This window comes from Balaenoptera physalus (assembly GCF_965194825.1).
Source record: "Balaenoptera physalus genome assembly, chromosome: 5".
NCBI classification, from domain to species: Eukaryota; Metazoa; Chordata; class Mammalia; order Artiodactyla; family Balaenopteridae; genus Balaenoptera; species Balaenoptera physalus.
Genome location: NC_138884.1, coordinates 111,249,655 through 111,321,743, shown reverse-complemented (window position 1 = coordinate 111,321,743; position 72,089 = coordinate 111,249,655). Strand labels below are relative to the sequence as shown.

Sequence of the window (72,089 nt, the reverse complement as noted above, 5' to 3'; positions counted from 1 at the left end):
ACAGGCAGTGATAAGGTCCTTAGGCAGGAATATATTTGTGAATTATGGGAACAGCAATAAGTCCAGTAATCATAATAGGCTGAGTGGGGTATGTGGTGTGAAATGAAGGAGATACTGGCAGGGTCCTAACCCTATAGGACCTTGTGTATATTAACAGATCTTAAATTTTGTTTATAGTGTGATTGAGTGTTGTTTATTTGAGCTTTGAATAAGGGAGTGACATGATCTAATTCATGTATTAAAATGAAAATACAGAGTATAGTTGATTTACAATGTTGTGTTAGTTTCAGATGTACACAAAGTGATTCAGATATATGTTCTTTTTCAGATTCTTTTCCATTATAGGTTATTACAAGATATTGAATATAGTTCCCTGTGTGATTCAGTAGGTGGTCATTGTTAATCTTTTTTATATATAGTAGTGTATATCTGCTAATCTCAGACTCCTAATTTATCCTCCCTGACCCTTTCCCCTTTGGTAACCATAAGTTTGCTTTCTATGTCTGTGGGTCTGTTTCTGTTTTGTAAATAAGTTCATTTGTATCATATTTTTAGATTCCACATATAAGTGATATCATATGATAATTTGTCTTTCTCTGTCTGGCTTACTTCACTTAGTATGATAACGTCTAGGTCCATCCATTTTGCTTCAAATGGCATTATTTCATTCTTTTTTATGGCCGAGTAATATTCCATTGTGTATACGTGCCACACCTTGTTTGACCATTCATCTGTTGATGGACATTTAATTTCTTTTACACAACATTGTAAATCACCATGCTTTAATTTTAAAAAGTAAAAAATAAATAAAAATAATAAGAAAAAGAAAATATAAAGAGGAGGGGAGCAAGAATGGAGGACATTGCAGTGTCCAATGAGAGCTTTAGCTGATGGGGTAGTGGTGGAGTTGTTGAGAAGTGGTCAAGTTCACAATGTAGGTTGGAAGTAACTGGAGAGACTTGCTAATTGATTGAAAATGGGAGTTAAGAAAAGGTAATCAAGGTTTTTGACCTGATCAATGAGTTCTTAGGTAGGTAGTTGGTTATACCAGTCTGGAATTTGGGGAGCAGTCAAGACTGAAGATATAAATATGGGAGTTATGGGCACGTATATGGTATTTAAAATTATGGGACTGCTTACTTAGGAAGAGTGTGTGGTTAAACAAGGGCCAAGGGGCAAGGGCTGAGATCAGAAAACATCAGTATTTACAGGTGGTGGAGGAGGAGCAGACAGCAAAGGAGTCTGAAGAGAACAGACTGCTTTCTCAGAAGATAGGACAAAATTAAGACTGTGGTTTCCCAAGCGCCAAGTAAGAATGTGTTTCAAGAAAGATGAGTGGTCAACCGTGTCCTGAGATTCTAAGATGAGGATTGAATTTGAATGAACCAATGGCTCTGCTAGCTTGGGGGTTGCTGGTCCCTCTGAAAACTACAGTATCATTGTAGTGGTGGGAACAAAATCCTCACTGAAGTGGATTCAAAACAGAGTAGAAGGTGAGGAAGAGGTAAAAGTGAGGCTAGACACGTAATTCCAAGGCTCAGGTCATTAGATCCATCTTCAGCTCTACTGAAATCAACAAAAATGATGATCAGGAGGAATGATGGAGAGAAAGATAGTGACCAAGTCTCAAATTCTTTAATGAGTGAAGAAAAATGACAGGATTGTTGTTGATAATTTTCACAAAGAGAGGTAGGGGTGATGTAATCTGATGACATGTATTTTAGTGGAACTCTGATGGATTTTTGACAGGGAAGAGGAATGGTATCTCAAAGCAGCATGAAAAGCAAAGATAATATCTCCTCTACATTTGTGTCCTGCAGTACATGGGCTGTGGGAGGAAAAAAAAAAAAGCTATTACTTTTGTGAGCTTCAAGGGAAGCTCAGGACAATGGGCAAAAGAGCCTGTGAATCAGGGGCAGCCAGGGAGGGCTTCACGGAGGAGGTGATACTTGAAGTGACCATTGAAGGGTGAATAGGTGCTTGTCAGGCAGGTGACAGGGGAAGGACACATCATGCAAAGAAAAGTATATGAATAACCTCAAGCCTGAGAGACAGCAGACAGTGTTTCAGACCATCAGCAGTTGAATCTGTGTAAAGAATTAACTAAGACCAAAACATAAATAAGGAATGGAATAGAGGATATACAGCCACTCAAGTAGACAAGATGCCTTTAAACACACTTTGAGGAATATTAAACCTATAAAGTATTAGTTTTGTATGACTCATACCTATAAATACTAGATAATAAATAAATGTTTTTTAATAATTTAAGTCAGAGGATAAATGCAGGTAATATCAATCAAGCACATACTATATGCTAGGCCCTGGATTACATGCACACACCGATATATTTGCTTCTAACACCAAGCCCAGGGTAGGCGGTGCAGCATTCTGACTTTACAGGTGTAGAAACAGACACAGAGACAGCACTTGTTTTGCTCAAAGTTATGCAAGTAGTAAATTGTGGACCTGGGATTTAAACTCAGTAATTCCAACTCTAGAGCTGGGTTTTAACTACATTACTGCCTGAATGGATCAACAGTAGATCGATTATAAAACCAAACTGGAAGGGGAGAGATCTAGGTTCTAGTTTTATGTCTTTTACTCATGAGCATGTGGATAACACTTGCCCTCTCAAGAATTCAGTAAATGAAAGCATCTGCACTAGACTAGCATTTCCAGCACTTGTTCTGTGGAACAGGAATACTAGATCCTTGAGATGCTGCCAGGTCTTCATAGAAAACTATTCCAAAGTTAACTAGGTTAGAGACAGAGTATTCTCTGTCCCATTATTAGATATTCACAGTGTGCCTTAGGGTGCTAAAGGCTCTGACAAGTTCTGCTGCAAAGATGCCAGTTTAATATTAATCCAGTGCTAGCCAAACATATGTGGCTTGGTCACTTACTATTAGGAGAATCAATTGCCAAATCAACAGACACAAGCTAACGATCTATACTGTGATCAGTATGAAGCACTTGTAGGAGTGAAGCAAGATAAGAAATAAAAAAAGAAATGCTAACAGTGGCCCTTGAACCCAAAGGGGAGAGATAGTAACAATTGCTTAGAAGTTGCTATTAGGTATCAGACACCTTAAAAATGTAGCCTTACTTCATCCACATGTTAAATCAGTTGATGAGTGTTCTTATCCTCATTTAGAAACAGGTTCAGAGAGGTCATAGGGCATATCTGAAGTCATCTATCTCCCAAAGTGGTAGGGAGGGCACTGTGACCTAAGACTATTGGCTTCAAAGCCTATACTTGGGCCACTATATCATGGTGTCTCTCCACAAGTGGTCATGAGAACAATATTCATAATCACAGTAATATCTCACCTTTATGTAAAGGAGGGATTGGCAATCTTTTTCTACAAAGGGCCAGATGGAAAATATTTTAGACACCACGTCTCTGTTACAGCTACTTAATTCTGCCCTGGTGGTACTAAAGCAACCATAGGTAAAATGTAAATGAATGGGTTTGGCTGTGTTCCAATACCTTTTCTTTATGAAAACAGGTGGCTGCTCAGATTTGCCCTGTGGGTTGTAGTTTGTTGACCTGTGATATAATGTTGTGGTTTTTAATGCTCTCAGGCCATTAGGTTATGTAAGCTTCCCAGCTTCTGTGTAAAGAAGGCATTGTTATTCCATTTTACAGATCAAGTAACCAAGGGAACACAAACATATATCCAGGCCACAGCACCTCAGTATGATAAATGGAATTTTTAATTGGTAAATGAGAACAAGGAAAGTCACTCAAGGTTAGGGCACAAGAGTGATGTACAATTCATAAGTACTGTATTCCTTGGAATTTTCTTGGCCATACGGTGTTAGTAATGTGATTGCACAAATGATATATGTTGAAGCTATCAACATATCATTAGAGGAGGATTAAATACCTCCATGGGTATTTTATTTGTAAAACATACTTTCTAAATATCCCCAGGTCTTCTTTTTTATTCAAAAGTAACTTTGAGATACTTTGAGTATCTTGAGTATCACTTGAGTAATACTTTGAGAAATAATTAAATCTCTATCAGTCAAATGACTTTTTTGTAGCATAGGTATTTTGCATGGATTTTCAGACCACAATCTTTGTATTTTTAAATATGTTGCACCCAAATAATCAAACAATAGAAGACATTAATACGGTAATTCTTCACTTGAAAAAACCTTATGTGTCTTCTAGCTGCCAGTATCTTGAGGTTAGTTGAGAGGACAAGAGGTTAATAAAAGCATTTTTATTCATGGGAGAATATTCCAGTCTCTCACCCCAAGAATATATTACTTTGATGTGCACATTTCACATATACGGTAACATTTCCTCTAGGGTGTAAGTTTATGAGTGCGGGAGATGGGAAGATCTGTGTCAGAGTGAGCAGTGTGGCATTACGACAGTAGGTTAAGGACACACAAGAGCCTGATATTGATGGAGAAGACTGAAAATAAAAAGTCGAAGCACCAGAGATATGAACCAAAAATCCTAGCAATACAGAGCCGTTCAGGGCAAATACAAACTATCTATTTAGGTCTCAATAGGCCTATTTAGGTCTTTAGACCTATTTAGGTAGGTCTGAAGAGACCTACTCTTTTTAACATTCATAACCACTGCTTTCCTCCAAGATTTATATTATGCTTAATTTATGCTGTTTAAGAAGTGATCAATAAAGTTAGAAAGAATTCCATTGAGTAAGTTTGTTATTATCAATGCCCATGATGAAAATAAACTTACTCAGACACGTATGTTGATGAGTTCCTCATGGAAGGTATTCTTGGAGTTTCAACTAAAGCTCTAGAGTCTATACCTGCACTGTCCTAAGACGGTAGCCGCTAACCACAGTGGCTACTGAGCACTTGACATGTAGCTAGTTCAGACTGAGATGTGCTGTATGCAAAACCATTGGATTTTGAAAATGGTACCAATATAAAATATTTTATTTATAACTTTAAATTGATTATACATTGAAATGGTGATATTTTGAGTCTATTAGATTTTTTAAATTCACCTGGTTCTTTTCATGTGTCTACTAGTTAAATTTAAAACCACATGTGTGGTTTGCATTATATTTCTATTGGATGGTGCTGGTCTAGAACAATTGCTGCTTTAAGGGACTTACAGTCTTGCTGGGGTAAGGATATTTATTTATTTTTTAATATTTATTAATTTATTAATTTATTAGGATTTATTTTTATTTATATGTTTATTTATTTATTTAAGCTGTGCCAGGTCTTAGTTGTGGCTTGTGGGATCTTCGTTGTGGCATGCGGGATCTTTTAGTTGTGGCATGCAGACCCTTAGCTGTGGCATGCAAGCAGAATCTAGTTTCCAGACCAGGGACTGAACACGGGCCCCCTGCATTGGGAGCATGGAGTCTTACCCACTGGACCACCAGGGAAGTTCCTAATTAATTTTTATTGAGTATAGTTGCTTTACCATGTTGTGTTAGTAGTTTCTACTGTACAGCAAAGTGAATCAGCTATACGTATACATATATGCCTTCTTTTTTGGATTTCCTTCCCATTTAGGTCACCACAGAGCACTGAGTAGAGTTCCCTGTGCTATACAGTAGGTTCTCATTAGTTATCTATTTTATACATAATAGTATATATATGTCTATCCCAATTTCCCAATTCATCCCACTCTCCCCTCCCCCCCTTGGTATCCCTACGTTTGTTCTCTACATCTGTGTTTCTATTTCTGCTTTACAAATAAGTTCATCTGTATCATTTTTCTAGATTCCATGGATAAGCGATATTATATGTTTGTTTTTCTCTTTCTGACTTACTTCACTCTGTATGACAGTCTCTAGGTCTATTCACGTCTCTGCAAATGGCACAATTTCATTCCTTTTTATGGCTGAGTAATATTCCATTGTATACATGTACCACATCTGCTTTATCCATTCCTCTGTTGATGGACATTTAGGTTGCTTTCATGTCCTGGCTATTGTAATTAGTGCTGCAATGAACATTGCGGTGCATGTATCTTTTTGAATTATGGTTTTCTCCAGGTGTATGCCCTGGAGTGGGATTACTGGGCCATATGGTAGCTCTATTTTTAATTTTATAAGGAACCTCCATACTGTTTTCCATAGTGGCTGTATCAGTTTACATTCCCACCAAGAGTGTAAGAGGGTTCCTTTTTCTCCACACCCTCTCCAGCATTTATTGTTTGTAGATTGCAGCAAGATCTTTTTTGACCCTAGAGTAATGAAAATAAAAACAAAAATAAACAAATGGGACATAATTAAACTTAAAAGCTTTTGCACAGCAAAGGAAATCATAAACAAGATGAAAAGACAGCCCTCAGAATGGGAGAAAATATTTGCAAAAGAAGCAACTGATAAGGGATTAATCTCCAAAATATACAAACAACTCATGCAGCTCAATATAAAAAAAAATCAAACAACCCAATCAAAAAAAGGGGAGAAGATTTAAATAGACATTTCTCCAAAGAAGACATACAGATGGCCAACAAACACATGAAAAGATGCTCAACATCACTAATTATTAGAGAAATGCAAATCAAAACTACAGTGAGGTATAACCTCACACTGGTCAGAATGGCCATCATTAAAAAATATACAAAGGATATTTAATATATGAAAAAGTAAGTGAGTAAGGCCATGCATCGTCATACACTAAGCTACCTGTAGCTTGGTATATTTTATTTTATATTTTTAGATAGGACAATGACTTTTTTGTTTTTAACTAAAAAGATGTCTTCAACCTGATGAAGGTCAGAACAACAGAGCACTAGAAAATGTATTTTTTGTTTTGTTTTGGTTTTGGTTTGGTTTTTGATCAAAGCTTTTAAATTTCCTCTTCCTTTCCTAGCAAAAAGCCAATATGTTTTGCCTTTCTTTCCAATATACTCTTAGGATAATAATAAAAACAATTGTAATGATATCAAATATTTTTTAAATGCCTACTAACTACTTACCACTGGAAAAGGCACTTGACATTCAATTTCTTATTATAAATGAAATTATAAATGAAAATTGAGTAAACTCCTCTTCTAGAAGTCATAACTCCTTGAGACTTGGACAATGTTTAATGACTTAGAACGTCTTTCAAATAATTATGATGCTTAGTTAATATTTGTTTGATGGGTAGATGAAAGAATATTGCATATAAACAGTGCTTGTTAAAACTGGGCTTGGGTACAATGGAATTAGTGGGTGGTGGTTACTCAGAAACCTGCCTGGGAAATGCAGGTGGTGGTTACTCAGAAACCTGCCTGGGAAATGCAGGTTCAAGGGCAAAGCATACCACATCTTCCCAGAAAGCATAAATTTTACTTAATGGTGGGTAATTTAAACCCCATTTTTATATCAAGGTAAAAATGGAAGTATTGTAGGGGAGACTGTTAAAATCTCATGAATTTTTAAGACAGAACAAATAAGGGACTTCAAAGGAATGCCATCCTCGTTGCAGGCTTTTCAAGGCTAAATTCTCAAGCCTCTGACACCTTCATTTCTCACCCACCAGCTGGTTCCTATCTATGCTTCAGTGGAAAAGTGTGCCCAGAACTGCTCTAAGGGAGACACCATCATCCTTATTAACATAGAACCCGCTGGTGGCAGGCATCGTATGGGGGTCCTGGGTTCTTGCCATGCTACCCCACACTCCAAGGGGCTTATCAAACATCAGTGACCAGTCAACAAGGACTGACTGTATTGCACAGGGAACGCTTCTCAGTATTCTGTAATAACTTATATGGGAAAAGAATCTGAAAAATAATGGATATATGTATATGTATAACTGAATCATTTTGCTATACACCTGAAACTAACACAACATTGTAAATCAACTATACTCCAATATAAAATGAAAAATTAAATTAAAAAAAAACCAGCAGTGACCAAAAGCCTCTTCCTTGGGGATGTGGTGGATAGAGTGTTGATTTCTACTTTTCTGCTGCGAAGACACTAACACAATCACCATGATGCCACGATGTAAAACCCTGAATCTCCAGGCATGACAATTTAATTCTCAATATTCTCACATTCTCCATGCCATCTCCTTTGGCACCACCAAGCTGCCCATACGGAGGTAATCTCCTTTTAGTTCAAGTGTCATCTTGTGTTTGTGTCTTACATAAAAAAACCTAGACTCAGCTGGTTGGTTCAGCAAGAGGAAGATACACATTAATTTCCTTCACATAGTGGTAGCCATGGGGAACTTCAGCTCAAATAGCATGCCTTGCTACTTTTCCTTCCTTCATTCCTTCGTCTCCATGGGAGGAGGGGCTGCCTCTCTGACGGGTGAGTTTGGTAGAAGGAGCTGAGCATCCTTGCCCAACACACTCTCCACATGCATTCTGGTTTGCTCCCTGTCATGCCCTATGAGTGAGGCCTGGATTGGCCCATCTGTGCTGGTGGCTGTGTGTGTCTATCTAATTCAGGGAGAAGCATTAGCAAGCTCACCTGGCTGCAGGTGAGTCTATGTCCTCCAACCCTGGCTTAAGAAGCTGTGAAGCAGAAATTAGCACAACACTGTAAATCAACTATACTTCAGTTAAAAAGTATACTATATATATATTAATTTTATTTTAAAAAGCAATAAATCTGATTATTTGGACCTTCATCTGTCTGATTCTTGTATCTTTCTTCACTTGTTTCCAAATTCAGGAGGGAGAGAGGGGTTGTTATTGGTGGGCTTCTAAGTCTCTAGTGGACCTTGATTATGGCATCAGAGAGCATCAAAGAGGAGTGAACAAAGTATCATTAAATCAGAAAATTGAGTTTATAACAAACACCTACTTTGCTTCTGATTGGGGTCTTAGGCTACTGTCTTGCTGGCCTCTTTTGTGGCAGGGATGTCCTTAAGACTGCCAGCTGGAACACACTTAATATTCCATGGGGTCCCCAACTCTAGGTCAGACCTAATAGAGACTGGTCTTCAAGAGCCAATCTTCTGTCTTGGACTTGTCTTTGCCCATAGGATTCACACCAGGGATGAACACCCCTCCTGGAGAAATCATATCCATGTGGCAGGAGGGGGTGAGAGAAACCTGTAAAGTGATTGCTGCAAGATGGTGGGAGCTTGGACCAAGGCGGAGATAGACAGGGACAGAGATAAGTGATATAAGGGTCTTTTTACCTCTTAAAAAATTACCTTGAAACTAACTTGGAATCTTGCTATTGCGCTCATCTTTCTTCTCTTCCCACCAAAACAAATCACCACATAGACAGAGAAGGGTGTAAAGTAAAACTTTTTGAAGTTAGTGGCAGGAGGAGAAGGGAGCAAAGACCAGGGACATGCATTTAAAATGGAGTGGCTTGAAGAGAGCCCCTTTATCTACTTATTGTAAATCTTAAAAGCCATAAACATTAGTTTTATAATCTTACAGATTTCAAAAGCCTCAAAGGCTGGAAAAAAAATGTTAAGGATTCTTTGGATGGAGAAGTAAGTGCCCACGTGAACAGGAACACAGACCCACTGGCTAGCAGCTACCATCTGATAACAGGTGAGGACCACTTTATAACATGTGAATGCAGCATTCCGAAGGTTACTAGAGACCATCAGCATTGGCTCAGTCATTGTGTAGCAGCCTCACCTGGGGTCTCCCCAAGAGGATGGTTGGGACCAATGTAGGAATTACATCTCCTGGTTCCAAACCAAGACCCCTTTGACTTTCCATCTCTGCTGACAATACTTATAAAAGGAAATACTGTAAAATGTAGAGATCATACTTTGCATTAAGTAATATTAAAATTTCTACTGAGTTTCCATATTTTTAACATAATGCTGAAATTCCTTATGCAATTATTGATGACTATATCTTTGTATGGTTTAACATTTAGCTAAAAGATTTAATCTAAGTATAAATGCAGAAAAAGTTCAGCAAATGAGTGTGGGAAATATAAATAAATCTTCACTTGAAAATAATCAAAGTAGAAAAGATCAATCTCTTTATTGGTACAGTTTGTTCATTTACCAGAAATCTTTTATAAAGTGCAATCATAATTTTTATTTGGGTATAAATGATGATAGAAACCACCATTGCCCTTAAAGCTAAGGATTCAGATTGAAGATCTGAAATGCACAGTGCTCCAAATTGTGACATTAAACCAACTGAAGAACATGTGTCTTGAGCTTTCTGCAAAAATCCCCTCCATGACCCCATTCTCTTCTTATCTATCATTCCACTTTTTCCATTTTTCCTCCTTTTTAAAATTTTCATGCAGTAAAATGGACTTATTTTGGTGTACACTTCCCTGGATTTTAACACATATATAGATTGTTTTAATCACCAGAAAATCAGAATTCAAAACAGTCCTATCACCTGGAAAACTCCTTTGTTACACTTTTATAGTCACACTGTCACCTGTCTCTAATATGCAGCAACCACTGATCTGTACTTTTCTCTTATTATCTAGATTTTAAAATAATACAAATTGTGTCTAAAAAGTAAGTTAACAAAATTCTGGAAAGAAAGGGTATAAGCTGGAAACTTACATCAACAAGATTTTAAAAGAATTGGGTTAATTTTGCAAATCTTCTACCAACTTTTCTCAACTGGACATTCACTTTCCCAATTTCTCCCAAGGATACTCCTAGTACCATTCTCGGTGTGCTGGAGAGAGGTTCGTTCACTACACATGATGGATGACTTAGAGTGTCAGGGCCTGTTTCTTTTGCAGAACCAATTGTAAAAACCTGCCAGATTCATTACTAAATAGTTAGGAACTTATCCTAAAATAATTACTATGCAGGCCTAATACGCAGGCAAAGATCTACATACAAGGAGATTCATGAAAAAAATTAAAAAGTGGAAGGAACCCACGTGTCCAACAAAAGGGCATGCAGTTAATAAAATATGATACTTATAGATGATAAAATACTTTGCAGCTATTAAAATAAAGTCTTTAAATATTACACGAGCTAACACGTGCTCATTATATACTGTGAAGTGAAGGACACATGTAATTTAATGGAGTAAAAGCAGAGGCATTATTTGTGCGTGTGAAATGTATGGTTAGTGATGATCTTTTCAGAGAGGACTTATGAATGAGTATTATTTTGTTCTTCATATCTTTTTTTTGTTTTCAAATGTTATACAATGAACCATTGTTCTCTTTATTATCAGATGTAAATTAATAACTAATATTCTGTCATTAGCACTTACCATGGGTGTGAGATTGTCTTTTAAATGTATCAACTTGTCTAACCATCAGCCGCCACTTATTCAGTTGAATGCTAATCTAGATGTTGCTGTGAATGTATTTTGTAGACGTGATTGAAGTACATAATCAGTTGACTTTAAATAAGAGAGATTTCCCCTAAGTAATCTGGATGGGTCTCACTAAATCAGTTGATAGGTCTTAATAGCAGGGCTGAGGCTTCCCTGAAGAAGAAATTCTACTTGTAGGGTGTCTTCAGCTCCTGCCTGAGAGTTCCAGCCTGCCTGGTCACCTGTCCTACAGATTTTTAACTTGCTTAGCCAGACCTCACACTCCCATAAGCCAATTCCTTGCCATAAGTCATCTCCTAGTATATATTTCTCCTATTGCTTCTGATTGTTTGGTTGAACTCTGACTGATATAATGGGCTAGGGAGTGTGCAAAGAATTGAATATGCAGTCACTCAGGTGTTACACACCATTATTCTCTGTGGTGTTTGGAGTTCCCCTAGAAGCTGACCCTGAGAAGACAAGCAGTTTATTTAAAAGGTGATCCCAGGAAATACAAGTAGGGGAGAGAGGGAGTAAGACAAGGAAAGGAAGGCAGTAAATAAATGGTATTCTTTCAAGCAAGTTAATCCTGTGGGCAGCTAGAGAATGCAGTTTGCGAATTCTGGAATGCAGGGTACATCGATACAGAGTTATCTCAACCAAAGGGTGAGAATGAATGATGGTTACCCACCAAATCTCCAGTCGTTGTTGGGTAAGGAGGCTCCTGGGGGCATTCACTCTGCTGCACTCAGGGCTTGCTCTGCCCCTGAGCTCACGAGCTGCTAGCTCAGAAAAAAGATCCAGAAGGCAGTTGCAATGATGGTCTCTATAGGTCTTCTTTAAAGGCAAAGTCTGGACAGAAGTGTTGGGGGGAGAATTGATGGCATTGTTACATTTTCTAAATTTTTACAGGAGAGGAAACTGAGACTGGGCAGTTAACTAATCTGCATAAGGTAAAAGAACTAGTGAGACTCAACATAGATCTGTCTTCAAAACCCTCTTAAATGTTTAGAACATATAACTAATAATAAGAAAAGAAGTCAGTGCCAACAGTAACATCCATGCCCACAGAGAGTTAGATTGGCCATTAAGGCTCCTTTTGCTGATGGGTCGCACTGATTTTTAGGAGTGCAGGAAATGTCTGTTTCCCCCTTCAAATTAACTACGTTTCGTATATTTTTGAGCCTCCAGTTTTTCTCTTCCCTCTTGTTACACACCCCAGGGCGTGCCTTGAGCATCTTAGCAGAGGTGGGAGAACTCTGCAGTTGGAAGCGTGGGTGTCTGGGAGATGGTTTCCAGTGAGGACCTGAAAAGATGATTGCACATATTTTGTTTCTCCCTCTGTTTTCACTTATCAAGAAGTTTATTTTGCCAAGAAGTTTATTTTGCCAAGAAGCTTATTTTCTGTAAGAGTGAGCTCATCTGCATCATTCTGATAATGTCTGAGCAAATCCTTCATCACTTCCTGAGACATTTGCAGCAGCTTTCTGAGTAATGTGCAAGGTACTATATGGAAGGAAAGTGTTGAAGAGAAAGGAAATGACATTTATGAAAGACTTACTGTGTGCTGTACAATGGATAATTCACCTTAAGTGTTTAGTCTTATTTAGTAAGTTGAATTGTTTATAGGTAGGGAACTGGAGATCAAGAAGCCTGGGTATCCTCATTAAGGCCCACAGATAACAAGTGGCTGAACTGAGATTCAGACACATGACATTCATCTTCACTGCAAATGTTCTTTCTGTCAAACCACACATAGTGCCTGACCCAAAGGATTTTGATGACAGATGACAAACAAAGTTATACAAGATGTACAAAACAATGGTGAAGATGCCAGAAGGGTGAACTGGGTCTTTACTAAAGGAATGATTCAAGCAAGATGTGTCATGAGTTTTCTATTAAGAAATCTCATAATTCAAAAAGACACATGCACCCCAGTGCTCATTGCAGCACTATTTACAATAACCAGGACATGGAAGCAACCTAAATGTCCATCAACAGATGAATGGATAAAGAAGATGTGGCACATATATACAATGGAATACTACTCAGCCATAAAAAGGAATGAAATTGAGTCATTTGTAGAGATGTGGTTGGACATAGAGACTGTCATACAGAATGAAGTAAGTCAGAAAGAGAAAAACAAATATCACATATTAACGCATATATGTGGAATCTTAAAAAAAAAAAACAGTATAGGTGATCTTATTTGCAAAGCAGAAATGGAGACACAGATGTAGAGAACAAACGTATGGATACCAAGGGGGAAGTGAGTGGGATGAATTGGGACATGGGGATTGACATATATACACTACTGATACTATGTAAAAAATAGATAACTAATGAGAACCTACTGTATAGCTCAGGAAACTCAACTCAGTGCTCTGCGGTGACCTAAATGGGAAGGAAATCCAAAAAAGAGGGGATATGTGTATATGTATAGCTGATTTACTTTGCTGTACAGTAGAAACTAACACAACATTGTAAAGCAACTCTACTCCAATAAAAATTAAAAAAAAAAAAGAAATCTCAGAAAGATCTCAGTAGGGAAAGTGGAACTTAATCGTGAAGGCAAAGATAAGTGAGCAAGACGCATTCAGGTCAAGAATGGGTGTGCAGCTGAGCCATGGTGGGTGTTTTTGTTGGTTCCAGATGTTGAGTGTGTGCAGAGCCTTCTTGGCTTGTAGAGGTGTAATCTCAGATCACATGGTGCTTCTTCTGTGAAACCTTCCCTGATCTCCTGACAGAGTTAGTCTTGTTTTATCTGTGTTCCCAGAACCTTCTCTTCTAACTTGCAGCACCATAGTTTAGAGTGAGGGCTTTGAAACTGAGACAAATTGCCTGGATTAAAATCCTAGCTGTGACTTTGGGTGATTTATTTAACAAATCCATGCTCCATTATTCTCATATAAAAAGTGGATAATAATGGTACTTGCTTCATAGGGATGATATAAAGTTAGTTTATCTATCTATCTATCTATCTATCTATCTATCTATCTATCTATCTATCTATACGTAACCGAGCAGGATCCCATGGGGCCTTTCTGGGACAGGCCTTCCCCCATATCCTCTGCTGTAGCTCCTCTCTGAAGTACCTAGATAACAGTATCGGATGCACATTTCCTGAGTGGTTTTATAGCTGTGAACCGCCCCCTCCCCACCCCCCAAAAAATGGAAGATGTTAACCACTTGATGACCATGAGCACATAGCCCCAGTCCTCTTGGAGCCTAAGGACTGATAATGTTACCCCTGTGACACCATCCTGTTATCTAACCATCAGCCAATCAGAGAATTGTGCACGAGCTGGTCACATACGCTGCGACCCTCCTCCCTCACCTGGCTTTTAAAAATGCTTTGCCAAAACCCTTCGGGGAGCTTGGGTCTTTTTAGGGTATAAGCCACCCGTCTCCTTGCACGGCCCTGAAATAAACCTTTCTCTGCTCCAAACTCGGACATTTTGGTGTGTTTGGCCTCACTGTGCATTGGGTGCACAAACTTGCGCTAACATATGTGTATATATATATATACACACACACATATTATATGTATATAACTTAGACTCAAGCTTGGCATGATCTTCTAGACCTGTTGTTCCCCAGTGAACAGAGATGCTGTTAAAGTAAAAATCCTGCCACAGCCTCCTCCCTACTCCTTCAACAAAGAATCATTTGGTCCAAATGGTACTGATGTTGAGTTTGAGAGATACTGTCCTAGACTGTGGACTTTGTGTAAACCGAGAGTATGCTGACTGAATAGACTTCTCTGCATTCATAATACTTCTTAGTATGACTTCAGTGATGTTTATTAAATAAATTTTTAGGAACTTAGCTATCAGTTGTCAGAGTGGCTGATTAAAGCAACAAGCCACAGTGGAAGTAACAATCAAGCTTTTAATTACTGGCTGCAATGACAGCAAGCATCCAAATCAGAGTAGATGTTGACTCCCCCTATTCTCTTTCCGCCCCCCCTACAACAGCACACCAGTACAGGTCAGGCGAATCAGCATAGATGGGGGGTGTCTCACTGCAGAGGAAGCCCCAAACAAAAGGCTCCTACAGCTTATGGACCAGGGGGTCAGAGGGAGGTAAAAAGGGGAGGGCTAAGAGTGGAAAAGCACTGAGTACTGAGGCAGAGTGGGGAAAAGTGTCTTCAAGCTTCCCCCCTCATTCTCCCTGAAGGAGGCCTTGACAGAAGTGCTTGAAAGGAAACTTGGCTTAAGGCTTCAGCTAAAGAGACCTATGAATGAAGGCACCTGGGCTAGGAATGCGAATATGCAAAAAGCATGACTGGCCAGAGGGACTTGAATCTTTGGCTGCAATTTTCACCTGGCACTGGTTGTGCCCCACGTCTGGCGTGGGGAGGGCAGCTTGGCCTGCCAGGTAAAGCCTTTATAATTGCATTAATTTCTTACAATTGTAGTGCCTTAATTTTTTTTCCAGCTTTATTGAGGTATAATTGAGAAATAAAAGTTGAATATATTTAAGATGTACAATGTGATGTTTTGCTATACATATATATTGTGAAATGATACCACAATCAAGCTAATTAATCCCTCATAGAGTTTTTTTTTGGGGTGAGATCAATTAAAATTTACTTTCTTGGCAAATTTCAAGTATATAATACAGCATTATTAGCTATAATCAGTCTACTGTGTATTAGATCTCCAAACCTTTTCATCCTGAATATCTGAAACTTTGGACCCTTTGACTAACATTTCTTCTTGTAACCACCATTCTACTCTCTGCTTCTATGAGTTCAACATTTTTAGATTCCACATGTAAGTGAGATTGTGCAGTATTTATTTTTTGGTGTATGACTTATTTCACTTAGCGTAATATCCTCCAGGTTCATCCACGTTGTTGAAAATGACAGGGTTTCCTCCCAGCTAGCTCAGTCCATAGGGTCCTTAAAATCACAAGTTCTTACCTGGGAGCTGGACTCCTCATGAACGAATTAATTAATGAGTAGAATTAGATATCTTAAAGGAGAATAAATCTAACCAACGTATATATGAAGAGGTATATACTTCCATTTAGCCATTGCAAATGGTAATAACCAGTGTTTGTGGATTTGTTAGTTATTTGGATAATAGGAAGATAAAGCAATCACCATACATTTCTATCATTACTATAAATTTTTCAACCAAACACATTTTACGTTTTTACCTGACCTAAGGTAGCATGGGAGGCCATTTGAGATTGACTCTAGCAAATGGACCACACATGCCCACTTTTAGGGGGTAGCATTTAATTGTTTAAAACTAAACTCAAGACCAATGGCAATGCTGTATTAATGTGAAAACACTAAAATGTAAAAAAAATTTGAAAACTGTAACTTAAACATCCTTTCATGAGAGACAGTCTAGAGTAGTGTTTAAGAGCGAGGCTCTAGAGCTAGGCTGGCTGGGTGTGACTCTGATAATGCTGGCTCTGACATCCATAGGCTGTGTGACTTTGGGAAAATTACTTGGCTTCTCTGTGTCTAATTTTTCTCGCCTATGAAATGGGGATAATAATAATGATGTTGATGACAATAATAACAATGTGGCTGTTTTTGAGGATTCAATGTGTTAATTTCTGTAGAGTCCTTAGGAGAAAAACTCGCATAGAGTAAGCCCTATATAAATGTTTCCTGTTTCAAGATTGCTGTGGTGTCAAGGAAGACTTCTGGCCGGAAGTCACTATCAGGCTGAGACCTGTAGGTAATGAAGTTAGCCCAGTAAAGCAGATTGTGATGGACAGGCCAGGTAGAGAGAGTGCTTAGAGCTTGAGGTGAAAAAATACAATCCACAGGTTGATTGTAGATTTCAAGGATACTGTGATGGGAGGAGCCTGAGAAGAAAGGGGGGGATGAATCTTGTATGTCAGAGGAGGGTTTAGAATTTTACCCTAAATTAGCAGATCGTTACTGAAGGAGACTGAGAAGGTCATAATTTTCCTGACTGTTTCTCACCTGCTCCTGATGCCCCAGGCTCCACCACCACAGTCATGCACTGGCGATTGACATGAGCTCTGGTTTCTCTGATATCATTTGCAGTTTCTCTCCTCTAATAAGACTCAAATTTGCGCCACTGGTTACTTCTGCCCCTAGCTACTAAAATGTGGCTTTTTCTGTGCTGTTTTTAGGCTGCCTCCCTGGCAATGGAACATGCAGCCTTGGGGCAGGGGGAAATTAAGGCTTTCAGAGTTTCTCTGCACTAAAAAATATATAGTACTTCTTATATGCAATTCAAAATAAAATTTTATTATTTTGAATTTCTGAAATAAAAATTACTCTTAAAATAAGTGTCCTAGGTGCACGATTCTAGAGAAATTTATTTAGTTATACTTATGTATTTGTTTGTTTACTTTTATTGATATAATTGACATAATACTGTAGGCATTATATTTATATATCAATTGATATATATTTATGTATTATTTGATATAGTATATATATTAATTTGATATATAATATATATATATCAATTTGACATATATTAATATATGTATATTAATAGAATTACCACCATGGTGTCAGCTAACACCTCTATCAAGTCACATTATTATCATTTCTTTTCTGTGGTCAGATCAATTAAGGTCTATTCTCTTAGATACTCTGAAGTTTATAATACAGTATCATTAACTGTAATCGCTATGCTGTAATTATATAGTTAGATCTTCAGACCTTATTCATCTTCTAGGTTGCAAATCTGTAACCTTTAAGGACATCTTCCCCACTTCCCCACCCCCCAGCCCCTGGTGACTACCATCTATGTATTATCTGCTTCTATGAATTGGGCTTTTTTAGATTGTACGTGTAAGTGATACCTTGCAGTATTTGTCTTTCTCTGACTTATGTCACTTAGCATAATGCCCCAAGGCCAATCAAGGAAGAAAAAAACACAAACAAATGGAAAGATATCCAGTGTTCATGAATCTAGAAAAGTTTATTGACCTTGAATTCCTCTCTCTTCTCTTATGCCTGCTTTGCTTGTGCCTTAACCATGTGTTTTAATTGATAGAAATGTCCGGCCAGACTTTAAGGCTTTTTTAATTACTTCAAAAGGTAATTGGACACTCCAGGCTCCAAGAAAGTAGCCTGTGGGTTGTACCTTGCAGAATCAGTGGAAGAGCAGTAGCAGAGAGAAGTAAGACTAGGTAATATGATAAAGAATATCAGCCAGTGTTTCCACGTCCACATACCTGGCAACATCCGCTTCCAGATATCCTGACTTCCTGGGTATTACCATCGATGTTATCAATGGCCGGTCCTCCCACATGTGTCCGATGTCCCATCACCAAGTCAAGAGCATTGCTTCAGCCAGTCTCCCTTCTCCCTGCGGCATACTTAAATGGTCTCTCTATCCGCATCATTCCCATCAGCACAGAAACCTTCTGCTGTGTATCTTGTCTTAAAAACAAAGCAAAAACCAAACCCAAACAAAACATTCTCTTGACCATATTCTCTCTAATAGATACCAGACCTTTTCCCTTTGAAGTAAAATTACTTGAAAAAATTGTTTTTACTTCCTGTGTCTGATTCCTCACCTCTTTCTCTCGTTTGCAGCCTTTGCCTCATCTCTCCATCCTCCTGATGTGCTCAGTGCTAAAACTGACTCAGTTGTTGACTAAAAAAAAATGCACGACCTAAAAGTTGGGAGTTATGTTTTATTTGGCGAACAAAACTGAGGACTTAAGCCCAGGACACAGCATCTCAGATAGCTCTGAGAGACTGCTCTGAAGAGGCAAGGGGGGACCCAGGATATACAGGGGTTTTCGCAACAAAGACCAGGTATCGGAACATCACAATATTGCTGTACATTAAAGAAAACCAGACATCTCAGGTTAAGGAATTTAGTGTTTTTCTATGTATGAGAAGATGCAAGAGTCTGGGCTCACTGAAATCATTCCTTTGCTCTGCATCTCAGCTCTCTGGGGCCAGTATCCTTGCCTTCTCATCCTGAGTCTTCTCAGGGTGCACTTTTGGGGGTGGGTGGCTGCAGGCGCTGACTGCTAGATGAGGGTATCCTGCCTCCATCCTGAGTTCCCTCGGGGCTCACCATTAGGAAGCTGTAATGGGATGATTTGATGGCTGCAGCATCCTTTGTTTACTGATATGGCAGGCAACATTTTTCTTTCACGCAGTGATCAGTTCTCAGTACACCTCTATTTGACCTCTCAGCACCATTTGATATAGTCAATCTCTCTCTCTTCCGTGAAAACCTTGCCTCACATGGTCTCCTACAGCTCTTTCCTGGTTTGACTTCTGTCTCCAGTGTGCTCTCTTCCCCACCCTCGTGACTCTGCTCAGGGCTCCAGTCTTAACTTGGTTCTTCTCTTCCACACTTACTCCCTTGTTGCTCTCATCCAGTCTGATGGCTTTTAAATGTCACCTGGATACTTACGGTGATGAATGATTTAAGCCCAGCCTCAGTTCTAGACTTGCACATCCAACTGTCTGCCTGAAATTTCTGCTTGGATGTCTAATTGTCAATACATATTTATCATTGCCACACCTGACCCCTGATCTCTTCTCTATGACTTACAGCTTCCCTATCTCAGTTGATGGCAATTCTACCCTTCTGGTGCTCAGGCCAGTTTTCCTGGAATTGTTTAGATTCTTTCTCTCATATCCCACATTGAAACCATTAGGGAATCCTTTTGATTCTGCCTTCAAAATATACATCTAGAATCTGGTTCTCCCCTCCTCTCCTGCTCCACCCATTTTGAACCACAATGTCCTATTGCCAGAAATACTACAATCACCTCCTAACTGGTCTCCCTGCCTTCATTAATTTCATTTCATTCATTTCATTTCATAGCCTGTCCCCCTACAGGTTATTCTCAACACTTCACTGCCAGAAGGATGCTATTAAAGATGCCATCACCCACAGTTGAAAACCCTGCAGTGGCTCCTCATCTTACACAGAGTAAAAGCCAAAGCCTTTACAATGTCTACGTGACCTGATTTCCCTGTTACTTTTCTGCTCTTATCTTCCTACTATTTTTTCACTTACTTGATCCAGCCTCATTGACCTTGATGTTTCCCAAATTCACCAGGCAGGTTTCCATCTTTGCCTTAGATCTTCCCACTGCTTGGATGGCACTTGGTCCAGGTATCCTCAGGGCTACATTCCTCTCCCCTCCAAGTCTTTGTTCAAATGTCACCTTCTAATGATCATCCTAATCCACCTATTTAAAATTGCATGTCCTGTCCTATCACCCCCACCTGGCCCTCCTGCTCTCAAGACTCCTGAGGTAGGCTGAAAAAAATCTCCCCAAGAGAGTTATTATTATTCAGGGACTTACAGGGAAGTGCTTCTTACACAATGATTCTGCAACAAGGTGTTTGCTGTCTTCAAACCCACTTTGAGGTATAGGATGACAAATTCAACAGCTTTTAGCTCATATAAAAGTAATGAGATGATCAGGGAACACTTTGCACCTGTGAAGGGCTATCTAAACGCCTCATAATAACAACATTCAAAGCTGAGCATCCTTTTAAGAGCAGTTACATTCCTCTTCTGTCTCCCATTGCATTACTCTTGTGAAAAATAAAACATTAATTATCCACCCAAGAATAGGGTGTTCAGCCTGCTGGTTGACCAGACAGATTGCTTTTACAGGGTGGTGAGGCAGCTCCACTCTGTAATACGCTGGCCTCGAAGATTCACATTCTTTTCTACCAGATTTCATCCTGGTGAAGTTTTTGACAATTTTCCACAACCAAACTGTTTCTAAACAATATATTAAATGCAAAGACATGCAAGCTCTATTGCCTACAGTTTTTTTTTTTTTGCTTTCTTACACGTAGAGGAAATCACATATCATTTGCGATTTCGTAGCCAAAAAACGGAATATGTGAGTGTGTGTGTGTGTGTGTGTGTGTGCGCGTGTGCACACGCGCACCCACACTGAATGGATTTTCAATGAATTACCACACTTCTCTTTATATAGAGTCTCCATTTGGGGGAGCTGATGGGGTTTTTAGGTGTTATTTCATTCAACCCCCTTATTACAGAGATGAGAAAACTGCCCAGAGCGGTTAAATGACTGGCCTAAGGTTATGCAATGAGTTAAAGGCACTGTTGATGGGTAATCACCAACTGTCTCTTCAACCTGAAAACTTTTAAGGTCCCTTCATGTCAGGTCTTTTGAAAAAAAAGGCTGGCAGGGCATCCTGTGATAGTCTGTTTGAAACAGTGATGGTGTTAAAATGATAAGTTGGTGGTAGAAACTGTCTTGAGTTCTGATGTGGCAAAATAATGCAGGAGTGGACTCAACCTCCCTCGCTCAGTAGCCATTGATCACCGGCATTCTCTTAGGTGGGCACTTTCTGCTGTGGCTCTTTCCAACGTTCTTTCCAACATTCTCATTATAAAAAGTTAACTGTTGTTCTGAGATTGCATATTTGCCCACGTTGGCTCAGCAGGATCTTGTTCCTGATTAAAGGGCCTGTTGCTGCCAATTCTCAGGGAAGGCGGCTGCGACTGAAGGCTTGATAATCATTTTTTATGCATCAAGGAAGGCACAAGAAGCTTCAAACCATAATCATTTCTATAAACATAGACAAGCCGTAAATTGTGACTGATACAAATTAAACTATGTTCCTCAGTAATTATATTTTAGAGATTGTGCATCACATACCCAAACACAATTTTAAACTCAGAAAACTGTAATTGCATGTTTAGTGCTTAGCACTCTTTGTAGGTTTCGCTTTGCATGAGTTATTCCAAGGAAATTGATTTCTTGGGCACATCATGAGAAGGCTCATTAGGCCATTGGCATGACTTTCCCTACATTATCATTATTCTCATCATGTCAATCGTATTCTTCTGGAGGGGGAAGTAGGGCTTCAGGCCATCATGATAAGGAGTATCCAAATCTCCCCAAATGTCCCTCTCATCTGTTGTCTTGTCTCTATCATCATTGTCACTGCCATTGTTGAGCTCTTCCATATCTCCTTTCTGGAAGAGTTTCACTGCCTCTAGTTGGTCCCCATGTCTGCAGTCTCATCCTCTGTCACAGTTTCATAATAATGTTTATTGACCATGACCTTGAGTAAAATATTACATCACAGCCCTACACACACACACACACACACACACACACACACCCCAGAGAGAAAAGTTTTACAAGTTTTACAAGGCAGTACTTATGGCTCATCTTATCATCCTTATGGACTGTGAAAGCTTTTCTAAAAGTTGTTGAGAGCATCAGGAACTTCTACAGGCATATCTGTGGAAGGTTCTGTGACGTGATCCAAAGCTGTGTTGTGGTTTGGATTTCCTCAAAATCAAACCCCTAGACAAGGATTTGGGTACCCAGTTTATTTGGAAAGTGGTCCCAGGAATCAAAAATGAGAAAATGGGAAAGTCAGAGATGGAAGGGAGGAAAGATACATGGGGTACATTAACAAGTAGGTTACAGCCATGGGAAAACGGGGCTCAGCCTTGCTGGCAGTGCTCTGAGAACCTGGAACCTGAAGCCTGAAGTTTGATGACATTAAGACATTTATCCCTGATCTCACCTTCCATTGATTAATAGATTCCCCTGGGGATGTTACAACCTACCCCCTACCATACTTCTCGGTTGCTTCTTTGTGCTTTAAAGAAAATCTCCTTGGTTGCAGAAAAGCTCTCAGGGTAAAAGCTACAGACTTGGAGCCATAGAATTGTAGGTCCTTGTGGTGAGAAGCTGCCCCCAGGAGGAAAATTCATCCTGGGCAAGCTCCGCAGTCGAGCTCAGGTGCGCTAAGCGATGTGGGACAGGACGTCAACGGTGTTTGTTACCACAAGGAAACCATATTATTACAGCATCTGCCTTTCAGTTTTTGGTGAGTTTCCACTCATAACCTACAAGGGAAAAACTGAACAAAGTTCTTTCTCTATGCTTGACCCCAATCCTCCCAAATGAGCTCTTGTTTAGTAGTCCTCTTTTGCTAAACAAAGTGAGCTTTTGCTCACACAGTGAGCTGAGGACCATTTCAGACTTAGCATGTAGCCTGACTTTAGCTGCATCAGTGCTGTCCGGCATCATCTCCACTTGGCTTTTCCCTCTTTTCTTTATAGCAATTCCACTCTCCTCTGCACTTCACATTCTAGCTGTATTGAACGGGCTCTATCGCCTAATTATTTTGTCATCTCTCTAGTCCCTTATTTTTGCATTTGGTTTTCCCTCAGCTTAGAATACTCTTTCCTTCTCTTCTGCTACCTCTTACTAATCTTTTAGGTTTCAGCTCAGATAATATTTCCTCCAGGATGCCTTCTTTGACTGCTCAGGTACAAATTAGGTTTCTCTCCCAGGCACTATCATAGCTCCCTGTGCCTCTCCCAACATATTACTATCCATTGGACTCTGTTTATCCCTGAATCTCACCTTCCATGTCACCTTCCATCCTGAATCTCACCAAACAAGCTCAGATGCTTGTTTATCTTGTCCAAAATAGATCATGCTTGCATCATGACAGTAGTGGCCCCATCTCTTATTCATCACTGTCATTTCAGCACCTAGGACAGTTTGTCTTGTGCGAGCTCACTAAATATATATTAAATGAATAAATGAATTCTCAAGCCCTAGCCCTATATTTAGCTAGATGCACAGTATTTATTTAATGAATAAATGCAAGAAACAGAGAGAGGACCCGCATCCCTGATGAAAGGAGGCTGCTAGGGGTTCCAAGTCAGCAGTATGATCAAATATGTAGACACCAGAGGCAGGGGGCTGTGATGTGTTTGTAGACAAACACATATTTGTAGATATATTTGTAGACAAGTAAAGAAGTTTGCCAAAGGAATCAATGAGAGGTTCGATTTCCTAGGTAGGCTGGAAACACATTATGGAGAGCCTTAAATACTGGGCAAGGGCGTTTGTCTGTGTTTCGTAGACGAGGATGAGTCATCAGGTAGAATGGCTACTTGTCTTCAGGACACGGTCCAAACTCATTAGGGTTGTGGTGAGTCCTCCGCGAACTGGCTCCTGCTTTCCTCTCCTTCTACGTTCCTTGTAGCACTTGATCAACACCACTTTCCCGCTTGTTAACACCCACATGCTCTCTCACTCTGTGGATGAGTTTGTGACTCACATGTAATTACTTAAACTGCCTCTGCCCGCTCTGATGAATATGGTTATTACAGGTCGACCCTAGGATGGGGTGAGCGGACAAAAAGAACAGGTGGGTACAAGAGACATGAACAAAATATTAGAAATCTGGCAAACCACAAAAGAGATCCCTTATTTCGCCTTTGGGAAACATCTCCTGCTGAGGTGTAGATTTCAGGGCTTTGTAAAATACCCATCTCTTTGCATCATGTAGCACCCCAACTTAACAAGGGAAGAAAAAGGAGGGCCTGGAGGGACCCTGGCTAGGCCCTCAGAGGACAGCCCGTGCTGCAAAGCTGTTAGCCGAGCTGGCACGCTCTGTGGAACAGATGAGCTTTTAAAAGATTCAAGTTTGGTTCAAAATTCACAACTTGTGAGTTCCAAATGGTTCTAAATTTGGCTGAATGCATTTTTTCCCGAGCCGTGTGCTACCGAGCAAGACTTAGTGACTTCATCGAGTCAGAAAAACAAAGAGTCATTACTGCTTCTAGGCCGAAATAAACTTGATGAGGACAAAAGTAGTACATTGCAAATACGACAGCAGCAGACCCTTAATTTTGTGTATTTTCCACTCAAACAGCTTTCTCTGGCATCAACAACAAAGCCATTCGTTGAAAGAACACCACCAGTTACAGGCTGACTTATAAGCAAAGTGGCACTGAGTTATCTTTCAGCTTTGTTGAACAAGCAAATTACATAGTAAATTAAATCACATTTTACTGTTCAGTTGGTATGGTGCAAATTAAGAAGTGCACTTTGATTCAACCTTGCTTCTCCTGCCTATTTCATAGACTAGATGTTCCAGTGTCAATACAGGATCATTTAGCAGAGGACTCCTGTCGATTCTGTTTTTTTGTTGTGTTTACAATTTCATTGCGAGCAGTCTACTCGGAGTAGTGTTGGCCTGATACCAAAATGCAATGCTTTGTTTGGACAGAATCTTTAGCTTCTGGTTAATTATTTAAGTGAATGATGTCTTCTTCCTTCTTTGTTGTATGTCTTCCAAGAAACCTAACCAAAGTCTTCATACACGCACATGCATTGTTGCTAATTCTAGAGGACTATAAAAGGAGTGAATTCCTGGAGACAAGTAACTGATCTCCAGGGAAGGGTGCTAGCTAGATTCCTTCTGGCACATGATGGAAGGAAAAGTGACTATTCCCTGAGTTTGACAGACCTCGGTTGAGTCTTGGCCAATATTTTAAGTCATGTGAAACTGGGCGTGTTAATTACCTTGAGATTCCATTCCTAAAAGGAGGTTATGGATGTTGCATGAAACTACTTATGTTCCAAATTTAGGGCAAAACAAGTACCCAATAAATTCCATTTCTCCTCTCTTATCAGGTCTTAATAATGATTGTTTGAAGATTTGGAAATACCCACCTTGAGTGTCCTTCCTCTTCTCAAAACAAAGTCTGTTTCAGAATGGCAAGTGTAGCTCAGTTGGTATTATTATGACAAACAGAAAAAAGGAAAAAGAAAAAATAACTGTTATTCCAGGCTTGTCAGTGTGAGGCCTAATGACACTCTTTATATATATTTTTCAGTGAAAAGGTCACATGGGTCAGCCCACATTTTGGCATGTCTGACAAATGGGTCAGTGAAGACGGGAGTGTTAATTTATTTGAATGGATGTGTGGCAATGGTACTCTGCAAAAAAACTGCTGTGCCAGGATGCTCTGTCAAAAAAATAAGAACGAACTGACAAAACCTCAAACACCCGCTAGGTACAGCCATATCCACTTGAGCTCTGTAGTCACCCTGATTCTCCTAAGTGTCCTACTTCTGGTGACTGGGAAAGATGTTTAACTCTATCCTTGCCATTCTAAGTTTTGCAAACCATTTTCCTAGAAGTCAGTGTATGCTACTTGAATTTTTTTTTTTGCAAAAACATTCTCTAACATTCCTCGGTTTAGTATTAGCTACTGTTAAAGGACACTCTTTTGCCTTATTTTGTATTTTTTTATGTTACACCACATTATATTTTATTAGTTTTCAATTTTTCTGAAACTTAGTTTGCTAATTGCTAAAAGAAAGGTGTTGAACCAGGTGCTCTGATGACCCACTGTGGCTCTAGAGGCCTCAACTTCTGTGGCAAGAGAAATCCTGTTAAATGTTTTTAAAAAGACTGGGTTCACACGTTTTATGTTTTATGTTTCACTTCAATCGAATCACCATGGATGGCGAACAAAGCTGGCCTGTCAAGAGAAAGGGAACCCAGTAAAATTGTCAACATTTAACCATTTCATTGGCCTACAGATATGGTGTTGTCATGTGATTTGACCTATAATATTGATTGAATCTCTGAATGGTGGGGTGCCAGCATAGCCTTCAAACCTCACACAGTCCTGTGAGATGTGTATATGTCAAAATTCTCTCCAATAAAATTTCTTCTAAGTATCTCAATTCTATCCACTCCTCTCCATTTCTACCAACCATCACTAATCCAACTAACTATGACAATAATCTCTTAACTGGTCTGCTGTCATCTCCTTGGGTCCTTTGCTAATTGATTCAATACAGCAGGAGGAACTTCCAAACTATAAATCTAATTGTGCTGCATTCTCTGTTTAAAACCCTGTATCCCTGCGTGGTCTTCCCTGTGTCAGAGGGTAAGTGCCAAAGCTCCTTGAAATGGTCCTTAAGGTTCTTACTCTGACATCTACCCACTCTGCCAGGCTCATTTCAAACCTTAGTTCTAATTTCAGCCACACTGGCCTTCTTTCAGATCTCTGCACTCTCCATATGCTTTCCCATTCCTAAGTCCTTTACAAATGCTACCACTTTGGGCCAGAAATCTCCTCTTTCCCCCACAGACCCCATTCCTATTCATGTTTAGGGACTCAGTTCAAGCCAGTCTTTGCCTGGGAACCCTTTATGAACTCTTGGACTGGGTTGGCACGCACTTGTAACAGGTCTTCAGGAACCGTATATTTGTATGTAGCATTTGCCCCACTTGCTCTTTCCTAGTCTGGATAATTATTTAATGAGAATCTACTTCACTCATAAGCTCTATGAAGGCAAAATTCAGGTGTGAGGTTGCCTCTGTTGTATGTCAGCAGTCATCTTCATGTGTGGTTGATGCTCAATAATGTCTCTGATATGAATGGTTAACGCACAAGAGATGGTGAGTAGAAAGAGAGGGAATCACCGCCCTTTGGAGAACTCAGGAATATTTTCTATTAACTCAGCTTCCATTTTCAGCCATTTTCGTGGTAATTTTTGTTCCTGCTCTTAACACATGAGAAGGTTTGACCAACAATACAGAACTAAAAATCACAGTATGAAATACTTCGGGAGAAACAGAGTTTCCCAAGGATTGCACTCGTTACCATCTCTTGTCTCATAATCAGATAACTTGGTGGTTTATCCTGACATTGTTCTTCTGTAATTATTTCTGTAGTGCACCCACCTCAACATGGTTGGGCTGTTGAGAGCAAATTGCATGGAACTCAGAGTCCTGTTAATTCAATAAACTTCTCTGTGACTCCTTGGAGAAAAGAAGAATGGCTTGGCCTTAGCAACAGGAAGTTTGTTCAATGACAAGGAAAGTTTTGTTTTGTTTTGTTTTGTTCCTGCCAGAGCAGGTATTAAAAAGACTGAAAAGACTTAGTTTGTCTAGTTGTGGTTTGAGGTTTTCTTTTGTTTTGTCTTGTAACATTATACTGTCTTTGTGAACATTAGAAGCCATGGATTCTGATTTGTGTACGTTGCTTTTCTAATGAGCGCATACCTAACCGTATTGAGCAATATTAACAATGACAAGGAAGAACTTTGAGAGCTGGGAAATTCAATATCTGAAAAATACAGTTACTATTAAGAATAGTTAAAAACAAGAAAGTGAGAATAAGTACCCCAGTTTTAAAAATAAGAAAATTAGGGACAGAAAGGGTAAAAATAACAACAACAACAAAACAACAATGAAAACCACTCCCAAGAGCTGAGAGGCTGCTCAGTGAGTACAAGCATAACTGGAAAGGGAACTCAGGACTTGTGACTCTTCCCGCTTTTCAATGTGGTCGTTGTTTCAGTTCAAGATTTCATATTTTCCTGATTTTTTTCCCTTAACTCATTTTTGTCTTATTAAATACATACTCTACGCATGGAATTCCACACTCTAATTGAGAGTTTGCTCATGACAGACTGAGGCTCAGAGAGGTAAAACATGTGGAATCAGGTTCCATAGGAATACATGACTGATCTGAGATTTCAGGCCACATCTTCCTGACTCCAAAGCTCCTCTATGGCAGGATGCCATGTTTTGGTCATTAATTTGTCCGCTTACTCAAACTTTATGCCAGCCACATGCCTGCAGAAATAAGTGTTACAGGTAATTTTTTCCTGCATCTCATCGTCAAATAGAGGAAAGTGGAGTAACTAAGGAGGGTAATCAAAAGTCCCAGTTTGGGGCTTCCCTGGTGGCGCAGTGGTTGAGAGTCTGCCTGCCAATGCAGGGGACACGGGTTCGAGCCCTGGTCTGGGTAGATCCCACGTGCCACGGAGCAACTAGGCCCGTGAGCCACAACTACTGAGCCTGCGCGTCTGGAGCCTGTGCTCCGCAACAGGAGAGGCCGCGATGGTGAGAGGCCCGCGCACCGTGATGAAGAGTGGCCCCCACTTGCCGCAACTGGAGAAAGCCCTCGCACAGAAACGAAGACCCAACACAGCCATAAATAAATAAATAAATAATTTTAAAAATTTAAAAAAAAAAAAAAAAAGTCCCAGTTTGCCTGGGTCTGAGGGCTTTCCTGGGACATGGAAACCATTTGCTACAACCAGGAAAGTCCCAGACAAACTAGGACAACAAACTATTAGGAAAACAAGGAGAAATGAGGGAAGTAGAAAGACCTAAATGTCCCAGACAAGAAGGGACCTAGCGTTCTTTATTATAACACACCACAAAATAAATTTTATCCTAAAGTGCATAAGAAGGCTTTGTAATATTATCAGTACTATACCCATAACTGAGCATCCATCAAACTCAAAAAGAGGAAATTGTTTCTTCCTCATGGGGAAATTCTAATTTATTGCCATGGATGCTATCAACAGTAATAAAGGAAGAACTTCCCTTCCTTATTCCAATCTTGAGTCTACCTGGCAACTTTGAGGTAAAAGAATGCAGAGATGAATGAAGCATGTCATTGTTTCTGTGTTATTGTGAAGATAGACTGAAGGAGGAAGACTAGAGATTTTAAAAATAAGAAGAGAGCTGGTTAATAATAATATTTCAAGGTATTTAAAAAGAACTGCAACTATTCTGCTTTCATTCAATCTACATTGCTTTCCTAAATCCTATGAGCTTAGTTCTATGAACATAGAATTAAGACATGTTCTCTGGTCTCAAGAACAGACTGAGGGATACCAGAATTTAATGAATAATTACAAAGTAGAGTGGTAGGTGCTAAAACAAAATCAGTGTTTGTGGAGTACCTACCACATTCACAACTCTGCATATTACATAATTCACAGCCTAACACTGGTCCTCAAGAAATTAAAGTTGGTTGGGAAACTCTTCTTCATTTTCTGGTATAAAACAGAGAATGACACAATGGCATGCAACCATAAATAGTGAATAAATCAAAGTCCAGGACTTGTGTGTGAAACCAACATATATCACACAACATGTGTATCTATATGTGTGTGTGTGTGTGTGTGTGTGTGTGTGTGTGTGTGTGTCTGTTTTCCATTGAGAGTATCAGAAAAATATCACTCAAACTGGCTTGTCCAGTAAGGAAGTAGATTATTTCTTACAGGAAGCCTAGAAGTTGAGAAGATTCCAGGCTTGGAAGGTCAGTACTCACCCAGGATTCTCTCAGGTTTCATCCTCCTCTTATATCTGCTTGATCTTCAAGTTTGCTCTCCTCATGGTTACAAGATAGCTGCCATTTCTATTCTTCTCCAAGAAAAAGAGAAAAGCTTCTGTTTGTTTCTGAAGGCTGCCATAACAAAGAACTGTAAACTAGACAGCTTTTAAAAAACAGAACTGTATTGTCTCACAGTTCTAGAGGTTAGAAGCTTGAAATCAAGGTTCCAGCAGGGTCATGCTCCCTTTGAAATTGGTAGGAAAACCCTTCCTTGCATCTTGCTTTCTTCTAGTGGTTTTCCAGTAATCTTTGGTGTTCCTTGACTTGCAGCCACGTAAGTCCAATCTCTGCCTTCCTTGTCACCTGGTGTTCACCCTATGGGTCTGTTTCTTCACATGTCTATCTTCTAATAAGGGCACCAACCATATTGGATTAGGAGTCCATCCTACTCCAGTATGACCCCATCTTAACTAATTGCATCTGCAAGGACCCTATTTCCAAATAAAGTCATATTTCAAGGTAGTGGAGTACTTCAACATATCTTTCGAGGGGCATGATTCAACCTATAACATTTTGCTCAACTGTAGAACATGAATTCTTCCCTTCAGTTCGATGGGGTTATATGTCTACTCTTAGATCAGTAATGCTCAGCATGGAATATGATGTGTATATTGGTTGGGCTAATTGGGATCCACCTCTGGAACTAAAGACGGTAGAATTTTTGAATAAAACAGGGTTCTGTTAGAAAGGAGGAAGAGAAAATAGGAATGGATGCTGAATAGATAGACAGAGTTATTACAATACATAACTATGTATGTATATATGTAAGAAAGTATAACTTTTCTTGTTATAATAAGAGGATTTTAAGGGAAGTTCCAAAACACTTAAAGTCATTAGGAATAAAGGAAATGAACAATTACCGAGGTATGTGTTAAGCTCTATATACATATTTATAGATATATTATGATTTAATTTAGCAAAGGCCCTGTGAGGTAGATGTAATAATTATCTTTTTTATATAAGAATAAATTAGGCCCATAAGAGGCAAATGAATTATCTAAAGTCACCTGGATGGTCAGTGTCAAAATCAGGATTAGAATTCATGGTTATTGGATTATCTGTCTGATGATGATCTTTATTCCGTGCTGCCTCAAGATGCAGTGAAAAGGATGTTGGAATTTTCAGTGGACTTGGGAATCATTTTTTACTTTTCTTTTCAGTTTTACATCAATCCTATGCGGACACTAGGAAACACAAATGTGAATAGTATCTACTCTTTCCTATATTTAAGATAATTGGGCATGGGGGCTACGTCAAGAGCTATGAGGGGTCTGAGATTTTACTCGACTTGCAGATTAACAAGTTAGCCTACCACACTTTCATGGAAACTCACAACAGACACACAACTAGTGGGTCAGAGACAAAAGATAGTGTATTATTCACAGCAATATCAGTAGCCTGAGTGATATTTTTCCACTGGCTTCCTTAGCCCCAGTCCCCAAAGGGTGACTAGATGAAGTGAAGGTGCTGCCTGGCTATGCAGTAGATTGTGTTCTAGAAAAGAAACCCTGGGATTGGAAAACCTCAGTTTTATATAAGGGGCTGCTGGAAATCCTGCTCAATCTTTATCATAGAAAAAGACATCATTTTTATTCCTTTGGCCAGTAAATAAATCTGCTCCAGATGGAGATACTCTCTTTTTTCCAAGGTTGTTTTTATACAAATATCCTTGAAATGAGAGTCTGGAACAAAAATACTATTTATGCCTTTGCTCAAATGGTGTTCAGAAATGTGAGAAACCCAGGGACAATGTCACCCAACAAATTAGATCTTCCCACACTATGATTTTTTTTATCATATATGTTTACTTTGAGAAGTCTAATAACCCAATGGCAAGTTCATGTCTTACAAACTTACATAGTGCAACCAATAGGTGGTTATCGCTTGATTTTGCTTAGTGACCAGGAAAGTTTTCCCAGGGCCCTTGAGATGTAGCTATTTAAGTTTTTTAAAAAAGATACAAATGAGCTTTTTTACAAAACAGAAATAGACCCACAGACATAGAAAACAAACTTATGGTTACCAAAGGCAAAAACGGGGGAGGGATAAATTAGAAGTTTGGGATTAGCATATACACACTATTATATCTAAAATAGATGACCAGCAAGGACCTACTGTATAGCACAGGGACGTATACTCAATATTTTGTAATAACTTATAAGGGAAAAGAATCTGAAAAAGAATATATATATATTCTGAAAAAGAATATATATATATACATATATATATCTTAATCACTGTTGTACCCCTGAAACTAACACAACATTGCAAATCAACTATATTTCAATTAAAAAAAAATGATTTTCTTCTTTTTACTTTTTCTATAAAAATGTGTTTATCAAAACACTGACACATGAATTTAAGATGCTACCCTCTTTTTTAAAAAATTTTTATTGGAGTATAGTTGCTTTACAATGTTGTGTTAGTTTCTACTGTACAGCAAATTGAATCAGCTATACATATACATATATCCCCTCTTTTTTGGATTTCCTTCCCATTTAGGTCACCACAGAGCACTGAGTAGAGTTCCCTGTGCTATACAGTAGGTTCTCATTAGTTATCTATTTTATACATAGTATCAACAGTGTATATATGTCAATCCCAATCTCCCAATTCATCCCACCCCACCTGCCCCCTTGGTATCCATATGTTTGTTCTCTACGTCTGTGTCTCTATTTATTTCTGCTTTGTAAATAAGATTGTCTATACAAATTTTTTCAGATTACACATATATGCGTTAATAGAGGATATTTGTTTTCCTTTTTCTGACTTACTTCACTCTGTATGACAGTCTCTAGGTTCATCCATGTCTCTACAAATGACCCAATTTCGTTCCTTTTTATGGCTGAGTAACATTCCATTGTATATATGTACAACATCTTCTCTGTTGATGGACATATGGGTTGTTTCCACATCCTGGCTATTATAAATAGTGCTGCAATGAACATTGGGGTGCATGTGTCTTTTAGAATTACGGTTTTCTCTGGGTATATGCCCAGTAGTGGGATTGCTGGGTCACATGGTAGTTCTATTTTTAGTTTTTTAAGGAACCTTCATACTGTTCCCTCAACATATTGTATCCAAAGAGCTAAAGAGTCACTCTAATGAATGTGTTGGTCTTTGTCTTGGCACATAATTGATATCTATGGGATGAATTAATAAATAAATGAATGGACGAACTGACAACTAGATCACAACTGAATCTAATTCAGTGTTTTGCTTCAGGTTGAATTTTTTCCAGCTACCTTGAATTATACATTATAATATCATGTGTGTGGCAATTGACTTTAGTAAATTTAGTAATTTTAGTAATTTTAAATTTAGTGACTTTATTAATTAAGCAAATTTAGTAATTTGACATTAGTATAAACAATGTAATGTATATATTTGCACCCGAATTAGCTTTAGTCTCTACTTAGTGGCAGTTAAATTGCTTTGGAACTGGATCAGGAACCAAGAGCACACAGTAGCTATTTACAAGTGCTTCAGATATCAGTATCAAAATTTATACAAGAGGATCCATTAATTAGCATGAGATATGTTAGAAATAATTTTTCATTGGTGAAATGAGTAGTGTTCAAAATATAAGACTGACTAGAAAAGCATCACGAGCTGCAGTGTCCTTGCATCAGTGAGGGATAGAATCCAGCAACTCAGCAACCTCATGGCCAATCATCTTCACAACGTCTGTGTCTAGAGCTGCCTTTGGCATCTTCACATATTAAAGGCCTCTCTTGCTTGATCTGATAAGAGAGATGGCTTAATCGTCTTTCAAATTATTGATAAATTATTGATGCATTAACCTCTAAGTAATCTTTTTCTCTTTTTTCTTTTTTTTTTTTTTTTTCTGTGTGCCTGAATAGACCAAGAGAGGACTGCATAAGAATAGACTGGGTCATTTTTTGGCCTTACTAATAAATTTTTTAATGTTTAGAAGAATTGGGTCTGAAGTTTATTCTTATTGTAGCACACTTTATTGTTGTCAAATTGTTAGGAAGGGGATATATAGCTTCCACCTTTTTCTAACGATGGGGGGCGGGGGTACTACTATTTCACAGATTTAAATATTTAGCAATATTTACCAAAAAATCACTAGGACAATCACTAAATGGACCATTTGCAACAACACATCTATTCAACATCTGTCTCATATGACATGAGTCAAAGTCTTCCCACGTAACCCTAGTTCTGTATTCACAGGCTTAAGGAATACTGGGCTTTAACCATCCTCATGGACATGTTTCTATAATGTTCTGGCATGAACATTCTGTTTACTACAAAGGAAGTAAACTGAAGGAAGCTCTCTGTGTGCCCTTCCAAATTCCTCTCTGTGGGTTACTGCTATTTTTTTTTTTTCTCTTTGATCGGTATTCATTCATTCATTTATTTGTTCTTCAAATATTTTTAATGCCCTGAATAAAATAAAAATACATGTCAGGTAATAGGATAAGCGCTGACTCCACAGTGATAAATAAGATATATTGGAGGCACACGCATGCACATATATAGAAAGAGAAACAGAAATAGCACTAGAGAGAGAGAGAGATTCAGAGACTGAGGGGGAAGCAATAATTACCCAATAGTGCGATATCTTTTGCCTGCAAGAGATAGTTTATGTCATCCTTTTCAATCAGAAAAAAGCAATTTCCCATCTTGAGAGAGTTATCTTCTTCCTCCACCCCCCAATCTGGTGTTGTCCTGAAATTTGTATAACATCCTAAAAATGACTCACGAAGCCTCAAGGACTAGCCTATAACTTTAACAAACATGCTTATTTCACAGATGCCAAATGATTTTTCCAGTTTAAAGCTTAAGCTCAGCAAACTATTATTTTTGAGAGACACTTAGAGCATAACAAGATTTTAAAACAGAGACAAAACTAGTTTGCCAACAGCCCCCCAGGGCCAGAATATCTGTCAGCAGAGCCGCCCACCTGCATGGCCCAGAGGCCTCATGACCCAGTTTGAAAACTGCAGCCCCTCTCTTGGTCTCTCTAGAGCTCTCATCTGCCCCTTGGAGGCCTGATTTCTTCTTCAGGCTTTTTCTGACTGTATGGCATCCAAAACCAAGCTGGGGAGGAAGAAAGCAAACCTGTATGGGGATTCCATTGGAGAGCATGGACGCAGGAGCCGGTTTTATTCACGAGCTCCCTGATGTATAAGAGGTCAGATGGGGGACCGGTATTTTCTGGAATACACTCCAAATCTACATCTTTTACTCAGCTCCTGCACTTGTGAAATGATGACAATCTGTGCATTAATTTATTCCACCAAACTTTGCTTAGCCCTCAGATGCCAGATTTTATGGACTCAAGAAATATATAGATATACACTTGAAAAGATCTGATCATGCTTTTTCTGGTTTAAAAGGGCAGTCTGAGGGAATATTTAATTCTTTTGCCTCTTTTGAAATTTAGTATCCACAGTAACAAAAATTGAGAAATCTGACTTCAATAAAAGGAAATGACCCCCTGCTCCAAAAAAACCTTATGAAGAATATGTGTCCAACATAGAAACATGTGGATGTGCTGTTACTGACATTAGTCTCTCAGGCTGTGGGCAGGGTATTGATTTCTTTCAAAATAAGTGTCACAATCCTGAAAGGCCCGTCCAATGTATCTTTGATTAGATTAATGAGATGGAGAAATATCAAGAGACTAAGGGAGAAATGGAAAATATGGTAATGGAAGTTGAATCTCATTGCCTAGATCTGTAAGAGAGGTGCTTTGGAAGGCGGAGAACACACCCACACACATACAACCCCACACCATTATTCTTTAAGTCCTCCAGGAGTGGATAAACTACTGACTATCTGGTACACACTCATGCTTACTTAAAACTCTTTTTTTTTTTTTTTGGCCTCACCGCTCAGCTTGTGGGATCTTAGTTCCCTGACCAGGGATTGAACCCTGGCCCTCAGCAGTGAGAGCACAGTTTTAACCACTAGACTGCCAGGGAATTCCCAAAACTCTTGAGCTAAGAATGGCTTTATATGTTTAAATAGTTAACAAAAAAGAACATTGCTATGGTCTGAATGTTTGCGACCCCCAGTGCAGATGTTGAAATCTTGATGCTCAATGTGATGGTATAAGGAGGCAGAGCCTTTGGGAGGTGCTTAGGTCATGAAGGTAGATATTAGTGAATGGAATTAGTGCTCTTATAAAAGAGGCTGCACAGAGTTCCCTAGTCCCTTCCGCCATGTAAGGACACAAGAAGTCTGTGACCAGGAAGAAGGACCTCACTCCATCATGCTGGCACTTTGATCTCAGACTTCCAGTCTCCAGAATTGTGAGAAATAAATGTATGTTGTTTATAAGCCACCCAGTTTATGGCATTTTGTTACAGCAGCCCAAATGGACTAAAACAAATATGAAACAGGGGCTATATGTATCCCACAAAGCCTAAAATATTTACTATCTCTACCTTAAAAAAAAAGGCTAACTAACTCCTAGCCTATTAGCCAAGGTGCGTAGATGGAGGTAAGTTTGGACTAAATAAGAGAAAAAAGGGCAATAATTATAGACTCCCAACACAAAACTTGTAATTAGGGGGTTTTATTGGAAGAATGAATGTGACTAGGAACACAGTCAAACAGGCTTAAGGAAATTACCAAAAATGAAGTGGAAAATAACCATGTTAAATATTAGTGAAAACATTACAGACAAGGAAGTTAAGCAAAGACTAACATGTATATTATTATAATAATTAATATTATTTACCACTATTTTACATTTACTAATTCACATAATTCTCACAACAACTCTGTGAAGTTGATAATTTGACACATGAAGGAAACTGAGGCATAGAGAGGTTAAGTACTTTTCCTAGGCCACATGTTCAGTAAGTAAAGAAGCATGTGTGTGACTCCATTCTCTGAACCATTCCATGATACTGTCTAGAACAACAACAAAAATATCCATATGTAGACTAAGAAAAAACCTATTTAGAATTAAATTGTAAAGCAATTATATTCCAATAAAACTTAATTTTAAAAATGTTTTAAATATAAATAAAATTAAACTAAAAACCTATTTAAAATTATAATCTACACATTGAAAAGGATCTCTGCATCCTAGAATTGGATTAGGGGAAAGAGTGTGAACAGAAAGATCAGGTAACCTACATGGTCAAATCATCTGGCTGACCTCAAACTCTTCAACAATTTTTAATGCTAGAGGCTTGTAGACTATGTACACAAAATGAAGAAAAGAAATTGCAACCCCATCATTTTTCAAGTATGAAGGCAACAGGCAGACAATTTCAATCATGAGAAGAAATCAGGAATATAACACCTGTTTCCCCTCCTTGAAAAATACTTGATGACAACAATTGGTCAAGCAAGAGACATACCACAATGAAGAACTCGCCAAAGAAGACCACATGGTGGTGGTCTGATGGTGAAATCAAATTAATTTGAATAGAAAACTCTTCCTAAACAAAGTGAGAATGTTGAATGTAGGATAGCATGTAAATAGTTTAGACCTCATTAATGTAGAAATAACATAACTAATAGAATTCAGAAGATTTTTTTGTTATAAGAAGCCAGGGCTTCTATAACCATACACCACACTGGATGGCTTGAACAATAGAAATATATTTTCTCACAATTCTAGAGGCTGGAAGTTCAAGGTTAGGGTGTTGGCAGGTTTGATTTCTTCTGAGGCCTCTCTTCTTGGCTTGTAGATGGCCACCTTCTCGCTGTGTCTTCACTTGTCTCCTCTGTGTGTACTTCCCCCCCTGGTATGTTCAAATTTTCTCTTCTTAGAAGGACACAAGTCAGCTTGAATTAGAGCCCACCTTAAAGGTCTCATTTTAACGTAATCACCTCTTTAAGAGCCTTACCTCCAAATACAGTCACACTCTGAGGTACTGGGGGTTAGGGTTTCAACGTATGAATTTTGAGGTGACACAATTTAGCCCATAACAAATACTCTATTCTCTTATAAGAATAGATATATATATATAATATACATATTATATATATGTTTAAAACAGTGTGATGCTCTAAGAATTGTAAATATCATGTAAAAACTTTTCTGAAATGTAAGGATTCCTTTAGTTTCATGAATTTATTTATATTCTACTAACTATAGGTAAGTTTAAAATAAAACTTTTTATTAGAATATGATTAGGTGAGATATGTGCATTTTTGATAAAATTATTTCTATTTACCCTCATTTCTACAAATATGCAAAGAAAGATGGCTAAAACTATGTTCACTAATTGTTGATAGAAATTATTTTAGAGATTATTATATTTGTGTTATTTGGGATGATTTTTGGTTGTCATTTCTGCTATGTTTGCTTGTATTTTTATTCTGAGGAATATGACATTATAACAAAAGTAATGGAGTTATTTAGGAATGTTTAGAACATTCTAAGAGGTATATTAAGGGCATAGCCTGTTGAGAAAGCAAAAATAAAGAAATCACAGTTTTCCTTGGAAAGTCAGGGAGGGCTTCATTGTGAAAACTAATTTGATTTGGATTTTAAGGACTGAGTAGGAATTGTACACATAAAGAAGGAAGGAGAAAATCTTAGGCTAAATAATGCCACTTTTCTAGGCAAAAAAATCTTGAAAAGTTATGCTTTTTTAGGATATGGATGACCTGTTTAAGTATATTCAGAAAGATGCTATTAGATGATATTAGAGTATAATTGCTTCACAATACTGTGTTAGTTTCTGTTGCACAACAAAGTGAATCAGCCTATACTCCAACAAAGATGTATTAAAAAAAAAGGAAAATTCATATAGAAAGAGTTAGAATGAAAATAAATGATGGACACACGAAAATACCAATGTCCTTAAAGAAAAATGTTTTTAAGTGAATACTAACATGGAGCACCATCATATCTTAAATTATGGATGAAATCTCATGAGATCTGCTAGATAACAGACAAAACTGCACCCTAGTGCTTTCAGGGACATTGTATTTTATCACAACACAATTTTAAAATAAAAAACCATGATTCAATCAAAAAAACAGATGATATTAGAAAGTTTGCATATGCTATATTAAGGAGTTTGAATTTCAGCTGATCATAGTGGGAGCCTCAGTGGAAGGTTTTAAAGTCAGAGATGTCAATATTTTAAAAATAATGGGCCAGATAATAAATATTTTCGGTCTCCCTTCAGTCTCTGTCACAGCTACTTAACTCTGCCACTGCAGCGTGAAAGCAGGCACGGACTTTGCCTGAATGAATGGGTGTGTCTGTGTGTCAACAAAACTCTCATCAAATTTTTATTTACAAAAAGCTAGAGCAATGTCATTTGTCTTGAGATCATAGTTCGTCAAGTATGAGAGTAAAGAAAGGGAGTGCCGTGATTAGAGTTGTGTTTTAAATGGACTATTCTGGAAACTTGTGAGGAGGATGAATTTAAGGAGAAACTGGAAGTTTCAAAGGTAGAAATTGGCAGGACCGTATACATATCCCCATTCAAGTTCTAAGCCTAGTTTATTACCATTTAAAACATGTATTTGTCTTCCTGCTCAGACTTGAGGTCTTTCAGGTAAAGGACTGTATCACATTCATTATTGTTATCCTAGTGTGCTCTTATCTGGGGCCTTGTGCTTGAAAGCTGCTCATACATATTTATATATTTAATAAATAAGTAAATGAATGGGTAAATTGGTTACTGATTAGATAAGTAGAGAAGAGAAGCAAGACATTTTGTAGCCCAGCTTTTCTCATATCACTTTCATCATTTTAGTCATTTCAAAGTACTCCTTATATTTAACACTCGCTTAAATTGTTCTCTTTTAAACAATTCTAGATTATTTATTTTAGAGGAAATTTTAAGATACTACAATACCTGGAAAACCAGTATTGCTTGCTATACTTGGAAAACAAAAATGTATACATAGATATAAAAATAAAAATGACACATATCCACCTAAATTAACCTTCTGTATTGACATGTCAAAAATATAATACAATACCCTTGCTTTACAGGCTAGAAATGTTGATCCAGAGAAGACTCATGGCTAACTCAAGGGCACAGAGCAAAGGAGCAATAGAACTGGGTCCAGAAGACCAGCTTTCCTGACTCAGTGCCGTTCTGAAACAATCGGCCTTCAGGGCAAGGAAGAGAAAACACTCTAAGCAAAAAAGGGATATAATGAGTAGAAATAGGTGGTTCCAGAATTGCCGGGTTTCTAGACGAAGTCTCCAGGAATGATTGTGTGTACATTGCGGATACATCTGCATGAGTTTCTTATTGCTGCTGCAACAAATTACTATACATGTTGTGCCTTAAACCAGCATGACCTTATTACCTTACTGTTCTGGATGTCAGAAGTTCAAAATGGGTCTCACTGGGCTAAAATCAAAGTGCTGTCAGGGCTGCATTCTTTTAGGAGACTCTAGGGAGAATCTGTTTCCTTGCCTTTTCAAGCTTGTAGAAGTTGCTCACATTCCTTGCCATGAGTCCCACACTGTTATAACCTCTGCTCCCTTTGTCGCGTCTCCTCTGAGCCTTACTGTCCTGTCTCCCCCATTTCACTTACAAGGACCCTTGTGATTATATTGAGCCCATACAGATAATCCAAGATAACTTCCTCATTTCAAAATCCTTCATTTTATCACATCCCCAAATTCCCTTTGCAACATAAGGTAACATATTCCCAAGCTCTGAAGATTTAAACATGGACATTGTTTGGCTTGCTACAATGACTCATCAAGTTAGATTGTCTTCTTAAAATAAAGTGGGAAATATTCCTTCCTCCTCTATTTTCTGAAAGAGTTTGTGTACAATGGCATCTTTTCTTCCATAAACGTTTAATGGAATTCTCAAGTGTAGACCTCTGGGTATGGATTTTGCTTTTCAATTTCTTCAACATATATATAGGTATTTTGATGTTTAATTATTCCTGTAGTCATTTTAGCTATTTGGATTTTTTAAGAAATTTGTCTATTTTACCCAAGTTGTTGAATTTATTGATTTGAAGTTGCTCATAATATTATTATATTTTAATATCTGAAAATCTCCAGTGACATCCATTTTTCCATAACTGATATTGGTATTTATGGGTTCTATTCTTTCTTTTTTCCCCTGATTAGTTTGGCTAATTTTATCAAAATGGGTTTATCAAATTTATTGATCTTTTCAAAGAAGCAAATTTTGGTTTTGCCGATTTTCTCAGTTTATTTAAACTTTCAATTTTATTTATTTCCTCTCATATTTAGTCATTCCTTTTTTCCTACACACTTGAGATTTATTTTACTCTTCTTTTTAAACTTTGGCATATGGGAAGTAAGATAATATATTCATTTAAACCTGTAACTTTTCTTCTGGGTACTATTATAGCTGCCTCTAACATTTTGTTATGTTGTATATTCACTATAACTCAGTACAATTAATTAACTAACTTAACAATTAATTAACTTAACAATTACTTAATTAACTTAACTTTTAAAATATACAACTATATCCAAACACTGTTCTAAACACTTGGAATGCATCAATGAGCAAAGCAAAGAAAATATTTTCCCTATGGCAATTATATCTAGTAAATTAATCCAGAGAATTGGGGAAAAAATGAAATTATGATAAGTTAGAAGGTCTTATGGAAAAAAAATAGAGCAGCATTAGAGTTTCAAGGCTTGGGGGGGTCACTACAGATTGCTCTGTTAAAACAGATGTCATGGTGGGTTTAACTGAGAAGTTAACACTTAAGCAAGACTTGAAGGAGATGAAGGCATTAGCTAGACTTGCAAATTTCTGTGTAAGGGCATTCCAAGCAGAGGGAAAAAATAAGTGCAAAATTGTGTCAAGTTGGAGCATTCCTCTAGTGTGTGAGGAAAAACAGGAGGCCATAAGGCTAGGGTAGAATTAACTCCTAGGCTTTCCACCTATCTTCTTAGCTCAGCTCAAACAAACCACATTTCCCTGAATTCTCAGGGTGAGATTAGATTTCCTGGTTATACGTTCCTGTACGTTCTTGTACTTTCCCTTTATGACTCTTATCCCAATTTGTAACTAGATAGTCATGTAATTATTTGACTAAACTCTTTATATTCAACTAGAATGTGTGCACCATGAGAACAAAGATGTTATTTTTTATACTGTGTATCCCTGAGTGTATGATAGGGCTTGGACTTTGTACAGACTCAATAAATATTTGTTTTCTCATGAATTTAATGGATGAATGATTGGAGGAGTTGATGGATACATGCTTTGTGAGACAAATCCCTCCTACCAACTCCTACCAGTGAATGGAGTTTTTCATTCATGAGCTCTATATCTACAAATAATCTTCTGGGTCCTGCCACCTTCTATTTTGGAAAAAAAAAAGGAATGAGAGATTTTGAAGACCAGCAATACACATCTGGATTCTAAGAGATGCTAATAGGTCCTGGGGAAAAATAATCATCAGTGGTAGTATTTTTTTCTTATAAAATATATCTTTTAAAATAAATATAAGAAAATATATTAAATATATTAAGAGAATAACTCTTGCTATATTTGACAATCTGTCTTTAACAAAAGTTGGGCCATACTTAAGAAACGCAAAGGTCATATGGTCCTGATGTATGAGCACATAGTATCAACACTGGACCTGACACCAAACACAGTATATGCAATGGATCCAAGAGTTTCTGGTCTAAATTATACATCTTACCTTATATTTTCCCTTTACATTTTTCATATTATTCAATATTGATTATAAATTAAGCTTTAATTACTAAGAAAATTTGTTTCTTTGTAACTGTTGCTAAAAGGTAATTTAAATCAAATTTGTGTTTGATTTGCCTTGGTTTGTACAAAATGCTTTCTGTGTTTCATGAATAATGAGTGATTTTAAAAGGTTCCTAAGATCACATATTATTGGGAGATGCCAGCCGTATTCATGTTTTAGATGAGGAAACTGAGCCCAGAGAATTTAGTGCGTTCTTTCATCCAATAAAACTCCCTCCTCTGTGATTTCATGTTTTGTTCCTAGCACTCCATATTGTCGATGCTTGTTTAAAAGCTCTACCTCCTTTACATTGTTATTAGTCACACCAGCGCAGGAAGTGGGCAAAGGATTTTCTTGTCTTACAGAGCTTAGAACTGTCTGAGTCCTTAAGGACTCTGCAATGTAGTTATGTCTGAAATAGGATTAAACCCAAAGTACTATTTTTACTAAAGCATTCCCACTGCTTTTATCATTTGAGCTCTTCTGAAAACTATTTTCAATGTTTTTCTCATTGGCCTGTCAAAATATATTATTGCTATATCCATATATGTAAAACTACTAAAACTGTACCATATATAAAAAAATGCAAGGATATATATATATACGTATCTATCTATCTACCTATCTATCTATCTATATACACACACACAGTCAACAGTTTTAGACGTACATGCTATTCAGCTATGATTATTTCCTTAAGATAAATTTCTAGGAATAAAAATATTAAGTCAAAAGAGAAAAAAAATGAGTCTTTGCTACATATGTCCATAGTTATTAGAATACTTGTTTCCCTCAACTTTGCAAATATTGGATTGCATCATTCTGTTTTTAAAATTAATATAGTTTGCTATGAAAAGAAGTCTCACTTTTGTATTATTTTGATTCACAAGGAAATTGAACTCCTTCTAGGACCATTGTTTTTCTCTTTTTGTGTTCATACCCTTTTTCCATTTGTCTACTTGAGAGTGAGGTGCAGGCATTTATCTATTTAGTTAAATTTGTTAACTCTTTATATTATATCTTTATGTATTAAGGATATTCTTCTGTCATATAGCTTTCAATTTTGTTTTCAATGTTAGACACATAGCATTGCAAAAGGAAATATGTTCATATAATGCTCCATGGCAATTAACAACAAATGGATTCTGCCAATAAGAGGAAATAACAATATGAAATAACAATTAAATAACAGTAAGTGCTAAAATAAGAAAAATAAACTTCAAAAATCTGTTTACAGTTAAATGATAGTCTAGTTTGGCAATAACATATTGGAAAGTCAATCTATTGCCCTTGAGAACATGTTTTGCCATTTGTTAGGTCATCTTAGAAAAATTTATTTCCTCCCTTGAGCCTCCATTTCTTCAATATAGAGAGTCTGCACTCAGTTGTTCATAAAGTCTGTCCTAGTTTGACTTTCTACTCATCTTTGTTATTCAGCTCCCCACAGAATGATCTCACTTGCTCAGTCAATCAGCTAGACCTTCAGTCTGTACAATGCACTCAACAAATATTCATTGAATGCCTGTGCTGTGCATTGTTCTAGATGTTGGAGCTAAATCAGTAAACAAGAAAGAAAAAAGTTCTGCCCCATGGTACTTATGCAGGGAAGAAAAACAGCATACAAGTATCTGGTGACTGTGTACCAAGGACCATGACAAGGAGAATGATAGCGTTGCTACTCAAAGTGGGTGAACAAAGAAGGTCTCTCTGATGAGTGCATCATTTATTTTTTTACCTCTGACTTTCTTTATAACCTAACGGAAGAGTCTGTTTTTAGTGGGGAAGGAAAGATTTTATATTCATTTTAGATGTGTTTTACTAAACCACCTGTGGTTTATTCAGTGAAATTTCCTGCATCAAACCCACCCCTCAGGTATATCTCATTTCTGTGTACTCTGTAAAGCATTTCCTTGATTATACTTACTTGCAAATGAATTATCCCCCATTGCATGTTCTCAGTCTCCTTTCCTAAAGATCTCTCCATGAGTGGGAGACACTGAGTCATATATAAAAGATATTTTGCATACCTTGGCTCCACAGCTGTGCTGACCCTTCCTTTAGGTCTCCTTCTGCCCTCTGGCACAGTCTGCTAGCTGACCACTCTCGTTATCTTCTTCCTGCTCTCAGAGTCAGGCCAAATCATTCCACCTTCCTTGCATTTAGATGGGGTCACAAGACAGACTCCACTCTAATGGAATGTAGAGGAAGCCCTGTGGGGTGCATCCATGCCTGGTCCATGAAAACCTCCTCATCCATGTCCCTTCATGTTCTTTTTCAATCCAGGTAAGCTTCTTGTTGGAGTTGTCAGAACCGCCATCCTCTTGGGTCCCTGAACCACTGTATAGAGCAAACATATATCTCAACTCCTCTACCCCAAACCTATCTGTGACCTAGAACTGCCCTTGAATAATTTTATTCTGTGGAGGCATTGCATTTTCAGTGTATGTGTTACAAACTTTAGTTGGCTACCTTAACTAATATCCCCCGGCAGTGGCTATCAAATAGTATATCCTGCATGAAGTGGACACTCTATGAAAATTTTATTTGATTACTCAAAATTGGGAAGAACACATGGAGTAACAGAATTATAATTCCATGTATATTTTTCAGCTTCATGACCCTCATTTTTTATATCATAAAATTTCTGCTAAGTAGACCCCACAAAAATTGAGATAATTAAATGCTCATGGGGAAGGTAATCTGAAAAAAAAAAAATCTACTTCCTGCTGGGCAAGTTGGATTATTTACTGGTTTCCCTGTCATTTTTAATCTCAATTTTTATTTACTTATTCTCTTAGTTAATGTCTTTCAAAATATTTACTCAGATTTTCTCACCCATTTCCCATATTTACTCTCTTAGCTAGAGTATTGTATTTTATCCAGGTCTGTTACCATCTCCTGATTCGCTCTTCACTTGTTTTATTTCTTAACATCCTGATATATTATCTGGGCAATCTATCAACACCATTTCTCTCAACCTCCAGAGATCAGCTAAACAGTCAAGTTTCTGTCAGAAATCATATGTGGTGATGTGAACCGGAGTCTAGACATGCACGAAGCAAAGTATACCTAGAAGAACTTTCTCCACCCAGTACATTTCACATACGAAAATAAAGATATGTACCAAAATTATATAATAGTGAGTGTTGGGAGGTGAAAATGTGGTTGAGGTCATAAAGTCCCTTCTTTCCAGTTCTTTTTTTTCTGTCTTCTTATAGAGTGAGTGGAACCTGAAGCCCAGAAGAGCTTGATGACTTGTCTAAGATCTCATAATTGTGGTTAAGGAGGAAATCAGGTCAATGCTTTTTACAGAATGAATCAGAATAAAGTGGATTTCCATTCTGGAAAGGACATTGGCAATGGGATTAAACCTGAGATTTCATACTAGGGACAGAGCGTAACCTGTCAGTTATCTAGATACATCAAATATATTATGTCTAATCCTTATAACATTTCCAGGATGGAGGTTTTATTACCTTCATTTGAAAAATGAAGAAAATGAGGTTGGTACTAATTGTTGTTGAGAAACCTATACAGACTTTTAGCAATATGCTTAGTTGGGATTTAACTTCAGGCCTTTCTGGACGCCAAAGCTTCTGATTTTTTCTGACATGGTGTCAGAATCAGTTCTGTAAGGACTTGTGCACATTGTCCTAGATACTAGCCATTCTTTACTATAGCCTCAAAATACTAAACCTTTTCCTCATTCTAAATAATCCTCTAATTTACTCAATGTATTGATCCAGAGCTACACACATTACTGAAACAATCTTTTATATCAAGACACTCATGGCCTGAATGAGGAGAAAGACACAAATAATATTAACTACATTATTAAATGTTCAGCTCACACTAACTTTGGATTTTGCATCCTGTCCTTTTGAAATGAAGTGTTTTTTTTTCTCTATCAGTTCATTCAAATTTTGTCAAGTTGAAATCAGATGTGTAATTATTTTTGTAATCAAGGAGGTATTTAAATAGTAGTTCTTGAATTTATTTTTATTTACTAATTTATTTACTGATTTACTTCTTTCTTCCTAATAAGTTGCAGTGTAACATATAGCATGGGTTCACGACCTTAAGTCCTGAGTGACAGCCTGCCTGTTTTTACACTAAGACACGTGGCCTTGAGCAAATAATTGAGATATTGATACTTTGGCCATCAGTTTCTTAAGTCATTCAGAAATTCTGGGTGTCCACTACCTCCTAAGTAAGCTGTGCACCATTTGTTGATTCTAAAGCTGTTGTGTGAAGGACGTGAAATAATGGATCTGAATGCAACTTGGTAACTTTAAATTGCTAAGAAAACGTAACGTTTTAATAAGCACCATCGCTTGTTTATTTCAAAAGAGCATAGATATGTTCCAGGGCAAACAACTGATCACACACCATGACTTGTAGAAAATTACAGTGATAGGATCATGTCTTTTTCTAAAAAAAAAAAGGAATTTGGAAAATTTCTGTTAGAGAATTTACCTAGATTTTATTGTTGTAAATTGGGATGGTGGAAATAGAAGACATAAGAAATAGATGGTATACAGTCAAAATGTGTCTGGATGAATATCTAACCAGGAGTCCTTGGAAAAGATGAAGAGGAAAGTGAAAATTGATGGCAGAAATTAAGATTCTTAGAATCCTAATGAACAAGCTACTTCCTGAGATTCATTTCATTGTCAATCGGCATGATACCTTTGTCAAGGAAGTATATGCTGCAGTATCAAAGGGACATGCTACATCATTTTAAAACGGTGGAGGGATTAAAAAGAGTCAAGTAGTCTTCATTTTCCTGAAAGTGTAAATGATTGTCCTTTAGCTCAGTGTCAGAAAAACTTGTGTGAAGAGTTGCCTCAGGTTCATTGGCTCCTCAAATTCTCCCAGGGATCCAGCTCTGAGAAGCTGAAGACCCAGAATCCAGTTCAGAGAAGTCATGGAGGGAAAGAAACACAGGATGTCTTGACCCTCCCCAGGCAAGAGCACACTTCCTACAACCGCTCTGCTCAGTAGGGGAGAGACACCTACCACGGCAGCTTGATTTCTTTGAGATCATAAATTTTGTAATCTGTTCTAGGAAACAAGTGTCTTCCTCCTTAAACCTTCTCCCCAACTTCAACCTGCTTCCCAATTTTTGTCTATTGCTAACATTATTCATTGACCAAATCCATCCATCTCTCTGGGGGTTAGATGCATGACCTGTAAAGGTCAAGACTGAGTCCACTCCTGTTTCTGTTCACCTTCTTAGATGAGAAACATTTACACACAACAGGCATTGCTCGGTCTGGAGAAATGACCCTTCTGCCTCAGCTAACCTGTATTTCGGGAAAGTCAATGAGTCTATTGGACTCCATAAAATGCCATTCCTAAGATTTTAGCACTACTGGCTCACTCTTCCCACTGGGTAAGTCAGTTAAGATTTTCTGAGCTGTAGTTTTCTCATCTTTGAAGCTATGGGATGCAAATGTATGATCCCCAATGTCCCTTTGGCTTTTAAAATTCTCTAGACGTGATGCCCACGGAGGAAGTTTCTACCATTCCTTTTCTATTTCTCTAATCTTTTCCAACCTTGATTTCATAGTCCTAGGACTTGAATGAATGCTTCCAGCTTTGCCTTTGTGTTTCCTAGCAATCTGGCTGTCCCTTTGATGATCATCGCCTATGCCTTTTTTTAACTTGTTCTGAGCAGGTTCTTCTCCACAAACTGATTAGCTGGTAGAACGTCCCATGCCAGGGTCAACTAAGAGATATAATTTTTGCACCCCTTTTTTATAAATGTAGAATGAGACCTAGAGAGATATTGTCTTTCCTTCAAAACACTTAACATGATACGGTATAAAACAATTTTAATATTTCTTTAATATTTGTCTTCTCCATGGGGCTGCCAGAAGCATGAAAGCAGTACTCTACTTGTTTTGTCAACAGTTTCTCTGTGACCGACCTTTAGAATATTCCTCGTCCACAATTATATTTATTAAATTAGTGAATAGATTGGTTACTATAATGAGGACCACTAAGCTTGACTTTTACAATAACCAATGTCCTCAAATTTAGATCTTTGTTATTGTCTCCAAATGAAGTTACACATGCAGTAACATATAAACTTACAGAATTGGGAAAAAATTCTTAGAAATTTAAAGGTATGTCCCATTTTCTGACCACTCCTACTGTAGTGACCTAATGAATTATTTTTATAAATTTGATCTTAAGATAATTATTACAGTGACATTTTCTTCTGTAAAATGAGTCAATGTTAAAAGGAAGTATTTTTGAGAATTTGTTTCATTTTTAATACATCAGGAGCATCAAAAAATTAAGGTTGCTCACCTGTATCTCAACCTCAGAGAGACTCTATAAACGAATGAATGAATGAGTGAAGTGCCTTGGTATCTCTCTCAGCACTGGGCTTCATACCTGCGCCTCCTGACTCTTAATCCAGATTCTGAATGTCTTGAGGGCATGTGCTAAGATGCTGTCATCTCTGAACCTCTGTGCTTGGCTTTCTCTGCATGACTCACTCACTCCCTCTCCCATCTTAACTTGGATAACGTCCTAGTTGTTTGACAAGCTGAGATGTAACCTTTTCCAGGAACCCCTCCCTAATGCACCTTTCCTTCATTCTGGCTTATGTGCTTCCTGCAGGCAGAGACCAAGCCTGTTTCGGTCATTCCTTTACACAACATCTGACACAGTAAATATGTGCAGTAAACATTTTCAAGTTGTTGAATTACTTAATTCTGTGTAACTAGCTAGCCATGGTTAGAGCTGGCTATGATCGATACTTATTGAAAGTGGTCTGTTCTGCAACTATATCTCTGCCGTGGTGGTGGTGGGGTCTCTTGTTCTTCTCCTAGGCTGCTGCCAGTATATAAAGTAAGATGAAAGGTAAACAACCACAATACATTTACTCTCCTTCCAGGAAACTGTATTATTCTGGACACAGTGACAAAGGTAGGGAAAAGTTGTCCTGACTTAAATGCATTTGGCTGGACTTGAGCTCCAGGACTACACAGCTGAATTATCAATCTCATCCTCTAGAACTTATTTTTGCCTGTGCTCACTTTTCTCATTAGCTCTTGTATGGTTAGCTAAGATCACTCAGGACAAACTGTGACATGGCCACTGTTGCCTTTTCACTATTTAATGGCCTTTCATTTAGACTTCTTTTGGTTCTTCACCCAGCTCTGCATAACACACTCGTATATTTAATCAATAACTAATTCAACAAATATTTATTGAGTACCTACTGTATGCTAAGCACTATTTCAACTCTGATGCTATAGCAGCAAACAAGACAAAAAAGAATCCTTACCTTCATGGAGTTTACATTTTAGTGCTTAGTTTAACTCAGTATTTTGTAAAAATGTCTATAATTAGTTATTTCGGTTGATGTAGCACGTATCATTGGTGTCTTTTACCACCACTGTTTTCATTTTAACTGAAAATTTTCCAATTTTCATCAGGTAGGGGGTAGCCTTCTGTTTCAGGAGTAAGTGGGTCCCTCCTCAGTACCAGGGAGTGCATCAGGATTGGACTCAGTCTGGCCTTTTGGATCCTATCTCCCTGGTAAGTGATTGGTTTGGAAAGGGGCATGTTACACATCTCTGGCCAATGGTTCAATAAGAACAGTTCTACCAGGAGGGTCTGGGAAGTCTTGTCTCATTCTTAAAATGAGACACGAGACATGGATGCTTGTGTTTCCCCATCTAGACATTGTCATTCCATGTGACATCTGGAACTGGAACAGCCATCCTGCAACAATGAGAACAAGCCACACTGAAGGTATCAGAACAGAAGGAAAGAAAGAAAGAATCTAGGTTCTTGGTGATGACATTTGTCTGCTAATTTTATTTACCTGGGTTTCCCACACTACCAACTTCTTGTTCTGTGAGAGTGTATAATTTTCTCCATTTTTCAGTTGGCTTTCTGTTGCTTACAGCCAAAAGTGACTTCACGATGTACTTGGTAATAAAGATCTATTTTTATTGTCTAGTGTAATACAGAGGTCAGAAACCTTTTTCTGTAAAGGGACACATAGTAAAGACTTTTGGCTTTGTGGATCTTATGGTCCCTCTCACATCTATTCAACTCTGCTTCTGTAGCTGGAAAGCAACCATAGATAGCATACAAGTAAATGGGCATGACTGTGTTCCAATAAACCTTATTTACCAAAATAAGACCTGGGCTGGATATGTCCTACAGACAATAGTTTCTAAACCCCTGGTATAATGCAAAGCCCATGGATATTGGAGTTACACAAAATTTGTCTAAAACCCATTTCTATTATTCTTGCTATGTTTTATGGTATATATTTAAGCCTATGAAGTGTATCTATTTTGTTGTTTATATTATCCACCTTTCCCATGAACATGTAAGAACCATAAGGGAATAGTCTTGCTTCTCTTATCTACTACTGTTCCCCAGTGCTTAAAAGAGTGTTGAATGACTTAATCAATGTGTGTGTGATTGAAATTCTTAGTTATGTTACTATTTCTGCAACGGGAGAGTGACCTCATCATACACATGTCACCGTAGCATCTTAATAAGACTTTCACACAAAAAAATTCTCCATGCAAGTGAATTGATTGCAGAATTAATACAGTCTCCTTTAGCCTCTGGCCACAATTTTCAAAATCCCAACCATCTGCCATCCAGGTAATGGATGATGACATTAAACTGTAGTAGTACATTAGTCATATATATGTGTATGTGTGTTTGTGTTCGTGTGTGTGTTGACCCATGAACAATGAGGGGGTAGATGTGCCAACAACCTCCAGCACAGTCAAAAATCAGTGCAAAACTTTGTTGTCAGCCCTCCAGATCCACGGTTCTGCATCTGCCTCTCCGTTACCATGGATTCAACCAACCAAGGATTTATTGAAAAAATATACATGTAAGTGGACCTGTGCAGTCCAAACCTGTGTTGTTCAAGGGTCAACGGTATATAGGATACAATTTATATGATCTAATGTACATTTCATGTATGCCTTGGAGACAAGAGACAATTTTGTGATTTCTGTATTGCACATAGTGTCTTCAAACTGCCTGAAATTCAATTAGTGCCTGTTGAAGTTCAGTTTGTTTTCCCATTTAGCAATGGGTCAATACAGTTAATTAACTTATAAATCAAAAGATGATTTCAAAGGAAAGAAACCTTAAATGAGCACTTGCTGTGAGCCCAGATTTCTACTTATGGACAATTTAAACCTATCACAGTCTCCTCCTGAGGGATGCTAGTTAGTAACATTTTACCTGTAGAGAGATGGAATCTCACAGAAGTTAAGTCCTTTACATACAGGTCACAGGAGTGGAACTGGTATCCAGACACTGGCTTTTCTTTCTAAAGCATGAGTTCTTTGCAGAAAAATATACTTACTGATTACCAAGATCTGGATTTCAAGGAAAGGGACTCATAAAAACTGGTTTCTTATGCTTCCTCTCTTTACTCAGGGGATTTTAGAACTCCTCACTTAGTTCTAGCCAGTCATTTCATGGTGCTTCTCATCAGACCTTTGACAGACAGACCCCAGATGGGTTACAGGACTGACAAACTTCCATTATTTTTTTTAAGGAGTGCAAAATCCAAGCAGGAAGCTGACTAAGCTAAAATAAAGTATACTTGGTACAGAAAAAGAACTCACGAAAAACTCTTTTTTTAGAGCAAAGCAAGGTCAATGACTTTCTAAGTACTAATTCTTGGGCTACAGAAGAGTTTCTAATTCTAGCTCTGTTATGAGTGCTGTGGACAGAGTGAGAGAATCTGAGAGATTCTACTTATACCTAGCAATGAGAGGAAACTGACAGATACAGGTGCCTACTGAGATGTAGACACTGGATCCACATTTTCATTAGGACATGAGCCAGTCCTGATCCTATCAGAGACCAGGCCTATGACTTGTACAGTGGAACCCATTTGCTTTTGCTATTCAAGGGCTTTTATTTTCCCCACTGAAATGGTCTCCTTCATTGTGATTTATTCTTATTTACTGAATTATTAATATATTCTCTATCTCCCATCTCAAAAAGCCAAATACTCCCAAAGCAATCTTTGCCTCTCACAACTTCCTCCATCCACTGCCCTATTTTTCTGCTTTGTCTTATAGCAAAGGTCTTCAACAAATTTATTTGCTGAATTCATTTTCTCACTTCCTGGTCCCTTCTTATCTTACCACCGCTGTTGTCTGAAGCTGCTCTTGTAAAGGTCATTAACACCTCTTTCCTGCCGGATCCAAAGGTCAGTTCTCCAGTTCTTTGTAGTCAGCCTCTCAGCAGCCTATGACAAACTTAACCAGTCTTTCTTTCAATTATTCTTCACTTGGCCATCAGGATCCCACCTCCTCTTGTTTAGCCTACTCCTTCAGTGACCACTTTTCTGTCTCCTTTGCTTAGCCAGCCCCCTTTTATCTACATTTTCTCCCTGGAAGATCTTATCTAAGACTATAGATTTACAGACCTACTATGTACCAATGACTTGAACGCTAACCCTTTCCTTGGATCTCAGGTTCAAAATCTCCCCTTGGCCTCTAGTAAGCATGTCAACCTTACCTTGTACAAAATAAATATAGGTCCAAAATAAAACTCTTGACTCTTACATTTCAAAATTTCTCCTCCTCTAATCTTCCTCATCTTGGTAAATACCAACATCATTTACTCAATTTCTCTTCTCTTTTCTCATATGTTATTATTAGTCTATTTGCAAATTTTGTAGGTTCAAAATTCAAAATATAATGCAAATTTGAACATTTTACCACCTCTTTTGCTAACACTCAAGCCCCTCCAATCCATCAAGATTTATCCCAGCCTCAGGAACTTTGCATTTTCTCTTGGCCCTTGAATTTTAATCACGCTGACCTCCATAGAGCTCGTGCCCTTGCCTCCTTCAAAGATTCCACATCCTTAGAGACCTCCTTTGACAGCCATTTCTAAAACAATTTTCACCAATGTGACCTCCTGTCACTCTGGTTTATTTTTCTTCATAGCACTTATGTCCATCAGAAATTATATTTATTTATTTACTTTCTGCTGTCTGTCTCTCCAAGTAGGAGGTAAGATCTGTAAGAAAAGGGACATTGTTTTTGTTGGGTTATTTATTCTTTCCATTTACATGGGATCTTATACAATTGTGTGAACAGCTATTTTGCCAGTGCCTAGAAATGGATACCTGGCATATGTTAGACATTCAATAAATATTAGTTGAACTAATAAATTTTTGGCACTGAGTCCTTATATTTGCATGTTGCTTCTGAACTTTCTAAGTTGTTCTTTCATCTAAATGTCATATAATGGTAATATTGAACTTTATTACTTGCTTACAGTATGTCAGGCCTTGTACTAAGGATTGTAATCAGCATTACCTGATATGTAGGATAGACTCTTTTACTCCAGAAAGAAGTAACACCACTTGGTTAAAGGAAATGGGAAAGGTATGACATTGTCATTTCTTCCACCTGGTATTGTTGATACAGGGAAGCCCTTTGGAGCCTTCTGTGGCCAGCCTGGAATTACAGGCTCTATTTGTTTCCCTCGCGGAGCTGAGTGACTGACACACCCATTCTGCTGATGCTGGGCTGTTGGTCTACAGCCCAGGTTGCCTGCTGTGTGGCCTGAGCCAGGTGTTCAGCTCAGATGTTCTTTTTCTATGCTGGCGGGACACTGGGGGTCCTGCCCAGGGCCTCTCCCGGCGAGCAGAGTCAGCTCAGAGAGCTGGGGCTCAGTCAGGGGCGTCTCTGTCCCATTCCTAGATAATTTGGCAACAAATGCCGATGGCACATTTGGAGAGGCTTCAGACTCTTTGTTTAACCTTTCCCCTAAGTGGACAGGTGTTTTCATATGTATTACCTTAGTAATCTAATTTAAACCTCACATCATCCCTATGAACTAAGTATGAGTATTTCTGATTCACAGAGGAAAGAAACTGTGACATGTTCAAGGTCATGAAGTGACAGTAGTGGAAGCCAGTCCTCATGAATCATCCCTCGCTTCATCCCTCCCTCCCCTAAACAGGCACGCACACACATACACACATGTGCACACACGGCATGCAAATTTTCTCTAGCCATAATGGCAATTTGTTAGGTCTTTATACTCCTCATTCCTGCCTCAGACCTGGGTCTTTACAGTTCTCTCATTTCCTCTCCTGGGAAACTAGCCGTCCCGTCTCAAGCTTTCTGTCTCTGGCAACTTCTCTGGCCCCCCAGAATCTCTGTGTTCCCACAGAACCTTTCATTTTCACTATTATCACTCTGTCAGTCAGATCTCTTTTTGTTGTAAAAGATGGAAACCCAGTTCCACTAGTTTAGGAGAAAGGTTCTGGGGTTCTTCTGGCTTCAGGTGTTGCTGGATCCAGGGGCTCAAATTATAGTATAAGGTTCTTCCTCTCTCTTTCCCTCTGTAGCAATGCTTACCTCTGTGTACCTGCTCTCTTAATCAGACAGACTCTCTGTGTGGAAGGAAAGAAGGCAACTGGCAGTACTGTGTCTCTGCAACCTATACTCCTAGAGGGATCTCAGTAGATTCAGGAGAAAAACAACATATACATGCATTTATCAAACATATCCTGGTTCTTCCTCTTCATGGATGAACTCTGTGGGCAGGACATAGGCTAGACCCATCCAAACTTCATGGGATGGTAAAGGTTACAGGAAAGAAATTCTGAGCAACAATATATGCCCACAATAAACACTTGTCTCACATTTTTAATATTTTCTTTTTTAATGTCTGTCTTCTTAACATTTTCTACTCTAGTTCTATGAGGGAAAGGAAAGGGTCTTGCTCACCCCTACATCGTAAATCTCCAGCACATGGCCTGACGTACATTGGAAACTTACTAAGTATTGCAAAATGAATAAGTTAAACCAATTATGACAAGGCACCACATTGATTTTTCTTAATTACAAGACTCCTGTATTGTGCTGACATAACAGAAACTGCATCCCTGACTCCCGTGCTCTAGCCGTCAAACCAGCTCTCCATCTCCTGCTTGCTTGGGAAGTTACCTGATGCCTGATATTAGGACCCACTTGTTACGACTTGCTTCAGTTGCCTAATGGTAATTCTAATTAGCTCTATCCGCCTACCCGACCAGGCTTCCTCTGACTGTTTCTGAAAGCTAGACCTATTGCCTTCTTTGACCTACTGTGCCTGTCCTAGTCTCTAGATATTAGGACAGAAGACAAGATAAAAACAAAAACAGCAGCACACACTAATATTCATGTCCTTTATAGCTTACAAAGCAGTTTTCTACAACCAGTCTTTTTTTTTTTAATTGAACTATGCTTGATCTACAATATTGTGTTAGTTTCAGGTGTTCAGCTCCAGATTCTTTTCCATTACCAGACTCTTTAATATTTACTGTGAATATCGGGATTTTATTACCATTTTAGAGATGAGGAAACTGAGACTAGGCTGTCTTATTACCAACCCAGTCCGTGCCTTGGCAGGTAATTCTGCCTCTATTCATAAGCAGCCTGTGATATGCCTAGAATAGAAAGATTCAAATGAGACTTTAATGATTAGAGGAAAATATCCTACCCCCTTTTATAACAACCACCTGGTGAGGCAAATATCGTTTATTTATTCAAGATAATGAAATTGAGAGCTACAGAGGAGAGAAGAGAGTTGCTCTAGGGATAGGCCAGAGTTCAGCCTTCGCTTTAAATTATAATTTGCCAAACTGCTCTCCTTGATTTTCTACGGCCCAAGGCCTGTCTCCTCTGGGTCTGGACCCATCATTTTTTTTTTTTTTAATAGATCTTTATGGGAGTATAATTGTTTCACAATACTGTGTTAGTTTCTGTTGCACAACAAAGTGAATCAGCCGTATGCATTGGACCCATCACTCTTCGATAGACAGTCTCCTGCATCCTGGTCACTACCTTCAGCATATTCCACACCCTCTTCATTTCAAGGGTGTGTTCTGATGGCGCGGAGGTGACCTCAGGTGTAGATGAAATGTAACTGACATATTCTCCAGGTATCTCAGAATGACTTAGCTGGTGGCTCATTGAAAATGAAGCATGCTGGTTAGGTGTGTCAGGAGGTCTTGTACCTATGCCAAAAGCCTCAGCTTGTCAAGGTTGGCATTGTAGGTGGCCTCCTAGACCTGGAGGTCTAGGAGTGGGCTGTTCTCCGTCAGAGTCCTGGGAAGACCATTGGAGCTTCTTCATGATCAACAATAGAAATAGACTTCTCAGAATTACAGTTTCTAGGTAGGGGCTAAAGACCAGCCAATGTATCCTCTGGAGTGCACCCTGATTACAGAACGCTCAAGAAAGTTTGAGGCATTTACCCATATGGCACATCTTTGAAGTGGCAGAGCAGGGATTCAAACCCAGATCTTTCCAACTTCCAAATCTCTGCTTTTTGCCATGCACAATGCATATGAACCTGAGGATTTTGGGGAAATGAAATCCACACATAGAATCCAGGCGGATTTACTTATTAAATACTCCTTATATCAACTGAAAAACTTGAATTAGTTGCCTACACTGTGTGAAGCCATATCTGTTTAGTAGGGGTGAGCGAAGGGGGTGATAAAGTCTGTCATTGTTTCTCCGAGCAGCCTTAGGGTAAGTGTAGATATTATTCCCTGTGGTCAGAACAATGTTAGCTGTTTTTCTAAGAAGGATCTGGTTGACCTCGCAGCCTGTAATTTCCTGACTATCAAACACAGTGGATCTGGGCCATTCAAGCAAACCCCAGGTGGCCCCAGGGTAAAAGGACAGATGCCTGCCTGCTTGGATTCATGTCCGTTCAGGCAGGAATTGGGAAAGTGCAGGCGCCAAGAATCAAGGAAGAGGAGGAAAAAGTTTTTCTTCCGTATTCAGTGTGTTTTCCATATCGTGTTGGTTATTCAGTCCATGGGAATGTGCTTCTGGCCTGCTGTGTGTACTGAGAGCAGGGCTGGGGTGAGGGGAAGGGCACCAAAGGTTTAGAGAAACAGGATTTGCCTTAGGTCTGTGTTCAGGAGAGGCAGGGTGGGTTATGGAAAACGTATCTGACCTGGAGTCAGAAAGTCACAGAGTTTCATATGTTTGCCTCTTCCATGAAAACTCGGAGCTTTAAATTCCTTATGGGACTGATGTAGAGACATGGTATTGTCTTGGACAATGGAGATAAAAATACCAAGATTTCAGGCTTATTGGATGATGCAACAAAAAAACAATGCTGGTGACCCTTGTTACCTCTACCAATGAATAGAAAACTCAGGACCCATTGGGAAGACAAGGCCAATCTCCCTGAAATTGGAAAGAACAGTTTAAGATGGTGTTTAATTTGGACAAAGCTACGTGGCATAAACTCCTGTTCTTATAGGAAAATAGAGATAAAAGGTGGGACTCAAAACAGCTAAGAAATCAAGAAAAATTCAGGGTAATGGAGAAGAGAAGGAATCAGATGACTATATTTTCAGTAATTTGTGTTAAGTAAATTTCTACAGCACGTAAACATAAATCATATAATCCTCATAAAACTTGTTCAGTGAGTTTCACTGTACTTAACCTTGTGGCCACAGGTTCAGAGAGGTAAAATCTAGGTTTTTTTACAGTGTCATAGATCTTTCAACAAAATCACCTGGGATGCTTGTTAACAGAACATCTTGAATCCTCCTGCAGTCCTACTGAATCAGAATCTCTTGGGATGAAACCAGGAATTTGCATCTTTATAAGTTCCCTGGGTGATTCTTACACACAAGATAGAGAACCACTGTTTGAATTAATACCTGCACCTGGGAATCACCTGAGTACCTTGAAGCATACTCATGCCTGTGTCCTACCCTCATAGATAATGATTAAATTATCATTAAATCTTTGGCTCTGGGCATTGGATTTATAAAGGCTCTAAAAGGACATTCCAATGATCAGCCTGGTTTGAAACTTGCACTGAGAGTCCACTTATATTTGTGACAGTTATTATTCCAGTACAGATAATGTTGCCAGATAAAATACAGTACACTCAGTTAAATCTGAATTTCAGATTAGCAATGAATTTTTTTTTACTATTTGTCTGTTGCCATGATTGCACTGAATGTATTCATACTCAAAAATTATTTGGCAAATCTGGCAAGTGTTAAGTCCAGAGTTGATGTCTTTAATGTCAAAGCTCATTGACGTTTTACTATACTGTGGTGTTTCCCTTTCTCAATTTTGAAGGATAGGGCACACTCATAACTAAAACCATCATCCACAGACATCTCCCAATAAAAATAAATTGATATCAATATACAAATACTGCGTGGACGTTATATGAAGTGAGAATCCCTTAATAAGTCAAGACTTATCTGCTGTATTAGTTTTCTACTTGCTGCTAGAACAAATTATTATAAACTTGGTATTACATGTATGTTATCTTACAGTTATGGTTCAGAAGTCTGACACAGGTCTCAATGAGCTAAAATCAAGATGTCTGGAGCTTCTAAGGAAGAATCTATTTCCTTGCCGTTTCCAGCTTCTAGAGACTACCCACATTCTTAGGCTCATGGATCTCTTTGTCTTTCTTCAAAGGTAGCAGTGTTACATATTTCTGACCATTCTTTTATAGTCATGTCTTCCTTGGACCACAGCTGGGAAAGATTCTCCCCTTTTACGGATTAGATTGAGTTCACCTGTATAATCCAGGCTACTCTCCCTACCTCAAGATCCTAATTCATTCACATCTTCAAAGTCTTTTTTGCCACATAAAGAAACATATTCACAGATTCTGGGCATTAGGGCATGAATAGCTTTGGGGGTGCACATTATCCTGCCTACCACACCTCCTAATTTATTTCTTTTATGTTCAGATTTTTAAAAAGTCTTGATTTTCTGAAAACAATGCAATCTTATACAACATAATATAAATATCCTTGTATAACATAATACATGATTCCTGAAAGCTGACGCTAAACTTTTTTATTTTTCAGTAGAATCAATGACGAAAAAGGTGTAAAGTGAAAGTTTCAAAGATGGTTACTTATTCTAGTAAACAAACACCTATATAGTGCTTACATTGTGCCGGGTGCTATTCTAAGCACTTCAAAGATCTTAACTCATTTAATCCTTACAGAACAGCTCAATAAACTAAATGCTAATATTACTATTCCCATTTTACAGAGGAGAAATAAGGTCCAGAGAAGTTTATTAACTTATCCAAATTTACCAATCTGAATTTACCACCAAAAGTGGTAGAACTAAATCCCAAAAGAACATTTCAGACATTCTTCTCTCCTTTGAGAAGAATGCTCACTGCATCCAGTGACAAAACGAACAGGACTCAATGAATACTCAACCATAGAAATGGCTTTTAGAAATTCCTACAACCTTTAGTTTGAAAAATAGGAACTTGAGTAAAGGACTATCGGCAACAGCATTTCTTAACAACTATTCAGTAAGGGGAATGTGAAGCTGAAGAAGAAATGTTGGGTGTTGGTTTAGTCTAAACATTTAATTTAGGTCTAGGATCTGTTTTAAGTAATCAGACTGTCATCAAGTGGGACTCGGTGAGTCTAAGCTTCAAATAAGGCAGGACCATGGAAGGCTCCACTGTGACCCAGCCTCAGATAGTTAGGGAGCATGTCCCAGATGATTGTAAGCTCAATACTTAGGGGTTGTGAGATTCCTCTTCAGAGGGATTGATGTTGTTTGGAAAGACAGTAAAGCTAAAATCCAAGTATTAACCCAATATTTACTCTTCAAAAACTCCCAGTAGGAGTCCAGTAAAGGACTTCCCTTGCTCAGCACTTCTCTGTGTAAGTGTAATGTACATCTTCAGTGTCTATTTATGTTTCTACTTATTGCACTGTGTGCATTTAGGCAAGCCATCAAAAATCCCTTCTAGAACAGGTATTCCAAGTCAAATGCATACTCTCCGATGTCATTCTTATTGGAAAGACACTGATGAAAAGAAAATGAAAGCAGAAAAACAAACACCCCTGGATCAATGTCCCCCTGCCAAGTCCTCTTCATCATCACAGAAGCACCTGGAATTCATTTAGGTAAAAACGACAAAAACAACAACAACAATGAGTAATGAGTTCTATAATTAAAATTAAGGCATTGCTTCTCTTTCTGCTTCACTGTTATTGTCTGACTGTTTGGGATACATTCTATTCACCCCTCTGAATTCATTCTCTACCCTTGTCCACTCTGTTAGGAATCTTGGGAAATAGCCTTGTGTGGATTGCATCAGATAAGTTCCTTATCATCTGGCTTCTCTTTGGACTTGGTCAGTGGGATGCACCAGCAAAAAAATAAAATAAAATAAAATAAAGGTAAAATGAAAGGGAGGTGAAGGGTGTACATTCCTGTGGTCCCCTCTCTGCCCAGTTGCAGCTTGACAATGACCATGTTCCTCTCTGGAATACAGCAGCTCCTGTGGGAATCCTTTCCCTATAGCTTCAGTTTATTTATTTATTTTTGGCTGTGTTGGGTCTTTGTTTCTGTGCGAGGGCTTCCTCTAGTTGCGGCGAGCGGGGGCCACTCTTCATTGCGGCGGGCGGGCCTCTCACTGTCGTGGCCTCTCTTGTTGCGGAGCACAAGCTCCAGATGCGCAGGCTCAGTAGTTGTGGCTCACAGGCCCAGTTGCTCCGCGGCATGTGGGATCCTCCCAGACCAGGGCTTGAACCCGTGTCCCCTGCATTGGCAGGCAGATTCTCAACCACTGCGCCACCAGGGAAGCCCTAGCTTCAGTTTTTACTGGGTTCCTATAACTGCCCTCTCCCCTTCCCCCTAAGTGTGCCTGAAGTACCTATCCTAATCTAGATGTATTCTAGCAAGAGATGGAGTAGAGAATAAAAATGAGAAAAAATTAGCCTTCACTGAGTTTATAATCTAATGGGAAAGAAACAGAAGATAAACAAAAACAAATAAATGAAATAAAATATGCCAGATGGTGGCCGATGTTATGAATAAAAACAAAGCAAGGGAAGTGGGCTAGTGAGTGCTGGGGCAGGGAAAGTGTGACTATTTTCAAAAATTGTTCCAGGAAGGCATGGATGACATTTGAGTAAGGAATTGAAGAAGGCAAAAAGCAGTTATGAAAATATGGGAAAGAACAATAGTCCAGGTAGAAGGAAAAGTATGTATAAAACCCAAAACAAGAGCACTCTTGGTGTGTCCAGAAAACATCAAGGGGTCAGTGCAGCTGGAGAAGAGTGAAGGAGGGGACAGTGGAGGTCTGGGAGGTCATGGGGGCCATTTATGTAGGGACAAATTCTAAGGAATTTGGTTTTTATTTTGAATGATGTGAACCTCTTGGAGGATTTGTGCTGAGGAATTATGTGATCTGGTTTACCTTTTTAAATATTCACTCCTTTGTCTACAGGACATTCTTTGTTCTTGTGTGGAGGGGAAGGAAAACAATAAGGAGTTATTGCAATAATCCAGAGAGAGACTGTGATGGCTTGAGTCAGGAAGTGGAAGTGGTGAAAAATGGTCAGAATCTGGATTTATGAAGAAGGAAGAACCAACTGAATTTTTTAATATTAGTCAGGGTTTTCCAGGGAAATAAAATCAATAAGCTCTATCTATCATCTATCTATTATCTATCTATCTATCTATCTATCTATCTATCTATCTATCTATCTAGAGATTTAGTTTGAGGAATTGGCTCACAATTGATTATGGAGCCTGAGAAGTCCCATGATCTGCCACCTGCAAGTTGGATGCCCAGGAGAGTCAGTGGTACAGTTCCAATCTGATTGTGAAGGCCTGAGAATTAGGAGAACCAATGATGAAAGTTCCAGTCCAAGTCCAAAAGCCTGAGAACAAGAAGAGTAGATGTTATAAGTTCCAGTCCAAGTATAGAAGACTGATGCCCCAGCTTACAAACAGTCAGGCAGGGAGTATCTGAAGAGTGAGAGAAAAGAGTTAATAATGGCTCTGAAGTTTTTGACCTGGCCAACTGGAAAAATAAAGTCTCTATTCATTGAAATTAAGAGGTTTTCGTAGGCACAGCTTGGGGTGGGCTGGGAAATAGTAGAAAGTAAGTTTTGGATATGTCAGGTAAGAAATATCTCTTTAGCCTCCAAGTGGCGATGCCAAGTTGGCAGTTGGACCTACAAGACAAGGAAGGGTTCAAGGGAGATGTCCTGGCTAGAGACGTACATTTGAGATTTGTCAGAGCAGGGATGGTACGTGAAGCCCTGCATCTGGATGTTATCCCCTAGAAAGCAAGTCTCAGTGAAGAAAGTGCAAGGTCTGAGGCTCTTTTAGATGTCTTGAGAATGAGGTGGAAAGAGCCAAGTCAACTGTGAAGAGGCTGCCCAGAAGGAAACCAAGAGAGTGTGATGTTCTAGAAGACAAATGAAGAAAGTATGACCAGAAGGAAGGAGGAATCTAATGTTTTAAGTGCTGATAAGTCAAGCCAGATGGACTGAAAGTTGTGCATTAAATTAGCAATATAGAGAACCCTGGAGAAAGAAACAGGAGTAATATCTGTGGAGTAGTGAGGAGATCAACACGATGGGTTGAGTTCAAGAGAGAGGAGGAGGAAAGAATCTGGAGAGTGTGAATGTTGACCACTCATTGAAAATTTAACTGTAGATGAGGACAAAGAAATGAGGTAGTGGAAGGGAGGCTTGAGAGGGAGGGGATATGGGGATATATGTATACATATAGCTGGTTCACTTTGTTGCATAGCAGAAACCAACACAACATTGTAAAGCAGTTATACTCCAATAAAGATGTAAAAATAAATAAATAAATAAAAATAAAAAAATAATACAGTAAAAAAAAGAAATGGGGTGATGATTGGAGGTTAAGATGTAGAATCAAATGAGGATTTTATTTTTTGAATGGAAAAAATAGATCATATATAATTTAATCAGACTGATCTGGAATGAAGGAAAAATCGACGATGCACAAAAGAAAGGAAACTATTGCTGGTTACATTCTTGAGTAGACAAAATAAGGAGACACTGACAATTGGGCAGTAAGGCACATTGGCTCATTGAACCTGGTCCTGGGAAAATCAGGATTGAATTATTGAGAGTCTTCTCAGCATATTCATGTAGATCAATAATAAAAGATGATTCATAACCACTTTTGATGTATATACAGCTATTCGGAAATAGTTTTGCTGAGTAAAAATTAAAATATGCAGATGCATAGCTCCATAGTACAAGAGAAACGCTTGGGCTAGGAGGTTTTATTCTGGGTTGACAAGGATCATCAAATCAGGAAACTCCTTTTACATTTTGAGCTCTAATCTGTTCTTCTGTATTTGTTATTCACTGAGCCCAGTTCTTTCAGAGTCCTTGTGGTGGCACTTTCTATATTCTGTGACAAATTTTCTGTGCTCCCAAGTTCTGTCCACTTCAGGTTAACCATCTGAGTTTTTTCAAACTTTATTTTCATTTCTAGACTCTCCACAATTTCAGTCATTCTTCTCTAACCATGTTTCTCCTTGCCAACATCATTTTTGATGTAATCCTTTGAGGTAACACCAGGATCTGAGTTTGACCTGACCAGCTTGTATTAGATATAGCGCTAATTGTTTATTTCCTGGTCACCTCATTTCTATATGTGCCCTAATGTTGTATTTTAGTTCTCTTGATATCCATTTTAGGCTAAAAGCTCATAATTCTCATCTCAGAGCCATAGTAATATGTTGAAACATTACCCTAAAGACTATACCTGCATTATATCATCTAACACTGTCAATCACCCTGTGGAGTGTGTATAGTTAATATCATTTTACAAAGAGAAAACAGAGACTCAGCAAGCTTAAAGGATGTGCCCAAATCTTACAGCAGTAATCAACCTGGACAGATCCCGGGTCTGTCCAGAAACCTGACTTGCCCATTGCTCCAGGCTGCCCCCAAACTCAATGACTGCCATGCAAATATGGGCAAGGCAAGAAGAAATACAAAATGTGATTATGGAATAGGTGAAACAAAGCTAATTCTGCTTTACAAGGTTACAATCATTTCAGAGATCCTCAAGGTAGGGAGCTCATCACTTCTCATTGGTGGATGTAGCATAAGTATGAGAGCTGGAATGAACCAGGAAGTGGCCTCATTAGAAGGAAGTGTCTGGTTAGTTAGTTAGTTATTTAGTTAGTCATTGCTTTCCTCCTGCAGCCCAAGGACAACACCCTGGTACCAATGAGCCACCTTCCTGCCAAGGGTGTGGTAAGAAGCAGAATTCAAGAGCTGCAAGTCACTACTCATGGGAACAATTTTTGCCTCATATCTGTTAAAAGTCAGACTTTAAAATGGCGCTTTCTGGATGGAATTTCCTATGGCGATAGGTGAACTTGAAGGTACTATAACCAGAGTTTGAGTGAAAAAACTAGAGTTATACAAGCAAGTGTTTACAGGATGCCCAGAGGTGATAGAAACTGCATAAGGTACTAAAAAAGCCATCATAATGGAAGAACATTGTGATTTAGCCTAAAAGCAAATCCTTAAACACTTGGAATTTCAAAGATAATAATTACTGCTATACCTAGTGGACTTCCTGGTAGCCATTCCATCCTAAACCCATTTTTGCCCCCCAACCTACCTCTGGCAGCTCTCCTCACTTTCCCCATCCTTAATCCCATCTGAGAGGCTCACCAGGGCTGCAGTGAAACTGAGAGCAACATTACAAAGACCACAGCAAATTATCTCTTGTATCAAAAGAGCCTTGTCAAAATGACAGAAGGACAATGTCCTGCTCTGGGAGGGGTGTACAGTTCAATTCAGACCTGTGGATCGGAGCATTGGGAGATGGGTGGAGACCCCAACAAGATTTAAGCTGCTCACTAGGGTAAGGTGAAAGCAAGTCATAAGGCACAGGTCCCCAGGTAAATGCCAGGAGTGCAAAAGCTACAAGAAAATACACTTGGCAGGGAGAGGATGATACTGAGTCTAAATCCTGCTAAGCCTGATCACAAGACAAGTGAGAAAGGCAGATGCTCAGGAGAGGAACTGAGGGAAGTGAGTCTTCACATTTTTAGCCACGTCACTCCTATGACTCTTTCCCACCTCAGTGTCCAAGCCAGCCCCACTGGAGGTAGAACATTCCCTGAAAGGGCCCTGCGTGGGGATATCTCTGCATTTTTGCTGAAAAAAATGCCCTTTCCTTTTCTATATCGATCAAAATGAACCTTAAATGTAAGTCACATTCATCTTGAGTCCTTCTCAGATCTTGCAAGGCAGAACTTCAACTATACTGCAACCACTTGTACAAAACTCTCCGTCCTTCATGTGGGTTTAGAAAGCTTCAAGCCTTGGCCAAAACTGGATTTCTGAATGGACCTGAGATGTCGCCAGGTATATGTCACTTTCTACATTAACTATACAAGTCTTTTGCCCTCACTGTGCTTCAGTTTCCTTGTCTTTAAAGTAAGAGCTGGATGAGATGATGCATGCTGAGGGTAGTGCTTTGTGCAAAGAGCACAGATGTGACTTGCACAAAATGTGAGCCTTTTGTCCTCATCTTGACCCCACTTCCCTTGTGTACTTTGGTCCACCTTCAGGTCAGGGGGCCTCACTGCACTTTTAGGTGTTCCCTTGCAGCTATGCCAGTATCTGCATGAAAGGGTTACATATATTTCAGTTGAACTGAGTACAATATTGCTACCAAAAATTTCTCATCTGTAACAGACTAATTCTGTTGTTAGAAGGAATTTGATGAGTATGGGTGATCCAGGCTGCATTAGTTAGCTAGGGTTGCCGTAACAAAAACCCCACAAACTGTGTGGCTTCATCAACAGAAAGTTCTGAAGGCTAGACGTTCAAGATCAAGGTATCAACAGGGTTGGTTTCTCCCGAGGCTTCTCTCCTTGCCTTGTAGATGGCTATCTTTTCCCTATCTCGCGTCATGGCCTTTGTTCTGTGTGTGTCTGTGTCCTAATCTCCTCTTCTTATTAGGACAACAGTCATATTAGATTAGGGTCCATCCATATAACCTCATTTTAACTTAATTACCTATTTAATGACCTTATCTCAAATTACAGTGACATTCTGAGGTACTACAGGTTAGGACTTCAACAAATAAATTTTGGGAGATATAGTTCAGCCCATGACATAGACTATTGTCAAAACATACAAGTCTGGCTGTTTTTTTGTTTGCTTATTTGTTTGCTTTTTTCTAGAGCTGCAATAACAATAGAGCATGAATGACAACTCAAAATTCTTGCAGCTCCATGAGCCTTGGCATGGGATGGGGTGGGTGGGTGTGGACACCTCTGCATGAGACCAGACATGCCTGGGAAACTCAATGGCTGAGGGAGCTATAGGAAGAAGGAGATGCAGGAAATGAGGAGACAGTAGTCCTACCTACACAGTGGACCGGAAAACAGGCAGCTGAGTCATGGGAGGTGTTCCAATCTGGCCTTCTGGGGGGAGTACTGAGTTGGGTGAGGAAAGTGAGGGCTCTAGACTTAGACAGAAATGAGTTCCTACTCTGGCTCTGCCACTAACTGAATACAACATCAGTTCCTTAACCTTAGGACGATTTTTTTTCCTTCTGTAAAATGAGCTAATGATAATACCTAACAGAACTATTATGAAGTTAAGTAACATAATGTATTGAATGCATTATTTATAGTGCTCAATACATTCTAAATGCTTAATGATTGAGAATTATGAGTATGATCATTAGTAAGAAATTATTATTCTTATTACTATAATTAATACAGTTGTTATTACTTTACAGAATAGGAATGGGAAGCTTGCTTTTCTCCCCATCATATGAACCTGTATTTTTACTGCTGTGGTTCATACTCTTCATTAAGGCTCTCTTAGGGAACCAGTGTCTTCAGAAATGATGGCACAGACCAGTGGGTGGAGACTGATAGCCATGGGGGAAATCTTTACACCAGGAAATTAGCAAATGTTACTAAATCAAGGCTTTTTTTCCCCTTGCTGTTAAACATTACCAACACTTCACTGAGATGGGAAATACACCCAAGAACTCTCATCTCATCTACTCCCAATGCCACATGAGTTTTTTTGAACTCTGTAACAAGCACCATCTTCTCTTCCAAAAATTCCACCAAGCCCTACTGAAATCTCATTGTCTGACTCTCTGACTCTTAGTTTCTACTTGGATTCCAACTGTCTGTAAACTCTTTGGGATCAATGATTTCACTGTGTGAAGAGACAGTCTTGGGTATTTGTTCTCACTTCAGGAATCTGCTTTGTGGCCTGTTCTTCTCAACAACCTGTGAGAAAGTAATTGTTAAGAACTAAATGTTTGTGTCCCCTCAAATTCATGCATTAAAGTCTTAACCCCCAGTGTAATCAAATAGCCTTTGGAGACAGAACATTTGGGAGGTAATTAGGTATAGATGAGGTCATGAGGGTGGGTGCCTCCTGATAGATTAGTGTCCTCATAAGAGGAGGAAGAGACCAGAGCTCCCTCTCTACCTTGTGAGAACTCAGTGAGAAGGGGACTGTCTGCAAGCCAGGATGAGTATTCTCACCAAAATTCCAACCAAGATGGCACCCTGATCTTGAATTTCCCAGCTTCCAGAACTGAAAGAAAATACATTTCTCTTGGTGAAGCTACCCAGTCCGTGGTATTTTGTTACAGCAGCCCAAGCTGACAAGACAGTGATCCACTGCCCCAGTCTGCACTGAGGAGTCCAGGTCTCCAGTTGTGTTGGTTGCACTAAGGTCTTAGTCACTTGGGAGACAAAATTCAGTGAGGTAACAGTTGCAGAAGTCCACAGAAGACATGGTAATTTGTTGTTTAGAGTGGAGTGAGTTAGCAATTTAGTATATATTTTGAGGTTAGAATAGACAGGCTTCGCTGATAGATTGGATATGGTCTGAGGGAAAAGAGTCAAAGCTCCAAGCTTTGCCCTAAGTTTTTTGTTTGTTTGTTGGAATGGATTGCCATTTACCGAGCTGGGGAATATGGGAGGATGATCAGGTTATGAAGAGAAAATTCTAGAGATCTTTTTGAAGTGGAGAGATTAAAGAAGAGAGATACTCATGGGAAACAAGGAGAGAAGTCATACAGGTAACTGGATGTCCGAGTGTGTAATACAGCCCCCTCTCCAAATTCTCAAAACCCGCCAAGGACAGTGCAAAGGCATGGAGAGCCCTGGTCTTACCAATGAGTTGATTTTAAAGGGGTCTTGAGGATGTGTGCTTCTCAAGGGAAGAAGAAAGGAAATAGGTTTAGAGGTGTGAAAGGGCATGAGCAGATTAGGAGTTGATATTTGTGATAAAGTTACAGCATGAAGAGTTTGATCCTGAACTTGGATTATCACTGTCTTTTCATAAAATCACACCATTAATTAATTACTTAATTCAACAAATATTGATTGACTGCTTATGGTATGCCAAGTCCTAAAGATACAGATTTAATTTGAGTAAGTTCTAGAATCCTCTTTACCACCAAAGATTATTTCATGACAAAAGGTTATCATTTTTACACTATTTCTTATTTGTATCATAGAAGCAAAATTCAAATATATTGATTATGAGGGTTTATTATTCTACAGAAAATGATCACAGCTGTCCATCCTAAAGCTGAATAACTCCAGTGTTAAAGAAAATGCTATTTCTGAAGACATTGATTAGAAGGGTATTATTTATTGAGGTCAGTTCAGCTTAGCCCATTGAACAACTAGTGTTTTCCAGAATCCCATGCACTATTTTACAGATGTTCTGTCCATATCAGTCACACTGTGAATGTCAGTGTTCTCTGTCATTGGAGGTGTTCAGGCTTACCTAGGCTGGATACCTTGTAGGAATCTATGGCAATTTGGTATAAACATTGGAAACCCAGAATGACCCCATGGCATTATGCTAAGTGAAATAAGTCAGGCAGAGAAAGACAAATACTGTATGATATCCCTTCTGTGTGGAATCTAAAAAATACAACAAACTAGTGAATAAAACAAAAAATAAACAGACTAAGAGATATAGAGAACAAACTAGTGATTACCAGTGGGGGGGAGGGGCAAAATAGGGGTAAGGGGGATAAAAGGGTTATTATGGGATTATATGAAATCATGTGTGTGAAACTTTTGAAAATTGTAACCATGACAGAATTTAAAGAATATTTCATTCAATGAAAAATAAATAAATGAATAAATAAAAATAAATTTATTGTGATTTCCAATAAACAAAATAAAATAAAGAATGACCCCATGATTCTAGCATCAGAATTAGGTGATGGTTTTGCCATTCTTGAGACTGAGCTATGGGGGTAGACAAAGGGAGAGTGAAAATGATGTGTTAACATAATAGCATTTCAAATTTGAAGCCCTCTGGGGTAACTAAATGGAAAGACCTCGTTGGCATTTGGATGTGCAATTCTCAAGTTCAAAGTTGGTGATAAGGAATACCAGAAAGCAATGGAATCACTCAGAGGGAGCTTGTGAAAAGAAAAAAAAAAAAAAAAAATGAAGATGAGGAATAGAGTTCTGGGAACTATCAACCTCTCAAGAACAGGGAGAGTAGAAGCATCCCATGGTTGGTGAAGGAGGCAATCTATGTCTTTTCCACCTCTCATTTAGTGACAATAGCATGTTAAAATAAGTATCATGAACCAATTTACAGATGAGAACATATTAGCTCAGAAATCTTATGGGACTTGCCCAGGGTCATAAAGCTAGTGGACAGTAGCCTCAGCATTTACCCCTGCTCTCAGGAAAACTATTAACACATCAATCCTTGTATTTCCATTTGTCAATCCTGACTGCCACAAAACCTTTTCTTCTATCTATCTGAAAACTGAATTTCTCTCACTTCTAGTAAGTTTTTTTCCCTTTCTTATTTTTGCCCCTTCCCAGACAGGAGGTGATTTTTCAGGATGAGAGACGTTATTTTTAATTTAGACTGGAGAATTCTTGAAGGCACAAAATGGGCCAGTGATATAAGTGAGGGAGTAGCATACTCACAGCACACATGCTACCATGCTCCTCTCTGCATAGTTTCAGACCAGTTCTTCCTTTGATATCAGTATTTCATATGGTTAAATTCAGGTAGGCACCACGTCACTTCCAGCAGAGAGCAGTTGTACCATCCATATCTCCCAGTTATAGAAGAGAATGTCTTATAGCTCAAAATCATGGATTTTTAGTGGACAGACATGTTCAAACCTGGATTCACCACTAGTATCTGTGTATCCTTGGGAAATTTTACAAACCTCACCGAAACTTATTTTCCTTATCCTCAAAATGAAGAAATAACCTATAACTAAAATGTTATTTATTAACAATAATGTTTGTAAAGCTACTGGTACAGTGTCTGGCTCAGAGCAGGCACTCAGGCAATATAATCTATATTAAAAAAAAAAAAAGACAATGACTAAATATAAAAATCAGCAGTTCTGGAGGTGAATGATTCATTCAGTTTTTCTTCCTAGAACTGAGGCTATAAGCAGACTAATGATAGAATGAAAAGCCCAAATAAGTCCTAGATAAATGTTGCCACACTTTTCCCAGTTCTAATAGTTGCAGGTCCAAGCTGTGATGAGGCTTTGATGTAGGCAAATGAGGGAGAGGTTACAGGAAGTGAAGGTGCATCACATTTTCTGGAAACTGCATACTTAAAGGAGAAAAACTCTGTGCTCTTTGATATAGGTCAAGCATAAAATTTCAAGGTTAATTAGAGTTATATATAATATGAAAGTCAGGCTACTGCAAAACTAAAAACTCTCTCTAAGGACAAATTTACTGAGCACCTATTATTTAAATTGGCTGTTTAAAACATGTTAAAACTGGAATATTCTGTAGAGACCATCTAAACAGTGCTAAGATGGCCTCAACTGAAACACTCTTATCAATATGGGTAGGATAATTCTTCATTATCCCAGAGTGTTGCTTACATTGTAGAACGGTTAACATTCCCAGCCTCACCTACTAAATGCCAATGTGACAATAAAAATGCCTCCCCACTTTCTATATGCCCCCTGGGGCTCAATAACACACCCACATGAGGATCTTGCTCTCTCTGACCCTTATTTTTCAGATGAGGTAAGGAGATTCAGAAAAAGAAAATGTCTGACTCAAGGTCAAACAGGTATTTCCTCTCGTTCTTAAAGCTTGGACCAGGAAGCTTTTCAATTTCACTGCTATATCAAGTATTAGCAAGTACATTAAGTCATTAAATTCTTTGATCAAATCAAATTTCTCTTTGAAAATCAGAAACTTGGAATCCATCAGATCTAACCTCCTCATTTGGCCAATGAGAAAATGAAGCACAGGGAAAAGGATAACTTGATGGATTAAATTCAGTCTCTGGGAGAAATGGTGATAACTCCAGCCATTACTGACAAACGGATACCTCAGTGAAGCTGGTTTATGATAACGTGTTAATGGAGTTGCCAGTGACGCTGGAGAAATACAAGGCCTACGTAACCATATGATTCTAGTCTGGA

The 72,089-nt window shown here is 38.6% G+C and overlaps 1 long non-coding RNA gene across 1 annotated transcript; it reads right to left on the bottom strand.

Annotated features, from left to right (window-relative positions):
* Window positions 1-18,715: 18,715 nt before the first annotated feature.
* LOC309661413 lies at window positions 18,716-61,451 on the bottom strand. Its single transcript, XR_014264033.1, has 2 exons — window positions 23,534-61,451; window positions 18,716-22,685 (listed from the first exon to the last, which is right to left on the bottom strand). It is a non-coding gene; the product is annotated as an uncharacterized lncRNA (long non-coding RNA).
* Window positions 61,452-72,089: the final 10,638 nt, after the last annotated feature.